Consider the following 66490-nt stretch of genomic DNA (forward strand, 5'->3'; position numbering starts at 1 on the left):
GGAGGTTGAACACCGATAAATAAATGTGCAGGCACTAATAAATTCAACTGCAATTAAGGTAATTAAGTCAAATAAGACATTATTTGTGTGTGTGTGACAATTTATTCTTGCTTGCCACCTGCTTAACCCGCAGGTGGCACTGTGATACAGCCAATAAATGACTCGTCTGCATCTAAATTATTTTAAAGAGATGAGCTGAAAGATAATGAATTGAGACCAGTCTATAATATATGACCTAAACCTTTAGGCATAGCCTACATTTGACTATAGGCTATGAAGATATCTATTGTTTCTGAGAGCACTCCAAGGCTACTATCCGTGGGTTTAACAATTTACCTTACTAAAATTAAAGTGTTAACGTCAGTTCTGGCCAGGCCATGGTAGTCAAGAAGCTTGCCGCCCCCCCTTCATCTCATTCATTCCTAATTGATCCAGGTGCATCCCCTCAGCCGATAATCTTTCTTCCCTAGCGATTGGCCACTCAGCTTCGGCACGCCTTTTAAATTCTACCCACTTCCTCTCAACCATATACAGCTCGGTTTTTGCTACCATGGAGGTCAGGGGGTCAAGAGCGTGCAGATTAGCTTCGGCATGTTAGCATACGCCATTTTCAAATATGGCGCTGCATGGAGCATTTGGAACCAGCTCCATGCACGAAAATCCGTGTTGGGCACGAGCTCTCATGCGCGTACATGTTGGTGGGCGGGTACCTATCCGGCGGCTACAGCCAAACGTTATTCTGTGCGTATTTCTTGAGGATCCTATGAGAAGACGTGCATATTATGGTTGTTTATCCATCATATGACAAATAAACAAATAAAGAAAATTGTATTGATCTTGTTTCGTTGTTGTTTGTCCCGAACAAACGTAGCCTAAACATGATTAAAGACAATAAATTACACAACAGCGGCATAAAGACCTCTCAACCTATAGCCGCCCCCTTTGGAGCTTGCCAGAGGCTGAAGCACTAGCTACTACATTTAAACACAATTATTGCCGCGAGGCATTCCAGCCTACGAATTTAATAAAAAGTAAACCATGCATAATTAAAAAAAAAAACTCAATTTAGGCTACTTCTCTATGCAATAAGGATTCCATTAGAGCACAGCGCACGTTCAATGAATGAAAATGGCCTTGTCTCGCAATAAACAGCTGGAAATTCCAACACTTTTTCAACTACACGAAACTTTACAGTGATCATCAAATACCCTCTATATTTAAATGCCCATCAGCCTCAACATTTAACTATATAATAAAAGTCAAAAAGTAAATTAAATCCCATACCAAAGCCGAAAATCGTCTGCGTTTGATAGCCTGGTATGCCGCTCCAAACAAAACGCATGTCTCACAATAACGTACAATGTAAATAAATAAAGGTCTGCCTCGAATAAGCATACCTCAAATAAATACCTGTGCTTTGCAGCCTAAGTAAATAGCAGACCCTGGACATAATTTAGGATTTACGGAAATGCAATCATACGATGTTGGACGCCTGGCGATGCTCTGGCCGTCTACTGTGCCTCTGACACCGCTGCTTCATTTGGATGGTAACTCCACAGGTGAGCGCGAAGATTGGACGTCGTGGATGCGTAAGTAAACTGTTTTTTGCTGAGTCCGCAGACAGCATTCTCTTTAACCGTTACTTTACCATCTGCGGTGTACAACTCAAAGTAAAGACTCCACATTTTAGATGAGTTGGGGACGTAATTGTCCGCTCAGGCTGACCGTTTTGTGCGTTATCTTCAATACTATCTTCAATATTATTTTCAAAACAGGGTGGCTATTGAGGGCTCTGGCTCCAGTCATTATTGTGGCTACTGGCTATTATTGGCTTGATTTGGTCATGGGCCAACGCTAGAATACGTTTAGAGCACCCGCTATGAGATGGCAAACAATAAAATAAAAAACAAACTAATCATAGACTGTAAAAATGCGCTACACTTGGCACTAAAAACCGAATAGTTTATTTATAGTTCGACTACGGATATTTCACGTCAAGTTCGAATGCATATTTGCAGCAGGACAGCAAGCAGACCGCTCCTAGTTAGAGCCGCTGTGTTATCCAATGAAATTAAGTTGCGCTTCAGGGCGACTCCACTCAGACTCCATGCGCGTTCCCGAGCAACTTTTTCTTCTTCTTGTTATGAGGCAAGGACTTTATGTGCATTATCGCCACCCTCTTACTGGAGGATGACACTCTTTTTACAGAATATCCAATAAAAATCGACGTTGGTCCATGCGTCATTTCCAGCTTTGTAACTGGCGCATGGTCAGAGTCGACTGGCGCTGGATCAGAACCCCAGTGTTCAAGATGGCGTTGACTATGAATTGGCCGGATTTACTAGCCTAGCCTCCACCATTCATTTGTATGGAGGGCGGGACTTATTCACTCTCTCCAGTTATATATAATACCTCCATGATGGAGTCCCGCCCCCATTCATTTCAATGGCCCATGCTAGGCTAGCTACTTCAGCCAAAAAAGCATGAAATTGACCGCAGCCATCTTTACGAAAATGGCGTTTCATGGGTGTTCGTTTCCGGCACCAGCTAGAATTAGCCTATTAGATTCCACGTTACAGACGGAGACAACGTAAGGTACAACGGTATGTCGTTGATGAAGATTGGACATTCCCTCAGAGGAAAAGAAGTTGTTCGGGAACGCGCTTCACCTCGTTATAAGCGCAAATTCATTTCATTGGTTGGGATAACATTTTGGGAATGGTGGTAAAGTTTGCCCTGTCTCTGAAGTCCTAGGTTATTTAATGTGATAATAAACGATGCGAATCAATATTGTGTCACTTTAGGCTTCACAAATAATGATCCCTAAATACTATATTTTGGACAGGTTGTAGGACTATTACGCAATAGGCTATCCAATGAAAATGACTATTAATTAAGTAGACATGGTATGTATGAAACGTGTGGATAGCTGCGATTTTTGCTGCACCCAGTGTGAATTTGCAGCTTGTTAAGCTTAGGCTACATTTGCAGGCAGACGAAATGAAGCCAACGCAAGTTAAACTTCAATTCCCTCGGGTATTGTGGTTCGAGCAGGCATAGAGTCTGCAGCTGTTGTTGGACATTTGGCTTTTGCCTCGACTGGCAGCCTGAACATTTAAATCAAATGCATAGCCTAATCATGTCAATGTTGCAAGAAAGCAAACGAAATAAGTCATTGACATTTGTTTCGTTTTAAATCACTTGGCGAGACAGGTTATATGATCCAGACGTTGCGTTCTACAGAACTACAGCCTGTGCGTTTTAAAATAGTCTTCATACACAACGCAATGAGTAGGCTAATAATTGGATATAGGTCATTGCTATGCATCTGACAAAGTGTATGGTCATAGTCAGTTATACTTTAAGGTAATTACTTGGCACCCCGCATATACGGCAAATATAGCCTAATATGACAACATTAACATTTTTCTTTTATTTACACAAAGTCCGGTAATACAGCCTAAACCATGTAGGCATTAAGTCAAGTATCAGTAGCTTAATCCAAGTAGTTAGTTGTTTTATTTGTCGTCTTCCAGAAATGCAAACCAACATGGACGCGCGAGGACGCTCGTGCCCAACACTAAACTCGTGCATGAGCTGTCATCTACCAATCAGCATGTAAAAACTGGTGCCGGAAGTTGCAACCATGTAACGCCATGTTTTCAAAAATGTCGGCGGCCAAATGCCATGCTAAGTGGCTGAAGCTAACCCTTCAAATCCTGACCCCCTGTTTGCTACCCACCGCCTCCCCTGCTCCACCTTGTCGTGTATGATGTGGCATGTTCTCTTGTCACGTCGCTTGGCTCTGTTCATGGGGGGAATATTTATCTCTCCCTGTCCTGCTGGGGTGAGAATTCCCTAAACTGCTGCTGCCCCCTGACTTAATGCTTTTCCATGGTGCTCATGGAAATAGGGGGGTTCCTCCGAACAGAGCTATACCGCCAAATGTAATTCATAATTTACAATAAAGAAATTTCATTCAGAACCTTCTATTGTGTTTCTTGACTAAAATGGTTCTGACAGAACTATACTTTATATATAGGCCTAATAGCTAGGCTTACTTTTGTGATTGTAATCTCGGCGTTATTGAAAATGAGGGCTGCCCTCAATGGATTTCTGAGAATTAAAGCCTACAAGTTGAATAAAAAAAATATTGCTTGTAATTTGACATGAAGTATGTGTCAATAAACTTAAGCTTCAAACTTGATAATTTCGATTTTGAATTGTAATTGTTATGTTAATGTAGGGCAAGCCTAATGTTTACTGATGCCATAACATCGGACAAAAGCGTGTGCCGTAGACTATAATAGGCCTACATAATTTTAGACCATTTTTGTTAGCCTAGGCCGATTTCTCAGTGTTTGACGTCACGTCTTGTTTATGTCGTCTGTGCTCCATTGTGACAAATAAAACACTCAGCGAGTCGAAGCTGGTAGCTCTGTTGGTAGGCTACTTGCCTGGATTTCTTTCTGTCACCGTGTCCTCATCCATCATCGGACCAGTTCAACTGCCCTCGACGCCTGGCGCTCATATGACATCGCCTAAAAAAGCAAGCCAAATCTAAGCGCCCATGTCATCCAAAATAACAGAGGTAGGCCAATGTATCCAGGTAGGTCTGTAACATACAAAAAGTAGCCTACAAAATACAATTCATGAGAATACGCTACAAATCTTAACGGTAGTTAAACAGGCCTATAAAACTCTCCGGTTTACTTTGCAGACTGTAGCCATATTGCACGTAGCCTACCATATAGGCTAAAGGCAGTAGTCATAGAGTCAACATTGAGCCAAATGTCCCATATACAAATTCATGAACAGATGTGACATGTTTATTATGTGTTTTCTTTTAAAATATAGTGTCTAATTGGCCTGTTCTTCCCCGTTTATAATAACATTGATTAGGGATGGTTCAATTACTATCAACAAAAACCTTTGCATTGTTATAGGAAAATAAGCCCAGCTATATTGAGGCCAAAGTTTAGCACATTTTGTTTATTTGCATTTACTCTGCTTTCTTCTAATGTTGCCCTTTTAGCCTACAGTATGTGTGGCCAGATCACCATGGTTCAATGTGATCATGTATAAACAATACTGAAACCAAAACAACTGCACCCTAGACTAAGCTACAGCACCCTAGACTAAGCTATGACACTTTTTAAATGGATATGTTCTCATTTCCTCCTTGCTCCTTTCCACCTTTTATTCCTGCCACCAAAAATGTTGGTTTTGTATTCTGTATTTTGTATTTGTATTACTGACAGATATAGAAACATGTTTGTTAACCTTAAAGACATGTAGGCATAATCCCATCCATATACCACACACTGCCTGCATGAAAACATTTACTGACATGGGGCATGGATGTCACTGTAGGTTATCCATTAATAAACCCACCTATCAGATTTTGTGTGGGTTTTTCCTCAGAAATGCCAGTGCCAACAGGGCCACCCAAGGCCATAAAAGTATGTTTAGTTAGAATTTCATTCCATCCATGCCTCAGAGTTTCTAGGAAGAACAAAACCTATTTTTACCACAGTTTTGTTTCACACAACTTTCCCACACTTGATCACTTCAATGCTTGTGTGATATCGCATTTTCAATAATAACACACAGGTCTAAACAGGAGCCCTTTGGCCAAAATGACACATTTTGCTTGCCAAAAGAAATGTCACAAAAAATGTAAAGGATGCAGCAAAAGCAAATTTTACCTTCAAAAATCACAACTTGTAGTAAAATCACTGTGTGCTTTCAATCAATCATTACACAATGGACAACACAATGCAAAACATAGTTAAAAATATCAGGAGTTTCAGACTTAATTTCTGCTATGTCTGTGGCATTTCTTTCCCATTTGTCTGGTTTTAGATAAACTGCGAAAGACCACATGTACTGAATAAAAATTCATTCATCCCAACATGTAACTGTCATTGGCATGTAAAACCTAAGTACCTGGACAAGACAAATTTCATTGAACTACAACTTGTCATTTTTCATTGAAATAGAACTACAGTAAACTGGACTTGTCAGTATTTGTACTGTCTTCTTCACCAAAAAGGCGAAACAGCACTTTGTCTGCGTTATTCATGCTTACAAATAGCAACACAGAACAGAGATGGTATCTGTTAAGTATAATGGATAGTTGCTGATTGAAGAATTGTGCAAAGGAGTTTCACACTGTGATATTACACAGTTCATAATTTTGCAAACAATATCGATTAGCTGTGAATATATACTTTCCATTTGTTCAACACAGTTAATCCAATAGAGCTTGGAGTCTTTATAAGAACTGTGTTAAATGTTTTGAAAAAGGATGTGGAAAATGTGTTAAACCAATTAAAAAGTGTTAATAAGTGATGACCTCCAGGGGCGCCTGCAGGAATTAATGCTATGGTACACACACCCATCCCCCCCCCCCCCCCCCCCCGCAAAAAAAATTCACGCGTGGACAATATTTGTCCGTTTCCCGGTTTACATAGCATAGCATCATTCACATGCAATAATACAACAACAACGTCTTCAATGACCTATTCATTTGGACAACTTGATACAGCCCTATACAGGCTAAAGTTACCTTTAGTTTTGTTCTAGCTTACCGTGACGTCTGGCTTTAAACAGCTGTCTAATGCAGTCTAACGTTCTGACAAGCAATTGCCCACCTTGTTCTTGCCCATCTGGAATAACTCTTAGGTTTGCTGCATCCATTCATTCTGTTTTCGTTGTTTAAACTTGTGATATCCATGATGAGTATTGAGTTAGTGAATTAGCTCAACATTGTGTGCTGATAATATAGATAGCCGAGTAAAAGAAAACAAGTAGCCTAGTTGCGTGCCTGCGTGCGTATTCTCTCTCTCCTGCTCAAACAAGATGTGTGCGCGTTAATTTTGATAACGTGTTCACTAACTTCAATAGAACATTGTAAATTGTAGCCTGATGGCATGCAGCTAATGGGATACTGTCCATAGTTGGGAAGGTATGGTGGGCCAAAACACACACACACACAGGACATTTTCTCTTGTTGAGTAGCCTGATGGTACGCACAGTGCGTATGGACGTACACCTGCAGGCGCGCATGATGACCTCTGCTGTGCTAAGAAAGTGAAGCTCATGATCAAGCGGATTCCAGTTTCATTAAGTGCATCTTAGCAATCGAAAAAAGCGGCATAATTTGTTTATGAAATACGTGTTGAACTGACAAAGAATCCGTTAATTTTGCACATGTTTGCATAAACTATAAATTTGTGGTATTGGTATAATGGTGTTACAACTTTAAATGTCCCATCAACAATTGATGGAAACAATAATGAATCACAACTTTACGTGTTGGGCTGTTGGGGGCATTTTGAGCATAGTTGTCCCCAAAGTATTATTACGACCTTGTACCATATTGAATCAACAAATGAGTTACATCTTATAGTCACTCTCTTTTGTACAACCCCAAATCAGAGTTAGGACATTGTATGAATAAAACAGAATGTAATAGTCTGCAAATCTCGTAAACTCATATTTAGCTGCAAAAAGGACATAGAAAACATCAAATGATGAAAATGAGAAATTTGACTATTTCATGGAAAATACATGTTCATTTTGAGTTTCAAAAAAAGTTGGGACGGGGGTAACAAAATGCTGGAAAAGTTGTGTAAGGATAAAGAAAACAAAAGGAGAAATGTTTCACAACTGATTAGGGTAACTGGACAACTAAGGTAACTAGGGTAACTGTGTGGACAAATGATGAAACAATGTAATTGTAATGCTTCTTAACATGAAATTGTGAAGTATTTGGGGAGTTCATCGTCTACAGTATGTAATATCATTGAAATAACATCAGAGACTTCAGAGAAATCTTTGCAAACTAGGGATAGAGTTGAAAACAGTATTGAATGGCCATGGTCTTTTGGACCTCAGATGTATGAGCTCAGGAATACCTCTGACAACCATTGTCTATGAGCACAGTTTGATACTCGATTCAGAAATGCTAGTTTAAACTTTACCATACAACAGCCAAAATTCAATTTAGGCATGATACAGAAATACCACCATCTGGGCCTGAGCTTGTTTAAAATGCTGAGGTAATGTGGATAAAGGTCCTGTGGTTAGACCAATTAAATATTGCAAATCTTTTTGGAAATCAATGTTTTTTTTTCAGGGAAGACCTTGAATATTTCAGGGAAACAATGCCAAAATTAATTCTGTACATATTTAGCAGCATTTCTCCATAGAGAAAGAGTCCAGGTGCTAAAATGGCCTGTCTGCAGTCCAGACCTGTCAAATTAGGTGCACCATGGAATGAAAGTATACCTCATAATGTTGAACAACTGCAATCCGAAAATTGTTAAATGAAGAGGTGAAGCAGCACAGTGGTAAACACTCCCTGTCCTAACTTTTTGTAAAAACATGTAGCTGACATCAAATTCAAGATGAACATATTTTCCATGGAATTTTCATTTTCAATATTTGATATGTTGTCTATGTCCTTTTTGCTGCTAATTATGGGTTTACTGAGACTAAGACTAAACTTTACTGAATCTGAATGTCTCCCACAGCAGAGCCTCACGACAAAGGAGTCTAGCCCTGTTACTGGTGAAACAACCAAAAAGAAGAAAAAAAGACTCTCTTTTTGGAAACCTGATTCCACAACTGTGACAAGTGACACAAAAGCTGGAGAGAAGAGCCTCCTCCTGAAGGACAGCAGTTTTCTGGGCCTACTTGGGACAGAAAGCATGGAGGAGATTTCGGCTTTACCGTTAGTGGGAAACATTCTTGTAGCCACTTGAGTTTCAGTTTTTCATGTTATTCAAGGATTGCGGCAACCTAGTGGGTTAAGTACCCAAGTCTGTGCATATGACTGCTTTAAATGTTGTGTGAACTCCGCAGCTTTGCAGAATTTCTCTTAGGTCTCTTTTGTTTGTTGATTCATTTCAGTGGCGCTGGGACCATGGGCGAGTTGTCCTGCTTGTCAACAGAGCAACCACTCTCCGAAGAGCATTTGGAGGGTGAGGGAACAAAGCCAAAAGACATGGCATAGAATAGACCTACAGTGCATCATAGGCTGCCACAGTAGCCTAGCATGACTGAATGAGCTGAATTCAAAAGCTACCAAATCATTTTCAACAGATACAACAATGGTCCATCTTATCTAGGATGTATGATGTTTATTGCATTAGTGTTTTATTATGATTATGTCCATATTATTTTTTGCCATCATTTTGTAGTCAAAGCACAGCCAAAACAATTATATTTTGTTCTGCAGTACCATCAACCTCCGTATAATCCCCTGTTTTGTCTCCTGCAGAATTTAAGGCTGCTTACAGGCAAATGAGGAGATCATCTACAGATGAGCAGTCCCCTGTGCAGACCAGATCAGAGCAGAACGACACAGCCTGGAGTGATGAAGGTGAGCAAAGTGTTGTGTCTGCACCACACCACAAGGTGTCAGTGTAATGTTACATACAGTACTGGGGGTTGATAGCCGGTGGAGAGTATGAGTTCGGATGTAGAGTTGTACTTGCTACCATGCTTTGAATGCTATATAAATGAGTTTTAGTCCATACGTCGGCCTCCTGTGCTTTACTACTTTCAACACAACACACAGACAGACAGAGGCTCTCCACAGGGCTCCCAGTGCCACGGTCATAGGGACATGTATAACATTCACACCTGACGAAGACCTGAGTGGTCGAAACGTTGTGTATAACCAACCACTAAACTGGGAGCTTTAGAGACAGTGTGCGGATATCTTTTCTTTTGTTTTACTCTGTGTTTCTAGTATCCAGTACCTGTAGAATCGTTATAGATGTGCGCACACCTCTACACTTTAGTTTAACATGTCAACTGGGTCTGTGCTTATTGTCACAGAACACCTCCCGGAAATTATATAATATACTGTATACACATTTACTGTATTTCAATATATGTGTAAAGGAGAGAGAGACACAAATAGCCTTGAGGGGTTTGTAGAATAACAACTAATTTTAGTCTTAGCTTGTTATAGGGCAGTATTTCTCATCAAAGCGTGGTCCGGGGACCACTGGTGGTCCGCAAGCTTTCCCAAGTGGTCCGCGAGCAGACGTGGTAAAATAATGTTTGCAATATTGAACCAACTTGTATGTAATTCCAAACACTTCTGCAATAAGCTACGCCAGTTTAAATCTTGTGAATCCTCTGGCATAACAAGCAAGGTGCAAAGACAATAAGCAAAGTGGTTCAGTGAGTAGGCCTATTGTGTAATATACTGTTGGAGTAGGTCTACTGATTTTTAAAAAAGAAAAACAATTTTTTTTAGTTAGGTCCATTTATTGGTTAAGTGGTCCTTGGTCTGAAAAAGTTTGAGAAACACTGTTATAGGTTGATATTTAGTTTTTACATTGTCTGTGAGACTGTTTGAATTGAATTTGTCTGTTTTCAGATGATGAGGCTTTCCAGAAGTTTCTTTCAGTCGTCACGGATAAGCAAATATTCTCACGGTGTCTGAAAGGTTAGTTGGTTGCTATGAAACCCTGAAGCCTGTTCCTATTAACTTTACTCTGGTTGTCAGCTGTAGTGTGGAGATATAACCCCCCCCCCCCCCCTTCCCTCTCTGTTTATCCAGGTGACCCTGAGGCTGAGCCTTACATACACTTTTATAAAATCCTTAACAGCATTCTGAATGCAGATAACATTCCCAGTATTTCACATGGGGAGCTCATAAGGTAAGCATTATCACGTCGCACCCAGTGCAGCTCTTTGGAGTACTACCTGATAGTCTCTACTACCCATTTTTCAGTTGAAAACGTCCTACTGGTTTGGGGAGATTTGGGGTGCTTTGATAGTTATGTATCCCTTAATGTTGGATTTTGAACTTTGAGCTGGTCATATAGTATCTGTGAGCTTGTAATGTTACAACATAATGTTTTTGTCATAATCCATCATAAATAGATCTATAAAGATTCAGGGCCCTATCTTCGTGGTCTAAAACACATGGTCACTAGTCAAAAGCCTATTTAAATTTAGTAGGATGTCCAGTCCACATTGGCAGTGTTTCCGTTATCAAACGTCGGGTGGATGGCGCAACAAACCGTTCCTAGGTTTCTTAATCAGTCATGGGTGTGTTTGGGCCGTAACATCATTTAAACCCATGAGAATGATATTTGTCATTCCCTTTAACAGCGCGCAGCACAACTTCAAACAGCGCATCGGTATTTTGATAGTCAGCGGCGCATTTTAAGGAATCTACTTGCATGCGAGACTATATGGAACTTTACTGAAATCTAGCACACGCATTTGCACTTGTCTATTATTTTAACCCATTGGCAAAGTAAAACTAACTTCACCGTGGTCTCAGTTAATGACAAAACAGTTATACACAGTTATTTTTACTATTGACTGAAAATAGGTTATCATCAAAAACATAGCCTGAAAAAAAGCAACACTTACCCCAGTAATGTTCAAATGACTGAATAAAAAATGTTTATCCTGCAGAGGAGTTGCTTACATCTCGTGACAGTGCGTCTTCATATTTGCCTCTCTCCTCTCGTCTAATCACTTTTATCCGTCATTACCAATTTGCAAATGATGGTGAATAACTACTCATTGTGAGATGTATTTCATAATATCTTTATTCGAATTATGTTTCCCATTGTAATCGTGTAATTTGTAATGTTTTGCATGGATGTGCACTGGTGTGCGTTTATGGATGAGAGAAGCATGGTGCGTTGTGCACCCGCCCATATCACTGTTGATAATGCGCTCTTAAAATAATATATAAACAACTCGCTATAGACCTCTGACCAGGTTTCTTTTGGTCAGTGGCGTAATGCCTCTTAGGTAGTGTATGATAGTAATTTTTAGACAGCGCGGCAGACCCCTCCTTAGGTTGTTAATTGCCACGCCTCGTCACGTCGCTTAAAAGAAGAGACGTGCAAGATAAGAATAAACGTTGGATAACAATTGGATAACGATTGGATAACAATCCGCTTAAGTTAGACTTAAGACATTGCACTTCATTAAAATTAGTGTCTTCAATTAATGAAACATGATGACCTCTGTTGGTATTCTGCTTCAAGAGGAACTATGTTTTTTGGCAATTGCACAGGTTTGATCAAAGAAAATTTCAGAATTTTCTGCATGGAGTATATGAGGAGAAACACAGTGACGTGATCACCTATTATGCCAAAAGAGCCCACCTGGTGGGACTGCATTCCAGACAGCTGCTGAAGTACATCCAGCCTAATGGTTAGCATCAACATGGTTACAACAAAGTTATCTATGGTTATGGTTATTGTATTAAGCAAACACTTTTGTCCAAAGGGCATGTCTGATCTATGAAGAATTTTTACACTTTTCAGTGCATTTGCATGACCGCAGATAAAGTCTGAGCCTCAAAACATTACATTTTACAATAAAATTTTACAAAGTTGTCTCTTTCATCCAAGGCAGTGACGATACGGGGAGCCCTTATTCCAGGAAACCATACCTGAATCCTACCTACAGGCCACACATCAGATACATGTCATCACCAAAGATTCAGCATATAAAATCCAATAAAAGCAAGAAGACTGTGGAGATAGAGGATCGCATTAGACAGGTTAGTTATGTATACAAACCTACTGACCTATTAGTAAACTTCTGTAACCTTAAGTAGAGATGTAGATGCATGTAGTCTTGTGCATAGATGCCATATATCAAAGTTAGTAAAAAGTAATGTTTTTTGAAGTAGCAAGAAGCACAGTGCAACCGGAAAGTTTTCAAACCCTTTTAAGTTTCCCACATTTTGTTACGTTTCAGACTTATCTTAAAATGAATTCAACTCCAGTACTCCAATAATCCACAAAAAAAGCAGGTGTTTGGAGTGTTTATGCATTTATAAAAAATAAAAGACTGAAATATCCCATGAAGTCCATGAAAATGTGAAGAATTAAAAGGGTCTGAAAACTTTCTGGTTGCAATGTATGTTCAGTATAGCAGTGATACAGAATGCATGTGGTCGCGGAACATGAACATGGCTCTTTTGCTAACATTCTCCTTGCCACTCCGACAGCTAACAGTCAAACGAGAAGGGATGAAGACTAATGAAATGGTCACACCTGTGAAAATTAAGGTCCACCTGAAGGTGAAGAACAGAGAGGCGCTGACCTATGATGACATTAACCAGATTAGACGCAAGGTGATCTACACAGCACATACAGACACATGCACACACCCAAGTATATGCATAATACGCACAAACACCTGAACAATATTTCCCCAATGTAACTAAGCAATGCATCCTAGAGCAAATGTCATCAATTGCAGAATAGTAATCTTTTTTGGGTCTTACATCTCATGCAGTCATTTCTCCATTCATAAATATCCATTTCTTAGCAACACTTTCATTACCCTGTACATTTTTGCACCATTTCCTTCCTGTTTTCTGTTTTCTCCCTTTTCCCCTTTATAGGCTAAGGAGGGAGTGGATTCGTACCTGCGCAGCCTGACCCTTTGTAAAAGGTGGGACACGTTACAGTCGTGGTGGTCCCTACAGAACTTCTATCCCACCCTGTCCGATAGCGCCAACTTCCCTGAGAGCTTCAGCACCTACAGCTGGAGCTGGAGCGGCCGGAGGAACATGGTGGAGATCTGCGAGCTGGTGGAGATTGTGGAGGCGGCCGCAGCCTCATCCACCCCTGCCTCTTCTGTGCCGCACAAATCGGCATGACCGGTCACATCTCATCTCTCTTGAGACCAAGCCAAACATCCCTCCCTCTCCCCTCTCTGGCACATGCTGACTTCATTATTATGTCTAGAATAAAAACAATACCATTGGGTAGATAAAAATGACATGGCTGCTACATTTTGTGTTTAGCTCTCTCAGGCTTCTATATTTTGGAAATCACTGCTCATTAGGGGTATGCCTCATGTAGGATTTCAGGGATCTTCTCTATGGGACATGCATAGGATTGCATGTAGGATTTTAGGGGTCCTCTCTGGTCTGTGTGTAGTGTCAGATAGGATGAGGGGTCTGAAAGTGGCAGCTAAGCTCAAACTATGATGTGTGGTCAGGTTTGGTCTGAAACATTATCATCTCCATATACACACAGAAACCTGGAGTCATTATAATCTCTATTCTCTAACGTTTCAGATCAAAATCATAGATAGATAGATAGATAGATACTTTATTGATCCCCAAGGGGAAATTCATAATGCCGTCTCTACTAGCCTTTTTAGAAACAGAGACGTCTAGCATCTAGAAGGGTCCGGTTGCAGATCTGTGGGAACAGGAAGTCCCATTCCTCTCTGCCTAATAATTGCCATTCCAGTTGGGTCATGGAATTCATAAGAAGTGTGTGTGTTTGTTTGGGTTTTTGAGTGTTTGGGTTTTTTCGAGTGCTTTCCTCTTGATAAGTATCATGCATTCCAGATGCCAATGGTGGGAGGGGATGTGTTTCAAGGGTCTGAAAGTTCAGTTTGTCTCCTTTTACAGTGTACAACTGTACATGTGTGTGTGTTCATGTGCATACATAATATACTATAAATTATTAGCTTGGACACATCATGATACTATGTCCAAGCATAGTTTTCTCATAGTTTTTTAGCCCATTGGGTCCTAGATAATTTGTAGCCTCATTTGACAAATGCACTACATCTGACAAACTGCCTGATCTAACAAAATGAAGTGCTGTAATTGGACAGTGTGATGTTTATATTAGCCTAGTCTACAGTTGAATATTCCCAGGACAAACATTTCATATTTCTCTCTGCTGACAGTCAAGACCCATAAAGCTTAAGAAAATGACATAGACATATTTAATACCATGTATTACCAGAAGAGTTTTGATGTCTCATGTCAGGTCCAATATTGTTTATGCCTTCCTGACCTATATTTACTGAAACATTGACTCATTTCTTTACTATTGTTTGAGTTTAGATTTTCCTGTTTTTATAAATAGTCTTACAAGTATAAGTATAAGTATATATACTCTTTTGATCCCGTGAGGGAAATTTGGTCTCTGCATTTATCCCAATCCGTGAATTAGTGAAACACACACAGCACACAGTGTACACACAGTGAGGTGAAGCGCACACTAATCCCGGCGCAGTGAGCTGCCTGCATCAACAGCGGCGCTCGGGGAGCAGTGAGGGGTTAGGTGCCTTGCTCAAGGGCACTTCAGCCATGCCTACTGGTCGGGATTCCAACCGGCAACCCTCCAGGTTACAGGTCCGAAGTGCTAACCAGTAGGCCACGGCTGCCCCAAAGTCGACTCATCATACCACCTCAAGATGCATTTAAAGAGGGCCTGATTTCCCCGCACATTTCATATTATAATTTGTCTGATTTTTCCTGTTTGAAACTAACATCCAGCAGTGTTTTCTGTTATTCGGGAGTCTGCCTCCTCTTCTGGCCTCTGCAAAACAGCCCTGTCCCATGGGATTAGGACATGAACGGATGGTATGTTTGAGCCTCTGGCTGGCAGCATGGTTTACAGTCCAGACACTAAATGGGAGGATCCCTCTGCTGAGGCCCCATACCCCACTTCCTTAGAAGGACCAAGACAACAGTTTTTGGGCAGATTATGGCAAATGTATACACACACATTCCCACATTTGCTCTTCAAATCCCCCCACCCCCCTTCAAAAAATAACAATAAAATAAAATAAAACACAGTGCTGTTAGGTGTATGGAAAACTGCTCTAACGTCCTTGTTGATGTGTAGTTTTGACAAGCAGTGCAGTTGTGTGCGGGCGGTGCCACAGTCACAAACATCCAAACACACAGCCTACTTACTTTAACAAAAGGATATTCCAACTTGCTCTTCAACATTCTTAACACACACAATTAGGTCACCCTCTACACCATCCAGGCACACCATCTAGGCCATCCAGAGTAAAAGTGTTTGTTTTTGTCTGCTGAATGGAATAAATCTCCTATTATCCGTCATATACAAGAATCTCTCTTTAATATCTGTGTAGCCTGCAGCCTGCAAGTTCACTGAACCCAGTTAGCTTGACTGACCTCACTGTGTATTGAGGGAGGTGCTGATTACCTGCCAGTACCAGGTGAGCAACAGGTTGCCACACCCACTGCCTCTCTGAGGGTTTTGTCTGTGTATAGCTCGTCTTTCTTGCCATTCTTTGTTGTTTTTGCTCTGTCTCTTGATCCCCCCCTTTCTGTTGTGCTCTCTCTCTCTCTCTCCCAGTGATGTAGCCGGGAGGCTGGTCATGCTGATCAGTGCTGATAAAACTGAAGCTATTTCCTGTGGCAGCACAGAGAGCAGGATGTCTCAATGAGGAACGCAATTCACAGCTCAAAGAGAAAGAACATAAACAGGAGTAACAGAGAAGAGAAGAGGACTCTTTGGGAATTCCTTGGATAACAAAAGACTGCTGGACCATGGAGGATGAAACTACATTTTAGAAGCCCTCTATCACTTTTTTCTTTTGTGGTGGTTTCGAGCAAGAGGGTCCCCCAAGATGGCCTCACAGAACCGGGGTCAGAAGAAAACATATGTGTCCACTTTCCGCATGGACCTGAAGCCTTCACGCGCACCACAGGTGGTCACCGTGCATGTGGGCAAAAGGTTAGAGAATGGAGTCGAGAAAAGCAGAATTCTTCTGGACTACGAACAGACAAAATCCACTACAGGTAAGAACAGGAGTCTTGTAATGGGTGTAGGACCGGGCTAAATAGTCTCCCACATACTCAATTGCACAATGCTTTACAGAGGTGCCCATGTGTGCATTCCAGAGAACTGCTTATTTGAGACACAACAATGACAGGAAGTCAATGCAGACAGATCTGCGTACACACTTAAGTTAAATCAAAATAGGTGGTTGTCACATCCCTGATACATTGTTAGGAGATGAAGAGAGGAGTCCTGGTCATCATGGTCCAGATGTGGGTCCATGGCACGATTAATTTGTTTGGTTGTTACTTGTACAGTACATGGTTGTGTACACTATGACTCTGCTAATTTTCTCAAAGCTTCACAGACAGTTCACAGAACCATACACTCACAATCTTCTCTTGCTTTGTGTGACAGCATAAGGCTTTGATTGCCTATTAGCAAACTAATCTCAATCGAAAGTTATTTATTTTCTTCTGCCTTCTGATTTTTGTGTATATAGCATGTGTAAATCGAAATGTAGCATCCTGTGTTCTATTTTGGTCAGCACCTCATTACACATCATAGTTCCCTTTCCTTAAAAGGGTTGTTACTGCTGCAGAGTTTCAAAAGTCTGTGACAACATGTGTCTACATTTGGAAGCAGGTACTGCGGAGAGTATGTGCAGTTTTGCACATCAGATGCAGTATTGTTGTGTCTCATGTAGGGTAGTGCTGATTAGGTTTTATGTAAATGCATGTTTTGAGAGGTATGTCATTTCACTATGATTTTTTGTCATGTCATAGCTACACATTAAGTTTTCCAAACAATTATTTTGAAGAAAGAAAGAAGAATTTCACACAAGTATTGATTCTGTTCCATGTTTTAGTTCTCTACACTCATTTCAATAATCATCAAACTGAGTGTTACAAATATCATTGCAACTACATCACGCATGAGAAAGGCATTCAGTTGTGTTTCAAGTGAGAAATTCTCACTATTTCCGTTGTTCCAAGGAACCCCTTCTCAGGATTCTTATCTAATGACTTCCTGACATGTCCTTCGCAATAACATACAGTGGGTCCCATTTGTAGACATGCCATTCCCTAGCATTTGGATATTTTGACTGCTTGTTCCATTATACTCCATCCTCCCCCAACAAACCTGGCTGACCAGAGTATTGACATTCCTTTTTGTGTATATATATCCATTTGTATATTTACTCTCAGCATTGTAAACACTTTCAAACCAGATTCAAAACCTGGGCGTGCAGCTGAAACACATCAAACCAAGCTCCACAGACAGCCGCAGCCAGAGGTCAAACACTCTTTCAACAGCCCGCTGGCAGCATCTTCAAAGAAGAGTCCAACAAGGGAAGAGAAGAAGAGAGGTAAAGCCTGACAGTGAGCTTCTGCATGAATACACAGTATACTCTCTGCTTTGTTTAGGGTTGCTAAAGTATTACCTCATGACCGTGTTCTTAATTTTCACATACTGCACATCTTGATAGCAACATGGGAAGAACACCCTAACAAAATGTAGATCTTGCATCTTGAATAAATTACCTTTATTACACTCATGAATGATCAAGACATTTATGTTTAGTCAGGTGCTCTGATGCCTGAGAAAATAAAATGTAGATAGATATATAGATAGATACTTTATTGATCCCCAAGGGGAAATTCAAATCAGTTGAACTCAGTTAATTTGTATATCATTAATATTAGTAGATGCCAGTAAGTTCCATTTCCTGAAATAAACTGTCCACCCATTTTTTGTCCACCAATGAACATTATGCTGCCCTCCCACCAGATTAATTGTCATATGACCTCATCTCATGACCACCCTGCTTCTCTTAAGTGTGATTGACCCAGCTGATTCTTTTGTTCCATTCACCCTGTGTCTCCTTTCAGTCGTTAGTCCCAAGAAAAGAGCCAGTGTCAGCACAGGTGAGAAATGGAGAACTGCTGTGTGTGATTCCTGTGAAACTTCAAAAAGAGTGCATTGATAAATACTATGGTTAAAGCCATTGCCTGACAGGTAATCTGTGCTTTTGATGTGTATTTCTGATGTTGGTGTGATGTACCTATAGTGGTGGGTACCACTTTTGAAGGAAGAGATTCCCCTTCCAATTTAAGGAAAATGAATAGTCTTTTCATATGCCAGATAAGAGCAGCTGGGCAGAGTACCGTAATAAAATATCTTAGAACATTAAAGAACATTTCTGAAGTGGCTGGATTAGAAGTGGAGCAATGAAATGCAGTCTTTCTCCCGCTCAGACCCAGCAGTGAAGTTCGAGGACACACCGGAGCACGTGAAGGTGCGAGTGGGAGAGACGGCTCGGCTCTCCTGCTCCTACAACTCCCCGGAGCCTGTAGCCTCCTGCTGGATCCACAACAGAGAGCAGGTCTGGAGGCACTCACTCACCACCAATATACTGCACATGTGTTCTGTTACCCAATAAATGCCCCCAGAAAGAGTGATGATTGCAACGCCCTGCACATAATGATTTACTGCAGTTAGAATAATGGAAACGGTTATGACATGATCCAATGTGGAGTGTAATTTGGTGTTTGACAGGCTGTGGTGAGTGAGGATCGCTCCAGTGTGAAAAGTGAACAGCAGAGCAGCAGTCTGCAGATATCGGACGTCAGGCCTGAGGATGCAGGAAGTTACACACTCTTCGTGAGAAACCGGAGAGGGTCCACACAGCACACCATCCAGCTGAGTGTCGTAGGTGAGGCCTTAATTGGACACTGCTTGGTAATGGCCTTTGTTTGTAAAGTTGAAGGCGACAAAGGGGTGTGGGAATTTGAGACATGGGGCCAGTAGAGATCTTTCAAGCAATCTAATGGCTACACTTGCAGCTAGTGGATATGTAAATTGTTTACTTCAAAATTCTCCTATCTGGCCTGGAGTTATGTTGCCTGTTCACAATGTCCTCGGTCAGTGATCTGTGCTCCTTCTCTCTTTCGGTTTCTCTTCGTTCCTCCTAATTTGTGTCTGTCCAGACCGACCCCATCCACCAGCCTCCTGCCCCTACGTCTCCCAGCTGACCTCCAGGTCTCTGGTGCTATCCTGGTCAGGCACGTGCTACGACGGCGGCTCGGCTGTGACCGGCTACGTGGTTGAGCTGAGGCAGGTAGGCCCTGGGGAGCCAGGGGACTGGACCGAGCTGACAAGCCGGTGCCAGAACACTTGCTACCGGGTGCGTTCGGGCCTTGACCCGTCTGGGGAGTACCGCTTCCGTGTGAGGGCCTACAACTCTGTGGGCGTCAGTGACCCCAGTGAGGAATCTGACTGCATCAGGATGGAAACACAAGGCAATACATCAAATGTGTTTATTTTATAGCCCTGTCTGTAAAAGCATATTCTGCTCATTAGTAGCCTATTATATCAGGTTAAGTTGTGTGTGAACCATCATTTAATTAAATGTTATGTTAATGTTTTTTTCACCTCCAAAGATTGTCCACACGAGGAGTCTTATGTGGACGTGGTCATTGACACCAAGCACACTGTGAAGGATCACTACAACGTTCATGAGCGACTAGGAGTGTGAGTGCTTGTCTCTACCCATGTCAGTCTGTTTGCTCACAGCCGTAACCACCTCTGTGTTTGAACATCTTCTACCAATTGTTCCTCAGAGGGAAGTTTGGGCAGGTGTACCGGCTTGTGCACAAAGAGAATGGCCGGGTAAGTGCTGGGAAGTTCTACCGGGGACGTGGGTCCAGAGAGAAAACAGCGGCCCGGAAGGAAATTGAACTGATGAACGAGCTGCACCATCCGAAACTCGTGCAGTGCCTGGGAGCTTATGACACCCGCTCTGAAATCGTCATGATCATGGAATAGTGAGTTGCACATGTGTTCCTTTATCCCCACATACTACTTATTTATTTGTTTTGGATAGGAGGGGTTATAAGTATAAGTATATATACTCTTTTGATCCCGTGAGGGAAATTTGGTCTCTGCATTTAACCCACTCCGTGAATTAGTGAAACACAGCACACAGTGAGGTGAAGCACACACTAATCCCGGCGCAGTGAGCTGCCTGCAACAACAGCGGCGCTCGGGGAGCAGTGAGGGGTTAGGTGCCTTGCTCAAGGACACTTCAGCCGTGGCCCACTGGTCGGGGCTCGAACCGGCAACCCTCCGGTTACAAGTCCAGAGTGCTAACCAGTGGGCCACGGCTGCCCGGGTTTAACTTATGGAGCCTTTTGCTGTCTCTCTGGAAGCTCTGAAAGCTAGTTTTCTAGTAGTGTGTTTTGTAATGAACAACGCTGTCTTTGGTTTGAAGTTGTTCAGGTACATCACTGTTTATACGAGTGGCAAGAATCCAGAGAGACTCAGCATGGTTTTAATATTCATGTCTGCAGTATTGCTGGTGGAGAGTTGTTTGGGCGCATCATGGACGACAACTTTGAGTACACGGAGCCCACCAGTGTGCGCTACATGCAGCAGATCCTGGAGGGGATTCAGTACGTCCATCAGAAGAACATTGTTCACCTGGACCTCAAACCTGAGAACATCGTATGCGTAAACACCACTGGCACACTCATAAAGATCATTGACTTTGGGCTCGCCAGCAAACTGGGTAAGGCTGTACGTCCTATAAAATCTAAAAGTTCCTCCTCAAGTCATGAGACTTTATTTACAAATTTTCCTCCTGTGTTCAGATGCACATGGACTTTTATCTGTGTGACAATATGAGAATTCACACAACAGACCTTTAACAGAAGAGAATAGTTTCAAGCACAGTGGGGCTTCAAGTTCTGTATGGAAAAATATTGTGCTACATTGTACCCTCATTTAACTGTGAGGGTGGTGATGACAATGGCAAGATAATGAAATATGCATGCTGTTGCTTTGAATTGTATTCAAACTTCTGTCATTTTTACATGTCTCATTGTCTGGTCATGGTGCTCATCTTGCTCATTCATTCTGACTGGATAGTATGGCAGAAGCACAGATAATATCTGCAAGCTTTGTTTGCATAAACAGGAATGGGTTGGCCCCTGTCATATCTGAAGGCTAAAGACACAAAAGACACATGGTAGCACTGGCTTCTTTGAAGGCATGAGCGATTCCGCACTAAAACACATTTAACCACAACAGCACCAGCATAGATCTCATGGCAGTCATGTGCAGACACCCTCCTGAGACAAGCAACACATTCTGTTATAGTGTACACAGTGCTGTGCATTTACCGTCACATGCTGTACTGATGTGGCCATGTGTGAATCACACCTTCAGAGCCTCCTCAGAGTAACAAAACTCAGGCTCTCGCACTCTGCTGCAAAGCTGCGGTCATCTCTCCTGCTTTTTAACGTGAACATTCAAATGTAGAGGCTTTCATCACCTTTTCTGCCTAATGCTTCTGTCTGGATGCTTAGGGAAAAATGTTTTTTTCCCCACTCATTTCCCCACTATGTTTGTTTGCTGTCGCTGTGGCGGTTTCCTCCAGACCCACACAACCCACTGATGGTGATGCATGGGACCCCCGAGTTTGTGGCGCCAGAAGTGATCGGCTATGAGCCTGTGGGTCTGGCCACAGACATGTGGAGCATTGGAGTCATCTGTTATATCTTGTGAGCCCCATATCTAATACTGTTCAAACATGCAGTTAGTTATTGAGTAGACAAACATTGGCAGAGGTGAGCAATTTTGGATTATGTTTAGTTGTTTTGGCTTTTGGTATGTTTCCTTCCTGAATTTGCTTAACGCAGGGGAAAGGGTCTCGCCTCTGTCTGGCGACCCACTTCCTCTCCTCAACCACAAACAAGTCCACTAGACTACTTTACATGTGCAATTTAACTTTGCTGCCATCTGCTGTTGAAAATAGTAACATGAGATCAAAAATTAGAGGAAAAGTGCCTAAAATGCAGTTCTTGGCCTTAAATATTCTCTCCTTCCTCCAGCCCTGTATGTTATGTAATTTCCTTCTTCCTCCAAGTTGTTTCACGTCTGTCTGTCTGTCTGTCTGTCTGGACTCCACTAGGCTGAGTGGGGAGTCTCCGTTCCAGGGGAACAGTGATGCGGAGACACTGACTCTGGTGACCGCAGCCCGCTGGGAATTTGACTCTGAGAGCTTTGAGGACATCACCGATGAGGCCAAAGATTTTATCCGCTCGCTGCTCAAAAAGGACAACAGGTCGGGGCTGCAGTAATTAGACACTCCTATCTAGTTTTCACAGTCTGTGGCTGAACAGCTGTTAGATCTGTGTTTGCTAATGCACATGTACTTGCAGAGAGCGAATATCTTGTGAAGAAGCGCTGGCACACCCCTGGATGGCGTCTTTCTCTACACCGGAGCCACGTGAGACCAAATCCCTCAACAAGGGCAAGATGAGGAGATTTCTGGCTAAACAAAAATGGAAGGTATGGAAAGTCTCACTTCTTGTGAAGAATGATTTCTTTCTTTATTTAGATAAACAATTATTTTACTTTATTCTTTAATCATTACCCATTACTAATTTAATACATTTTATGCTTTTACATCTAACCACAGAAAGCTGGAAAGGCGGTTCTGGCATTGAAGAGGATGACTCATCTTTCCAGTAAATCAGATGGACCAGACTCCCTAAACTCATCAGTTGATGGTAGGTATTAATGCAACCACCTCCCTGAGCCGGGCGTGCCATTTTATTTTTAATCACTGTGTTCATCAATAGAACAAGGTATGAGCTGTCTTCACCTCACTGTGTGTTCACTGTGTGCTGTGTGTGTTTCACTAATTCACGGATTGGGTTAAATGCAGAGACCAAATTTCCCTCAAGGGATCAAAAGATATACTTATATATATGTGGTGTATAGCTTTCCCAGACCAATGCATTCCCTAGATCACAAAATATTATTTTGTTCAAGTGTCATGTTTTGCCATCTAAGCCTTTGTAGATTGTCTAAAGTGCCAGTGTGATGAACTGGCAGTCTCAAGACTACTAAACTGACCTAACAACAAAATAACCTGGCTCATTAGAAAGAGCCTCTAAACACATTCCACAAAATCAGCTGTCTCATACACACTTGTATCTGTAACTTATATCTGTTTCTTTGTTCTTCTAGAGCTGACGCTGAGTCCGCAGGCAGATAAGGCCGTCCAGTCCCTGGACAAGAGCCTGAGGAGTGAGCCACGCTTCGACAGCACCCTGAGTGACATGACCCGGCTCCGCGGCTCCACGGTCCACCTTGTGTGCAACATCCAAGGTACTGAACAGAGCCCCAACCGTGTGGAATCACTAAACGCAACCATGCACACCGCATCAGGGCAGACGTTAGCTTAAGTTGGAATCACATGAGCTGTCTCATGATGGGGAGACATGAGGTTCACTGTTAATTGGATGTAATCAACCCAATTACCTCAGCCAGGAGAAAATGGTGGCATCTGCATACCTGAGATGCACAAGACTGATATGCAGCAGCCTGTCCTGAAACTAAGAAAACTTAATCTTGTGTTTCATGTCCTCTTTAAGCAAGTTGAAAAATGGAGTTTGTGCTTTTTACTGACATTGATGTCGATGTTTCAATAATTACAGGGTACCCTGATCCGGAGGTGCTGTGGCTGCATAACGAAGACCCGGTGGAGGAGACCGATCGGGTCCAGATCGCGTACGAGGAGGACGGCACCTGCGCGCTCATTCTGTCGGACGTGGAGCCGCAGGACTCTGGGGTCTACAAGTGTCGTGCCAGCAACAGACTAGGGGAGGCGCTGTGCTCAGCCTGCCTCACAGTGGAGATGTAGAAGCCTGCATGTGTGAGCAGAGCTCCTGGAGATGACTACTGCAGATAAACTCCCCCAGCAAAGCAGCATCATGACTGTGATGATCAGTCCTCACACAGTTCAGGTTGTGGTTTAAAGTGGAATTGAATGAAGAGGCTCCATGAGTTGTAGTACAGGTCTTTTATACTGTTTTATACATGGGTTAAGTCACAGGTTATATATGAAGTTGCACACAGCACAATGAGTTATTTGATGTCCACGTTTCCACATGCCTCCTAGCTTCAAGGCACATTAATGGTTTCACGGAGTTACTGTTGCCAGTTGTCACAACTACAGATCCACCGGGAGCACTTAAATGATCTATTTTTATATAAATGAATGCTCTTGTATGTTTAGCAATAGTATATTTTCAATATTTTTGAGTATACTACATTTATAAACTTAACTGCAGTGTTTTTATATGACGCTTTACAAGTGCGCTTCTGCGTATTTAAACAGAACCAATAAAGAGCAGAACATTTAAAATGCAATGTCTGGTGTATCAGTAGTAGCAATGTACAAAAATTACTTATGCATATGTTGTCATATGTAAAAACGAACACAAAAAAGTAGGCCAGGCTTTTCGTATTCAGTTTAATAGAGCTTTCTCACTCTATAACGGAAGTTCTCTACCATGTACCATTCTTCAAATAATCATTGTTCAACTAGTGCATTAATCTCAAAGATTTACACATAGGTTATTAAAATATTCTGGAAAAAAAAAACTGACATTGCTCATTTGGAAATCTCACCAGCCTTGTCAGTGAACCGTTTTAAAAAATAAAATTAGGACTAAAATAACTTCTGAACAATATTTTTTTTCTTTGTTTAGGTTTTACACTCTCGCTCTACCATGCCAGTCTTTGAGAAAAAAAAGATAGAGATAGCTGACTGGGTCTTGTTTAAACCTAGTCTGTACAGTAGGCACATTTATACATGTAATTCTGCAAGCATCTGTAACAGCATTCTGATATGGAGAAACCAAGTACATCATTTTTAAGGCCCCTCTTGCTAGTGTTGCGTAACAGGTCACACTTAGTGTACACCCATTCTCTCGACAAATTTTGTCAAATCACAAACCTCCAGAGATGCAATAACACAACGGAGCGCTTACAACTCAAACGTATTGATCAATGCACATGGAAATGTCAAGGTGGTTATCCTAATTGTATTTTAAAAGACTAATCTTCCAGGCATTGTAGTTAACAGATACTAAACAATTTAAAACATGAACCTGATTCACATAAGCTAAGCCACTTAGAGAGAGGTGCAGATATATGACGAGGCAGCACTGCTGCGCCCTAACGGAAGTAGTAGGTTTTCAAACCTGAACCGCTTTTATGAACAGATGAGCTGTCATGTCAAATGTGGCTCATTGACACACTATTGCAGTCCATTTTGTTTCATGGGTTATTGGAATATTGTCCATAGTCTATAGCAAGCTATACAAGCAACTACAGTGTTTCACAGATTAACCTCAACGCGAAGGAACAGTATGGGGTATATACACTTGAAATAAACATGAAAACAATTTAAAAATAGGTTAGAGCAGGAAAGTATTGACTCTGTCTGTATAAAACATGGAGCATTCTGATTAGTTTTTTTTTCCTCATGTGAAAAACCTCAGTCAGGATTATAAACTGCCCGTTCTGTGTGCACTGGTGTGGTTTGCTTAAGAGTAGATGAGCCCTCGTTCCTGGTAATGGTTTAAAGATGATGTCGACATTGGGTGAGATGTCCACTGTGTTCCCGAGGGCTCCATCCTGTGTTCATCTTGCGCTCTATGAGTGGCTGTTTCCAATGTTATCACATATCATATCAGATTTGGCTGTGGTTAAAATCAAGTGTCTGTGCACACACTTTTGGGATCCACCTGTGTTTCTTGACCAGTTGGTGTGGGGTTTTTCCAGCATTCCAAAGTGTGTGTGTGTGCGCTTATGCATCTAGTTTTATGGATCTAGTTGACAGCAGCTGGACATTACTGTAAAAGGGACGCATCCCATCCTCCTCCCTCTCTTATGAGGACAGGCCTGCCTCCTGCAGTCTCTGGTTGATTCGTTGCTGCAGCAGGTTCCAAGCTTTCTGTACCTGGAAATGCCACACACATACCAAGAAAGGTGTAACCATAGTACACAGAGTACAGAGATCTATGCTGGTAACCATAGTGCAGCATAGGTTTAGCAAGAAATGGGATTTTAAAAAAAAAAACCTAGCTAACAACACAACAGCCTTTTCACATGTTTGTGGTGCGAACAGATATCCCCTTGTTCCAAGATGGAATGCAGGGATTAAAGTGAAAAAAAAAAATCAGGCCATCAGTCATACGTAGTTCTACCTATAGAGATAGCACCCCTTTTGCGGTCGCGACCTATTGGTTTTTAATGTACAAAAAGATGCAAACAGCAAAGTAAAGGGAGTATTCGCCTTATTCACACGGCGGCCATTGTTTAAACCAAAACGAGGCTACAGGGTACACTTACTATATAATTAATGCCACCTACAGGTGAATGCATAGAACATAACAATCCTATGGTTTGTGTACCCATGTGAATAAGGCGTGAATAAGGCGAATTGAGAGTGTTCTTGATTGAGATTGAGTTTTCCTGATGAACAAAACAATATTTCAGTACCATCCCTGACCATTGCTGATTAGCCATTGCTGTTCTTTTCTACTGCAGCAATATTGTAGAAAGGCTTTAACTTACACTCTTATTTACTTACTTCAGGCCAAAAGTGTTTAAAGGGGAGATTTTTTTTCTTGTTAATATGCAATTCAACACCAAGTAAAATCTATAAAATCAAGTTGGCAAGACTTCCCATTTCCTCATCAAAGTAATGAATCAGAACATTCTAGCTATTGTTCATATTTTCATTTGTTGCCTCATCCGCATTTAATGAAAACATGGTAATTTTGAGTTTTACAGACAACTCAGTTTTCCAATGAGCAGCAATACTGTGTGTGCTCATCAGGGGCGATTCTAGGGGCGGGGCCACAGGTTGACAAGGTTGACAAGAGGTTGCGATATGGTGAGGGACAGGTCGTGTTGTGCTATGAAAGAACATGCGTAGTCTACTATCTGATCGCAAAAACGGTCAGCCATAGATAAACGTAGCCTACCTCTGTCGTGGTGGCTAGTTGCACCAGGTAGGGAAGATGTCCTGAAGTGCACGAACGTTAACCTTATGGCGGTCTTCTGATTGGTGGCATGCTAAAACGTTTTCTTGCAGCAAACCGCGAAAAAAGCAAACCTCTGGCACTTTAATGTCTTTACACCATGGCTTGTTAGTTCTCCCCGTTTCCAACAGCCGCCCATCTCCATTTATTTTTTAACTTTTGACACCTGTGCCTTTAGCAACAACGCATCCATGACAGCTAGTGGCCTTGACAAATAGACGCACACAAATCATGACGCTAATATGCGAGGTTCTGGTAGGCCTATACTGGTTATGGTTTTGTGCTATAAATTAATAATAGCAAAGTTTTTTAGGTTGACTATTTTAATTGCATGGTTATTTTTTGTCAACATACACTCACAACCTACTGTCGTTAAAAGTGAGGCCTAAGCAAAATAGGCTACAAGGCTGTCTGCGTCACAAACACGACTGACCCCCTTACTCATGCCTATAATAATATTGTCATCATCGCGAACTGTTGGTTGACAATTGACAATATTATTATTATTTTATGTTAACACGCTCAGTCAAAACCTTCCGTCGCAAATTGTGAAAAAAATTGTTGTACATGTCATAACAGACAGGATAATAAATTGCATACATAAATTGCACACATAATGTTAGTTGCATTGATTAAAAACTGTAGCAATAATAGTACATCGGGTGGCATGGCTATCTGTTCAAGTCATAGGTGACACCCAAAATGAATGACCTCCCCTGACAAGAGTTCGCGATAGTAAGAAATGGTCTACATTGATGCAGGGAAAGAAAACAGCCTACGCTTCTTCTCCAAATTCGCACATAGAGCTCACAATATCATATCCAAAAAAGTTAAACCAATTGGCCAACCTCATCAGCTGTCTCGATTGTGTCACTATAATCCAACTTTTAGACCGTTAGTCCTCCAGACGTGTTCTTTTTTTTTATAAGCAAACGCCCCAGGCCAATGAGACAAGCGTGTAGCTACAACATAAACAAAGCGAAACTCATGGCTGACGTATCTTCTTGAGCGGTCACTGATTGAGACACAGAAAGTTCTCAAAAACACTATTAGGTCTTTAAACATTTACCATCACACACATTAATTCATCTGACCTAATATTTGTAGTTGCCTTAAAAAAAGGAAAAGAAAAAGTGATAGTCCCCCCCTGCTATTTTTTTTCTCATCGGATCTGCATCGATCTCAAATATGACATTTCTGAAATCAAATTGACGGAAATCCGTCGTACGACGGAGAACTTTAATCCTTGGGAATGTTGCGGCTCCCACTTAGGCTTTATACAACAGTAAAGGCCAGTCAAATTACTATTTTCTTTTTAAGTACAGCTCTGGAAAATTTGAAAAAAACACTGCACATTTTTCTGATGTCATCCTGCGGTTGCTGAGTGACATTTCGAATGAGTTGACGGTCATATTCAAAATTAAGAGACCACTGCAAATTTGAATATGACTGTTAACTCATTCGAATGTCACTCAGCAACCGTAGGATGACAGAAATATGTGCAGTGGTCTCTTAATTTTTTCCAGAACTATATATATTTTGGGCTTTTTTTGGCTTTATTATGACAGTGAAGAGACTGACAGGAAGCAAGTGGGGAGAGAGAGAGAAGGGGTGGGATCAGAAACTACAAGCAGGCAACGCACACACACAAACATTCCACACACACACACACACACACACACACACACAGGACATTGAAGCGACAGTGGTTGGTCGTTACACCTCATTACTCGTTCTAAATGGCTGGTTGTCTGAATAATGAATGAGTGAGAATGTGTGGTGTGTCTGTGTGGTGTGTGTAATATTTACCTGCTTCTGAGTCTGGTGAGGCTCCCACAGGGTACACAGCACCACGTTGGCATGCTGCACCTGCTTAGCGCTGGACCACTGAGACTGCAGCCTCCGCACAGCATCCTCCTCGCTCACCCCATCTCGCTCCACAATTCGCCGCACCGCCTGACACAGAGAGGGGAGAAGAGGAGAAACCGTCATATCCTCATAAGAGTCAGGAAGAGATGACACACTTGGAAACATAAAGAGGGGAAGAGAGGGAAAGGTTCTGTAGTTCAAGCGGCTGGAGTACCTCTTCCTCTGGAATGGTGGCGACCCAGACTTCATGCACCAGAGTCTCCCAACCAGCTTCCAGCAGCACTGCTGCATCCACTACACACACGCGTTTGCCTGCGGTAAAAAGCGCACGCACGCACACGCACACACACACACACACACGCACACACACACACACACACTTTTAAACATTTGAAATTTCCCCAAGTATACGGAATACAAGTAACTGATACCACTGAACTATTATCCACTGAACTATTAACCCTTAAAAGTGTGGGTTTTTGAACATTCTAACGTAAGATTCCGTTCCCCAGCAATTCAAGGTTCTAAAATTCTATGTTGCATTGAACCCAAATATTCTTTAGAACGTTCATTTTCCAACATTCCCGTCACAACGGAATTCGAATATGCTGAATGACAGGAATTTTACTGTACCTTCTTCTTTGGCCTGTTGTATCCGTTTCTTAACCAGCAATGCAATTTCTGGCCATACTATATCAGTCAAAGCTTTTAACCTTTCCTGCAACACAAACAGTACATTTGTCAGCGTCCTTTTTATAAAACATTCTAAAACAGACAAAAATTCAACAGAAGACAGAACAGTACCGGATTTCCAAACACCTTCCTGCCCAACATCCGTCTGTTTATAGTCTTATCCTCATTCAGTATATCTGAAAAAGAGTATCCAACTTTAATACAATTGTATCAGTATATGTAGTATTCCATGAACAATTCGGATAACATAAGACCCAGTCTGACTAAAACATTGAGGAAATGGTCAACTGTGACAACTCTCCAGGAGACTGGCTGACCTGTCCCAAACTCCTGCACCACCTTTTGGTAGGCGACGGCCCTGGGCAGGTACGTCTCGTGGCCCAGCTGGTCACTGTCAATGCGGGCTGCTCCCAGGGCCTCCAGGCGGCGCGCGATGGAACTCTTCCCACTCCCGCTGCCCCCCGTAAGGCCAATCACGTACGGTATGAGGGGGACGTCCGACCGAGGCTGGTGAGAAGGAGGTTTGGAGAAATAAATACACAGTCTTACTTAAATGACATTCTGGTGTTGCAAACCTAATGCAGCGTTGTCCTGATACACTCTGGAAGTGTTGTCTCTCAAGAGTCCTTCAGTCGTTATCTTGTTACTTCTCTTGTGTTTTCTTTACCGTTTCTATTTCATTTATAATTCATCTATTTGCAGATGTTACTTACAAATGCAGCTCTTACTTCACAAATACGTTGCCAACCCAAGCACCCCAACCCATACCTTGGGTGGGCTGAGCAGGGTGCCCAGCAGTCGCGAGCGCAGACTGGATGAGCTGATCTTCTCCTCCTCGATCTCTGTGTGATGGGCGTCCTTAATCAGCTGGATCTCGTACAGCACCAGCTCAGGAAGGCCCTGGGGGCAAACACAAGCGTGTACTGTTAAGGTTAGGTGTAGTCCTTTTTTTCATTAAAGGCCAAAAGTCAGCCATGAGCAAAGTCCAGAGGAGTCTTCAAAGACTGATTATTTGACCTTTAAACAGACAAACACTAACATGCAAAGATTAATTCTGAACTGGAGATCTGGTAAGCCATTTACAGTGTCCATCCTGAACAAAGGTAACCTCAAGCTTGCCCTGAGAAAGGAACAAACATTGACCCTCTGAAAAACTCTGTGACTGCCTTAAAGCATAGAGCAATTCTCATTTGAGAATCCTGAACAAAGTCAGTAAAAATAATGTCAATACAGGGTCATATCCTTTCATAAGTAATATAGTGCCAAACTGGAAAGGCAGACACACATTTTCCAGCCTCCTTTTGTTCACGGCTTCGCCTCCCCTCCGTGTCTCCTCGCTGACCACAATGCACTGCAGCTGGGGGTCTGTGATGGAGGGGCCGAAGGGGTCAAAGAGCGGCACGATCTCGTACTGCAGCGAGGGCTTGACATCCCTCAGGAACTCCTTCAGCCTCTGCACGCGCTGAGGGTACGGCTCGATCAACTCCTTTAACACCTTATCTACACGACAAGAGTGAGAGAACAACAGAGACAAAACAAATCAGCTACAGTATAGAGAGAGGGAACAAGGAAGGAGAGAGGTAGATAACGCCACAGGCAAGAAAATGGGAGAAAGACAGATACTCAGTTAAACAAATAGTCACGCCAATTAAAGTATAGTATTAGTGCCATTTCACCACACAAAAGACTTGTTCAAACTGGTTTCTGTCTGCCCAGACTGGTAACAGTGTACTGCAATACATCCAAGTAGGAAAACGACTCACAATATAACCAGTGTGCAGAACAATCTCAAACACAAGGTCAGCACGAGCTGCATTCCTAGAGGAAATCTAACACAGGATCGCGTGAGGGACACACTCACTCTTTAGTAACTCTTTATCCGACACGCCAATGAGGAAGCGCTTGTTGGCGAGGAGGCATGAGACATTCAACAGGGTCTTGTGGGCGACGTGAAGGCGGTCGAACGTTCCTCCGAGCACCACATCGCTGTACGTTTCTATGGGCTCCGACTGGCCCCTACTCTTCTCCTTCTCCTCCTCAGTGTCCTTGGTCACCTCTCCTCCGCTCTCCTCTCCTCCGCTGCTCTCCAGGACCTGCAGCCGTGGGTGCAGCAGCACGGAGTTGAGGCCGGGGCTGCACACGTAGCAGTGGCCGGTGTACCTCTGCAGGCACTGGGCCACCAGGGTTGACTGGCCGGGGTCCTGCAGGGCGTAGTCCGTCAGCACCACCTCCGGGGAGTGGGAGAGGGACTGTGGCGAGGGGAAAGGGTTTGCCCCTCCATTTGAGCCCAGGCCGGCCACGTTGTTGGGCTGGGCGCGCACGTTCGTCAGCAGCACCCGGACGTCCAGGTGGCCGCAGACGTCTGCGGCGTTGCTGTAGAGGCGGGATATGAGACTGGAGAGGTCCACCACGGGGGGGATGTACACAGGCCGAGCCTGGCTGGAGACACCCAGGTTCAGGTCTGGGTGGAGATGCACGTAGAGGGTACGCTCTACCACCTGGGCGGCAGAACTCAGGACTGGCGCGATGCGCAAGGGGAGGGTGTGCAGGGGGGATGTGAGGACTAGTATGCCAGTGCTGAACATCGACATGGTAACCAGCACAATGTTCTCAGCAGCAGTCACAGCATCTGTAAGGGAAAAAGATAACATTGAATCACATATTATTTATTGACTAAACTTTAACATACCCTACACAACAGTATGCTTCCTTACATGGTCTAATAACTTCGGAAAGTACAAAGTACATAGACACAATGCTAGAAACAAGAGGAATATTACAAATTCATGGCACGCTTGAAATCCTGAGTTGATTTTAATCAATAGTTATTACCACAGAAACGTCAGTTAACGGCAACTGTTCAACTTGTCCAAAGTGTAAGCAATCTACAGGTCAGGGGGGTGTTCCAAGTATGTAGTTTAGTGACAAGGCTGGGTAAGTTAACTCAGAGTAAGTGGTAAACCTCCTAATAGAAGAGCTGTATGGCTTCATTCGCCTAACAAAACAATGCCATAGGGCTCTTGTTGTAGGAGGTTTACCACTTACTCTGAGTTAACTTACACAAGTTTATTACTTAACCACGTACTTGGAATACCCCCCAGGTCACTTAGCTATTCGATGTCTGAGTTACATTTACGTTTCTCAACGTTAGATTGATGTTTTCAGACAGTTATTGAACACCTTAGCGTTATAATCATGTCCTTAAGTCGACAACGAGAAAGAAATTTAAATGTGTATAATGTGTCAAATCTTCCTTTACAGGATGACACTAGCTAGTAACCTTGCTAAAAAAAATAGCCCTTTGAGCTAAGAGCTGCCGTTCCACCACCACCAATGGTAAGTTAGCTACCTAGCCAACCTGCTAGCCTCTTAGCGGCAGATCCATTGACAGTAAAAAAGAATGGCAGACCGAATAGACTTATAGACAATGTACATTACCATGATGTCGACAGCCGGCAGAATTCTGCAGTGTTTCCGCAAAGTGTGCTACCCCACGTATCCTACATTACCAACTAGTGTTTACAAAGTTAACCAACTCTCATTTGGGTTTCCTTCCGAGTTGCTCCATGTCTATTTGACCTAGTAGACCACGTGATTCTGTACCCAACCAGAGCCCGTTTACGTTTATTAGACATTCTCTGACCCAACGTTGTCGACAATTAAATCTTGTGCCATATAGGGAAATGTAGTCCCATTTAATATAGTAGGACACAGAAATAAGATAGATAGATAGATAGATAGATAGATAGATGAATACTTTATTGATCCCCAAAGGGAAATTTAAGGCCCAGTATACAATTATAACATTAACAGTATGAGAAAATTGTGCTTGGGCAACACTGTAGGCTACTTACAGTCATGCTATAAAGCAACCTTGAATTGAATTGAAATAACAAATCCACATAAATAGTATGGACAGTAAAATATACTAAATCAAAAATCTACATGAATGTAGCCTACTGAGAGATGTATAAGCATGAGATGCTTGCAGTGACAGGGCCAGGGAATGACCCTGTGATTCAGTATGTAAGGTGCTCTATGAGAGTGTGTCATGGTGGTAGTGCAAATAAATCCAACAGTGCAAGGGTAAAGTCTAGAGACCATTAAATATGGACAATATAAGATAATGATGTAGACATAGTAATATAGTTTTTTCAGGGTCCTTTTATCTGATATTGAAGTGATGCTCTCATGGATGGATTATGAACTTTGGGGCCCCAATCACACACACACACACTAATTGTTGCATGTTTGGGAAGGGGGGGGGGAATGTTTAATTTGTTTGATGTGATTTCCTGTATTCTGGTGCATTTTGGGGATGGCCAATACTAACTTCAATCAGATTCATAGCCTACATCCTGATTTGTTGATATTGAGGCAATGATTCCATGCAAAAGCTTGGGCTTCAGGGCCCCCTGACCCCTTGGGCCCCTGGGCCTGGGCCCGGTAGGCCTGTGCAGTAATCCATTCCTGGATGCTCTCCAGTTCAACGCCCACGACAGAGCCAGCTTTCCTTTCCTGCCTGTCCAGTCTCCCAGCATCCCTCTTCGTAGTGCTTCCTACCCAGCATACCACAGTAGAAGAGGACGCTGGCAACAACAGACTGGTAAAGCATCCAGAGGATGCGGCAGACATTAAAGGGCTGCAGCCTCCTCAGGAAGTACAGCCGGCTCTGCCCTTTCTTGTAGAGTGCTTCAGTATTGGCTGACCAGTCCAGTTTATGTCCAGGTGCATCCCCAGATACTTGTAAGTGTTTACCACCTCAATGGAGACTGGCAGCAGAGCGGGCTTAGACCTATACGGAAATCCACCACCATCTCTTTGGTATTAGCAGTGTTGAGTTGTAGTTGAGTTTGCACCATTGCCCAAAGTCCTCCACCAGGCTCCTGTACTCCTCATTGAACAATCTATAAACATTCATAATAGCAAACAAAATAAACTGGTAATCTTATCACTACAATGGTCAGGGCAGTCATCAGTGGGATGTCAAGTAGGGATAGTCCTAACTGGTAGCCTAAGTGCAATGGCAATTACCTAATGTAATAGCATGGCATAACTTCAAGCCAGTGCAAGGGCAGCTGACCAAATATCTGTGAGCAATAATTGACAACAAACTAACCTTAGACCAATGCAGACTGTATTTATAAGAAAGCAAGACAATAGCTCTATTCACTGGAACCTGAGGAACTAGCCAAGAAAATTGGGAACCAAAACTCTTTGGTTCCCAATATTTTGTGCCCTGTGCTGTAACTCTGAACTGGGACAACTGAATGTTTTTCACTATTGCTATTGCTGACAGACAAATTTGTATTTATATGGACAGCTTTCTTAGCTTATCCTAAAATACACACATTTGTTTTAGCATAAAGAACAAGCTGCACTGGTCTAAAAAATGGTTGATAAAAAAAAGTAAATTTTATATAAACTCATGATCAAATTGGGTGTGGTGTGGTGTGGTGTAGCATTGCATTACAAACAAAGCCAACAGGCATGAACAGTATGAAAAGTATGGCTTTATTCGACAGAATATAAAAATAGCATTTTGTTCTGAATTCCTATTCATATTCACATTGCAGTACTTTGTAAACCTATCCCTTTTTTGACTGGTCAATAACTAAGGTTGAGGGATTGTACAGGGCCAAAAAGACAGACACAGACAGACACACACCCCCACACAACACACACACACACACACACACACACACACACACACACACACACACACACACACACACACACACACACACACACGACTAGCCAATTAATGGCTTCATTTTATATGACCCAGTCAGATCTAAGTAAACCACTGAGAAAAACCTTTTAAAATTATGTCACAACATCAGTTTTTACAGCATGTAAACAATTGTATACCAATTGGACAAAAATATCACTGCTTTTCTTCGCCATTATCTTGAAACTATTCAGACCGTGTCTGTCCACAGACCACGGTCCATTTCCCCAAACTTGGCAACATTTTTTTTGTGTAAGTCACTGTACATCTGAAGTAAAAACTAACATTATTGTCATTTTACTCCCGTGGTGCACATGCATTCAGGCAGCAATGGACAACAATTATTTAGAATTAATTCTTTCAAATCTATCTAAAATCTGTATTTACAGTTAATACAGTTGAGTTATACAGTACATTTTTATGATACTGCAGTTTGAATAAAAACTTGCTTATCATTCTCCTGAATTAAAAGGATTTAACCTCTGCAGGTCCAATCTGATCTTCAGAGACATTCTTTAAGCTGTACAAGGAGGTTCCACCCCATCTTAAAGAAATAAAAAAGATTTAGCCATGTTTAGCATATCTACTTGGCTCCTGTAGGAAACAAAATGAATGAAGTTAGGTTCAGCCCTAATGTAACATATCACATACATATAACGTATTGAAGGCATCTGAGGTGTTGAATTATTTCCACTGTCTATAGCAGCAGAATAAAAACAGGCAAAAATGTCTACCATACATTGGTGTATACAGCTAAAATGTCACCATATTAAAGTGGGATCTCATTCCAACCAAATATGTGTGAAAAGTTTTAGCTATTCAAGGCCACAAGTTATTAGACAACACCCAAGTTTACCCAAACGCTGTCCTTGTCCATCCTGTCAATCTGACTACAGATAGTTGATATTTCCCAAAGTGGAAGAAAACAAATATACATTTTGTAGCAGAAAATCCATCGTAATATGTCCATCCTTTTTTATACTCCTTAAGAAGTAATGGTCATTGGAGGTGCAATTTGTTACTGAAGAATCTACAGTTGGGTGGTTCATGTCAATGTCTTAAGTGCTTGAGGGTAGTATTTCAGGAAGATCCTCCTTGCAATCTCATAGGTATTACCAAGTGGTTTGGAGGGGTACTTCCGTTCATTATAAACAAATCCCTTCTCCACCTGAAAAACTTCCTGGTTGAAGGCATCTTGTTTGAAGGGTCTGCCTCGGTCCAAACATTCCACCAGTGTATTGACAAACAGACCCCATCTCTGGGAGTAGTAATCCTCCATGAGTCCACCCCACTCCTTGTTGGCATAGTCCAGGATGTTGCCCTCGGGTCCCCAAAGTGTGACCTGGTTCCTAGCATTGAAGTCATACAGCTGAGCCTCTCTCTCGTTTAATCCCATCGATCGTGCATTCTCAAGCCACAACCCCAGTAGGAAGTGGACGTCACTGGACAGGAGGCGGTCGAGCTCGGGCAGCAGGTCATATATGAGGACACCACCTGCGGTCAAAAGCTCCGGAAGCTTCTGTGCCTGAAAGGCATCGCGGATCTCTCGGTAGAACTCAGTGGTGAGCAGCTGGAGAGCCTGTCGAGTGACGTCCACCAGGTCATAATGGAAGGTCTGGGTGTCCATCAGTGCTGGAGCCGCCTCGAAGAGCAGCCGCCACGCCTCATAGAGGTGGGCAGGCTTGTACCACACGTCCGTCACCATGTGCAGCGATGGCCGGCGCACCAGTGGGCTGTGGTTGTGGTTCTTGTATCCTGCCAGGGTGCAGTTGTACACGCTCCGGAAGAGCAGCCGCCAAGCGGCCCCCAAACTCTCCTCCATGCTGCCGTAGCGGCGGGCTGCGTACAGGGACACCCACTTGAGCAGGTTGACGGGCTCCTTTCGCCAGGCGAGCTCGCTCATCAGCTCGTACACCACGGGATTCTGCTCGATGCCCTCTGGGGCCATGCCCAGTCCCACCAGCGTAGAGTTGGGGAAGCGGAGGGCCTCGAACGGGCCCATGTTGACCTGCTCCACCGTGCCGAACATGCCGCTGTTCCCACCAAAGTTGTGCAGCATGCACCAAATGAAGGGCTGGCCATAAAAGGACTGTGTGAAGGAGAAGGCTGGCATGGACTCAGCAAACAGGTCCAGCACAATCATTCTCCCAAGAGGGACGCCGTGCAGCAGCGCTTTGACCTGGGCCGGTCTCCAAAACGCTGTGTCGGAAACAAACAACCAGCCTTGCATCAGCCAGACTGCCTGTGGGTCCACTGCGGAGAGGAGAGCGAGAGAAAGAGAGAGAGAGAGAGAGAGAGAGAGAGAGAGAGAGAGAGAGAGAGAGAGAGAGAGAGAGAGAGAGAGAGAGAGAGAAACACAATGTCTGTGAAGCTGTTTGTGGATCAAGCTGGAGTGTGATCAGTCCTGGCAATCACTCTCAGACATGTCAGGCACAGCTACAGCAGAAACAGGAAAACGATTATGACATGATGACATCAGGAGGCAAACCAAAATAAATGGCTAAGAATACTGCAACAGAGCCAGTACCTATAAACACTTATTTGCATAGTGTATTAGCCAACCTTGCGTCAGCGCTGACTGAATTGATATGAATAACAGATTACTTATGATTAATAATAGGAAGTTAAGAATATAAAAGTTCAGAATAGTCTTACTAACATTATAGTACCATCACTGTGAGAACGCTTCAGGGACTGCACTTGTATTGTCTTCAAGAAGTCACATCATCAGACCACATTAGATTAGCTGCAAGTTGCAGCTAAGTTATTTTACAGTAAACAAAAACTAGCTAGATAGATAGATACTTTATTGATCCCCAGGGGAAATTCAGCTGACCTGATTAGAGCTATTAAAATCACGTGTCTACCTATAGGCTATCATTATTACCTGATGTCATTGTGTTGAAGACTGCATGGCTGACAGAGGATAGGTAGGCTGGGTCAGATGAAGAGGGTGTCATTTCATTAAAGGTGTCTGCACTGTAGATGTGGTCTGTCCCAAACTGCTCCACCATCTGGGACAGGAAAAGGCCCCCAATCCGCAGGAACAGGGGGTCCCGGGGATCGAGCAGGTAGGCACAGGAGTAGGTGCAGTTGAAATGGCTCCATGGGTTCAGCTTAGTCACATTTGATTTTGGGTACAGCCTGCAGAAAAGTCAGAAAAGCTTACATAAGGCGTACTACTATTACCATACATGATCAGTTGGTATTTTAACAGGAGGGTGCTGAACTTTCTTGCACATCCATACCCATTGGGTAATTTAAGTATTACCTGGTTATTCCTGGGGGCACAATCCCAGAGAAGGCTGGCAAAACAGGCATCATTCCCAGAGCCCTCATTCGCTCCAAAATTTTAAACTGCTCAAATTAGGGTTTTAAACAAAAATAGATGTGGAAGAGATTGAGTTAATAATCACTTCAAGCACACATTCACGTTTGAGATTGAGTGCATAATCTTACATCACTTCAAGCATATGTTTTAGAGGACAAATGATTTTCTCCAAGAAACGACAAAAGTGGAGTGTGTCAAACCTGCAGGTGAAGCTGCTTGACATGCCAAGACTGGGGGAGTGGGCCACCCCATTGGAATAGGTTCCCCATGCGATTCCAGGCCAGGAATGCAGGGCCAGTGAAAAACTGGTCCACCTCAGTCTGGTTCAGACCAAGGGACAGGTACACCTGACACAAAAGGTCAAAACAGTCAGTTTTGAGAAAGAGAGGTCTGCAAATGGATTCTAATGTATTGGGCACTACAGGATAACTATAAAGAAGACATTGCCTACATTTTAGAGCCTTTACCTCTTGCCACAGGGCTTCTTGCCCTGTAAACGCTAAAGGCAAGTTAATACCATTGAGTACCATCCAGTCAATCTCCCGCTGCCATCGTGGCCAATCCCACCACACACTTGAGTAGCTCTGCGTACACACATTCTGATAGTACCTAAATCTGAGAAAAACAAAAAAATAAGGTTCCTTAGGTGATAACTGGTATTTAGTTTAACTTCTCAGGCAAGACAAACAATTTTGAGGATATAAGTTCTCTGTGTTTAAAACCAATTACTCAATTTTGCTCTATCAACAAGGTTTTTTTTTTACAGTTTTAAGAACGCCCATTTCAGATTCTACTATTTAATAGCCAGCAGGTGCATTTTCTTTGTAATGCTCAGTAGGCCAAGTGGTGGAGAGCCTACCTCTGCTCCAGACTGCAATGAATGCATGGAAGACAAGGGGGAGAACGTAATGACAGCAGGCAAGTTCTAGCTTACTACACTTGGGTGGGCTGTAAGGAAATTGTGGGTGGGCAACATAGCAAAGCGCTCAAATTGGATCAAAATTGATATACACACAAACAACACGTTGAGATGGGTGTTCAGGCCTATGTGTTTCAGAGCTTGACAACAATGAGGTTGAATTTACAAAAGGTTTAAAAGTACAGAGTGTGCTTAAAGCTTGTAGTAGTGGTTTGGTGTCATCAGCAATTTTAAGCTTGGCATGCATCACTACACATTTTTGGACATAATCTGGTACGTACTTTTGTTGGATTCTAGGCCTAGTTTTCATTGCATTCATTCAGGCCTACACAGAAAACTATGCAACAATCTATATTCCAAATAAAACGTATTACAGTTAGCGGTCATTTACAACTGCTTGCACACAAGTGTGCACATGTGAAGAGTGAGTGAGGCAATGGTGAATAAGTGTGGCATTTTGATAGGTTGTGTTTAAAAAAAGAAATCAAGCAACCTCCTGTTTTGTGTTAGGTAAAGAGTTGTGTGTGATGTTTTGTGAAATTGATAACTGAGTAAAAGGCTGAGAATTAGTGTATGGTTTTGCAGATTTAGTATGGGGTTATGGGGTTTGAGTGATACATTTCACGAATTGTTTGACATGCAGGTTCCTTCTTTGTTTTGTGTCTGTGCGTTATGTTTGTTTTTTGGTATTCGTGTTGGCTATGTGGGAGGGGAAGGTGTGTGTTTGTGTATGTTGATGGGAAGGTAGTGTGTGTGTGTGTGTGTGTGTGTGTGTGTGTGTGTACACACATCTTTTAAGGCAGTTTACCTACATACTGCACAGTTATGTATCAGCTAGCTATCATTACACTCAACACCAACTCATCTACATCCAAGCTGGGTTTGAGGCTGCAAAAAAAGAAAATCTTGGCTTTGTTTGGGTGGGCAAGACACAATGCTTGGGTGGGCTTAGCCCACCCTGGCCCACCTCTAGAGCTGGCCCTGAATGACAGACCATTGGGTCAATTTGGGTTGAGTAACTACAAGAGTCCCAGGCGCTTTAAGCGAACCATGTCTGAACGGAACACAAACAATGCACCATTTTCACGGCCCACCACTCCAACAAAACAAGGATTTTGAGTCTACTGCGACCCTAGCTATAGAGTATTGCAACACTCATCATGATGCTACAAATAACAGCCAATGGTTTGGCATGGAGCCTGACTGGCACAGTTCAAGGATCAAAGTGGAATTCACAAACAAATATTACAAAGCTGGTTAGAAGCCAGTGAAGATGCCTTACAAGAATTTGATGCTAAATGTATATAAAAATAAGTATTTCTATAAATCACTGCATACATTTTAGACAGTTACAAGGTGCCAAGAGATTATAGCTATAGATTTATCTATGCAACCTGAAAACATCTCATCAGACGACGGCAGCAATAACTTGATTATCACCTAAATAAGGGTGTGCCGTTTGTAACCATCAACCCAATGAGTAATCGAATAAGTAGCCTAACCAGGTTACCTAATCTGCATAGTAGTTTAATTGACCATTTCTAAGCTACCATAGTAGGGTGTTCTGCACAACAATGTCATGCCTGCATAGCCTGCATAGCTTGCTGCCTGCAGTGGTAACTATATTTTCATTGATGGCATGTAACAATGTGTGCAGGCATGCGTAATACTACTTCAAAGTTGGCTACTGTTGCTTTTCAGTGTGCCATTGAAGACGGGTTGATGGAAGACTGATCCAGCACAACCCTAACTCCAATTACAATTCCAGGTTTTTAAATGTATCGTTCCTTCAGGCCACTATATTTTTTAAGTAGCCTACACAATGGCAAGGAATTTCTTGTATTAGCATTTAAATGCAAAGACAGAAGAAGTTTGACTGGTTTTCCACAACAAAAATAAACCAGGCACTACCTTGACAGAAAATAGCCTAAATGCACTTACCTGTGTTGGGTGCTGATACGCAGAACACCGGTGAGAGTAGGAAGGGGACGTGGAACGTTCAACTGATTACCTGACCAAGATATGTGACAGTTACAGAAATACTTCAAATAATTATATATCCCAGTGGCCACCGCTACCCCCGTGCTTCCAATGGCTACAATCTTGTTGTTTTTCGCTGATCGGAGTTCACAAACGTCCAGCGTGTCGTTGGAAAACGTTCTGTTGACGGACACAATGAATTCTCTCGATCTGCCACCAAGAATACGTTTAAGGAGTTCAACCACAGCCTTTGCCTGCGTCTTATCCGAGACTTGGGGTTTGAGATGAGACAAAGTATCAAATGTACAATCGCCAGAATAAAGAAGCGACGCGAGACCCAGCAGGATCAAAGGAGCAAAGCATACACACTGAATTTTCATTTTGTTATCACTATCTTAGGAAATGCAAATTAAAACAGTTATGCGAAACAAAAATACAACTTATCCAGAGAGAAGTGCGTTAGATCCGTGCAGGGAAACAGGAAGCATCTCGTGAGTTTAGATACACGTCCAATCAGACTGCGCCTAACCACACAGCCCTTTCAGGCAGAACCAATAGAATGTGAATCAAACGAAGTAGTATCAGTTGCTCACATGATTTCATTTTGAGTGAGAGTCCAATTCGTGTAATTTGGACTAACTACACCTTGACAGAGCGCTTCCTTTACTGTCTATGGCTTCACAGCACCGGTGTTACCGGATATACGGTTTCTGAGATTCTGAGTTTCCAGGGCGGGGTTTAGCGTGAATATTTATGAACGGAGGATGTCGTGCGCGAGTGCCTAGACGCCCATTGCTGAAGCGTGAATGAAATGGAACTGAAAATGTTGTCAAAGAAAGTAGAAGACCACGGCGTTTTAACACGTTTTTGGATGTTGTCATGTGTTATTAATGGAAAGTATGACTATGTCGTGTTCGAGTTTAGATGCAATTTGGCGTTATCTTGTGTCGCAGCCAGTCAAACAAAACTTTGTGTCAGATTCAGTGGGTCGCTTACCATTAAGGATATTGGCGATTTTTACACAGTTGGCCTTGATGGTAGTCCTAGCCTAACTAGGCTATTATGTTTTTTATCGTTTTGATTGTAGCCTAGCCTCTGTGCATCTGTAGTGACATGTAGCAACATAGCCTACAACACAAATGTCTGTGCAATAAATAGCCCATGTTACACGCCTGTGTATGTCCTAACTCTGAACAAATGGCATCCTGTCTTTCCCTCATGCACATGTGATATGTTATTCTGAGACATAATCTATAAAAATGCATACACATAACTAAACACACAAAAAGTTGTGAAAACAATGTATTGTATTAGTTATTTACAGCCAGGACAAATAAACTGTCCTTCAGTGTCAGGCCAGTTTACACATTCAGTGGTAGGCCTACCAGCCCTGGCAGCAATCACATTTTATCTTCAAGACAAAAAACATTGGCTTGACATCAGTATTAACTCAAAAAAACCAATATTATCATACCAAAATACCCACAGAGTATTGTGTGCAAGGAAAGGATACGGATATACAAAAACAAAGTTTGGGTAATCAGCCTTCAAAGGGCAGAAATGGGGTGCCCTGTCTATCTATTGTACAGCAGTTTATTCTTTTCCATTTTAATTTTACATTGTAAGAGGGAGTCTGGCCAAGTTAGCCTAATATTCTTAGGGAATACAACATAACAGCAGATTTGGTCAAAAATGTAAATTCAGGCATGCGTATAGAACAGCATGATATGAGCCTGTCTGGCATCAAATACACGAGTGGAGTGGTGTGTTTTGGTGAGTGCTGGTGAACATATTTTCATCACAGCAGGCAACTAAGTAACTTGTCATCTTGATAATATGATAAACTACAATAAGAAAGCAACATAATTCCGTTGTCTGTTTCTCTGTTCCTACCTGAACAGTAAACTTTCAAAGCGGTAAGACCTGCTCAAAATGCCATTAACTCTATTAAGAGTTGATGAGCTTTCAAAATGATTTTGGAAACGTTATTTTAAGGTAAAAACTCTTCAGGGGTCCTTTATGCATCACATGACTCATTTGGGGTTTGAGGGGCCAGTTTACTACCTGTTATAATCAGCCCATATGTAGTCATTCACCTCAATCTGATGAACTTTACGTTATAGTCCCCCCCCCCCCATCATCCTCATTGAGCACATAGGTTCTTGTAAAGTGCTACTTAATTGCATTTGTAACCATTACCTTTTGAATATACAGATTCTATATGACCATACCCCACATTAATAACATTAACCCATTCATCTTGTGTATCTGAAGGACTTCTGTAAGTAGGTATTATCCATGTAAAGCTAGACAGTGTTTGTAAGGTAATAAAGCATATTGACTTAATGTAGTTATGACCTTTATGGATAAACATAACCAATATACTGTAAGTGCATGGCCCATATTGATGCCCTGCTTCCCTAATGGTACAATAACAACATGATTGTATAAAACAAGTTTTATTATTTCACAAGACTCCAAGATATCAGAATGTCCAATAAAGGATGATCTGTTTTGGCAACAGAGGTAGCTGGGCATTGTAATGCAGCACAAGTACATTTGTCAAACTAGGCTAACATGTTTGTGTAGGCAAGCATGCGTGACCAAACCTCGAAACTCATTGGACATCACACACAAAGAAAAAAGATGATGTACTGACACTTTAAAGTAATCTACCATGATGTCCCACTGACATTACAACTTTAAGTGCTAAATAGCCCATTTAAACAGGGCTAAATGAAAGTAATAACAATTTGATAGGCTGTAGGCTAGCCTGTCTAGGCTACACAAGATCAAAACATACGCCAAATTGCATAATCGTACTCGACCACCAGTGGTCGTCGAAATTGTCACGTTTTCCCACAATAACCCATATCAACATTCAAAAACGTGTTACAATTGCTGTAGTCTTATAGCTTCTTTACCAACATTTTCAGTTCCATTTGAGTCACGCTTCATGAATGCTCTCTAGTTGCGCGCGCACGACAACCTCCGTTTATAAATATTCACGCTAAACTCCACCCGACTCCACCCATGGAAACTCAGAATCTCAGAAACCGTATATCTGGTAACACCGGCAGGCCTTTCTGTGCTAACGCCTAGGTTCGTGACAGACTTTGTTTCTTGACGGGAACATTTTATAATGCACGACTATAATAAAGGGGGTTTAAAACATGCCCTCCACTCGCGGCTGCAAATGTTGTTTGGGGCAAATGGACAACTCCAAATAGACCCTGCACTGCTATTTCATCCCATAGGAATACATAGGCCCACGTTAGTAGCCTACATAACCGATCCACCACCGTGTATTTATTATACTGTAGGCTAGTTTATGTGTGCTAACCTTATGTGCGTAGGCCTAGTCCAAGAGCAAAGAGAACACCGAGGTTAATAAATGTACGCAATTCAAATGGGAAAAACTAAAATATAGAAGTTTTAGCACCGAGGTGTTTTAGCTTAGGTGTTTTCCATGTCTTGATCTTAGATGTCTCTACACACACTGATTGGACATGATTTGATTAGGCACTCATCTATCTAGGTCTCACAGCTGACAATGCATGTCAGTGCAAAAAAAACACAAAAAAAACGAGGTTTTAAGAACTCATTGTAGAGCTCAGACACACGTGTCAAATAGAGAAGGCCACTCAAAAGCACAGGCTCTGTACATTCTTAAATGGAAGAAACAGCTATGCCTCTTCTTCGAGCTGGCTGCCTGGACGTATAATTTTTGGGAGAAAGTTGACCAAAAGATGATCAAGAACCCAATGGTCATTCTAACTTATCCCAAGAGATTCTGTGTTGAGACGGGAGAAACGTACCATCACTGCAACACCACTGCAGGCTTTATGAGAGAGGGCTCTATCTTGCACCCATCGCAGGGTGGCGCAAAGTGCAACAAGGCTTATTCTTATTTTACGCTCTATAGACCCCCTTCAGTGTTTGTAATGATCGACCCTATGCAGCTAGGTTGGGTGCATGTGCAGCATGGGGTCAGAAAAATGGCGAAGCTGCACTGTCATTGTTGCCTAAGGGCCTCGAACTGTAGCCTATCTTAATAAATTAGTTTTAGCTATTGTCAATCCTCTGCCTGATCCTGAGCTGATAACATAATGGGTAGACAACGTTAGCAAGTGGTCAGAGATTTATTAGCCTGATATAGGCTACGGTTATCTGGTTGACAAGCCCAGCTTGTATAGGCTACTGCTACATGCAAAAAAGTACAAGTAAACATATTTTCACACACACACAAACACAGTTCAATGGGATGGAAAGAAAGCTTTCCGATCCCGTGATGTGGACCGTGAAGGGGTCTATAATGTGATGATTTTCCACCATGCTTTCCACTTTTATAAAACCCTGCGCCCAGGGGTGTGGTAATTAGCGACATAAGGTGTGGTCTGGCCAATACCTCCATGGGTCTGGAGCATGATCCAAAAATCGCTATCTTACACACACAACACTCTAAAAATCATTACGCCACTGACCAAGAAAAACCTGGTCTATCGAAAGGCATAAGCACAGCTGAAGATGCACTGTCAGGAGATGTATAGCAGCAACTTCTCTGCAAGATAAATGTCCTTACGATTTTTATTCAGTCATTTGAATATTATTGGGGTAAGTGTTTTCGATGGTAACCCCTTGTGAGTCAATAGTGAAAGTAATTAACTGTGTAGAACTGTTTTGTCGTTGATGCTTGACCACATCATCGTGCCATTCAATTAGTAAATGTGTACTGGCCATGCCTTTAATATCTCTTTCTTTACGCCTCTGACCATCTGTTTCTGATCGCCAAAATAGGGCCTACACTGTAAAACCCGACAAGTTAATTGAACTCAAAAAAATTGGTGAAACCGATTACACAAAAAAATTTAAGTAATAGTAACTCGGTTTTGCTAAGTCAAAGAAACTTACCTTTTTTAATTAGTCTTCACTAGCAAATTTTGAGTGTGTTCAACAAGGTTTTTTTAAGTTAAAGAAACATCAACTACATGAGTTCACGGTAATTAATAAAATTAAGCTTAGACAGCTTAATTGGATTTATTGATGTCAGCCTGAAATATTTCATTTTGCTTCAACCAATTCTTTAAATTAAATTTAAAACTTAAAAGTTTTAATTTCCAGAAAGTTGAACAAACTTGTCAATTTTGATTAGTTTCAACTAAGGACTTGAAAGAAAATTATTAAAAAGGTTGACAAAGGCCAGTGAAATTCTTCTTAATCTTTTATTTTCATGTAAACCATGGAAACAAATACAGGTTGGAGTTCAGAACAGGGCTGTAGTGGAGGCTAAATTCAAATAAACACAGTTTAGATCAAGGGCATAAAGACTAGATAGATAGATAGATCGATAGACAGATAGATAGATAGATAGATAGATAGATAGATAGATAGATAGATACTTTATGACAAATGCCTGACCAATGCTAGGAAATTCAACAATCATTTCAATCCAAAACAACAGGAGTCTTCTTTGGGCAGAGGGATGCATTTGCACTGTTCGTGCTGATCAGAATGAGTTCAACAGTAAGGTCCTCAATATCTGGGAACTCCGATTGAGAGACCTGAAGAAATGAACAAAGAACAATTGTGTGTTAATTGAATATCTAATAGGCATTACATGTCAAGTGATACCATGTCATATTAAGTTTAACATTTTATCTTCAAACTTTTCCAGGGCAGTTGCATTATTGAAATAATTACTTGAAATAATACTAAGTAACTTCCCTGGAGTTTCTTGGTGAAAAAACAAACAGAAAAACAAAAGCTTGAAATGTAACTCCAGCGTTATTCGACACATAGCCCTGTTGTTCGAGGTCACGGCTGTTCGTAAGAATAAAATTAAAAGAATTAAAAAAATTGGTGCAACATAGACTGAGTAGTGGCCCAGCAGCTATTGATAACCTACCAGGGAATTTGGCTTTAGTTTCAGTTCAGTTCAAATGCCTTGTTAGGTTAGTTTAAAGGGGTGGTTCAGGATTTTGGACATAGGACCTCATTTCCAAGTTACCAAGTGTGATATTACATTAATACACAGGATTAGGTGTTATAATCCCTTGTGCCAAGATCCAAGATAAAAACACAAGTTGGAGACCGTTTTCAACACGTTTCATCCAGTCCTTCTAGTTGCAGAGTTCGCAGGTGCTAGGCTGGCGCGAGTCAACAGTATGTGTAAGCCTGCCACTAAAAACAGTCTTACCCACTCCATAGTACACCGAGGCAAATAAATATAACGCCTGAATAGACGAGGACTGGGTGAAACGTGTTAAAAACGGTCTCCACTGATAAATAACACACTTGCTAACTTGGAAATTAGGTCCTATGTCCAAAATCCTGAACCACCCATTTAAGCTGCTGGACCAGTATTTGCTTTATGTTGTATACTCAATTTTCTCATTGTTTTTCATTCTAATAGCATGCGTTGACCTCGAAACAACAGGCCATGGGTCGCTTAATGCCACAGTTACGCTTTAACTGTCATGTCAATAGAAAACATTTACTTACATCCCATGTCTTTAGAAAAGTGGCATCATCCTCATGGAGGTAGAAAGGAAGGCCACGGAGCGCCACAGCACGTCGGATATTTACATCTGAGGATCCCTGCATGAGAAAACAAGCCAGTTAATAACTACAAAATGCAATTCAATAGGATTACCTTTCTTTGATAGTACAGCTTCTGAAACCAAAGCATTCTTTTTATCTTAAGTCCATGGAGGAGTTGTAATCTACAAGACCTCTGCTTTCAAAGGGGGTCAAGCACTCTTAGTATGTGGAAACAGGGCCATTGTTAGTAGGCGGTGTGCAATTTCGAGCAAAAACTCAAAATAGGGGGGTAAGTGTAAAGATTTAAAACACATTTGGTCAGAACCACACATGAAATGAATCTATTCCAAGTATTTGTACAAAAGAAATGCTTACCTGGGATTCCAACATGATTGCAGGCCACCACCGAACCAATAGGCTATGTCTGCGGGGAAGGACGTCTGATATGATCTCCTTCCTTCTCAATGCCAATGTTGTTTGCATCAACTTCTGAATCTGTGAATTGAAGGACGAATACACATTTGAACATACTGACAATCTCTATTAGGACAATCCACCATCTCATGATGTCGCTTTAAATGCCACTTTAAATGCATCCTTAAATGGCCGAGAACAGTTTGCACATTAAATGGTTGTTTTCAACTACACAGCTGACATGCGAATAATACACATTCTGACTGAGCATGAACTGTGTGTGACCGTGTCAAATGAATTTAGGCTACTGACTTAAATGTGCAGACAGTCAGTAACATGACAGTGGACTAACGTTAACAGTTAATGGAGGAAACATTGCTAACATGCTGTAAACGATAATGTTGCAGGACCTGTGCCCTGTTATCAAGCAGTGCACCACAAAGCTTGCACTTCCAAGCTATTGTGTTAAATAGTGCTAACGGGGGTTAATTAGTTCATATTTTTAGTACTCACATTGGCAAATTGAGTTAGATCGCTGGCTGATCCAGCAAGTGCTGGCATACAGCAGCCAAATTCTTAGCTGCTAGTGCTAGCTAGTTCTAGCCGGATAAAGTTACGTCACGTAGCCTAAGACAATATTTTCAAACATTCGGGTTTTTAAACAATATGATAAAGGACGTGCTTTAGGGTCAACATGCACCTCACTTTTCCACTTACGTTTAATTGCGGTTTTTCTCTCTTCTCGTCGTCTCCTCTCTCGTTGTCTATTTTCACTGCTCTTGTTCTCGTCTCTTGTCATCTGGTGGTCGACCGTTGGCGGCGTCGCTTGTCACTCGGCGTTGGTGCTGTACACAAGGTCCACGTATGGCAGAAGATCCGCCTACAAATTTGCTACAATTTGCGAAGTTTCCCACGCTTTCTATTTTTTCAAATTACTTAAAGCGGATGAGTGCTGTCAACTTAAAAGTTCAAATTTGTTCAAGTAACACAGACGATTAGAGTACTATTAACTTTTTTTCATTTTTGAGTGTTTACAAATCAAAAACATTGTTTTACTTGTACTGTTCGGTTTTACAGTGTAGAGTGGCCAAGGAGCTCCTTCCAATGAAAGATAGGAAAGCCCTCCTGGAGTCTGCACCTCAGTAGTAGTTTAGTGTCTTAAGCAAGAGTTTACCCATGGTGTGAACATTAAATATAATTTATTAGTATACCTAGGCTTAGGCTATAATAAGAATAACACAGAGGTCTGGGGGTTTCTCCCCCCGGGGAATATACAATTGTGGTTGCTAATCACATCATTTAATCCACTTTTCCCCAATGAAAACAGTACTGTCTTTACGGTCATTATTATCTATAGGCTGTTCATAATGAGTAGATCTAAAAGTAAGACAACAGACACACAAATGTAGCCTACTGAAAGCAGAGACGGTTAAACTGAAATCTTTGCTGTAAGCTGGACACAACCAATTTCTTAACCATTACTGCCACCTGGTGGCATTCACCTATAGACCATATCTTGTAATTATTGTCAACTAAAGCAACAGTATGCAAATATTTTGTAATTTATAGCGTACTAATTTTGATATTATCTTTGGTATTATCTATTGATCTTAAATTATTTTTTCCTAGACATCCATAGGACAGCAAAATTAGGAGAAATAAGGCAATATATGAATACTTTAAAATTAAGAAGAAAGAGTATATGTTGAGATCTTAAATTGGACTTAAACTGAATTTAGGATACAGAAAGGCTATTTTGCTGTTGATACACCATATCACCATATCACTGATATGTATATTCCCGTTTAACATGCTCAAGTTTTCATCAGTGGCAACTGCTGTGTTTAAATAAAGTCTCCAGATCAGAGAACACAGAGAGCCCCTTCATTCTGTATCCCCCTCCCCTCCCTCAAACATACACAGGATAATAGCACAATTCTAATAGCAGAATACTTTTATTGCATGAAAGTATGGGAAAATGTTCTCTGGAAGAGATTACTGGTGTACTGTATAAGTAGATCTTTCAAAGCTGGTACAGATGCATACAAGTTATTATGTATATTCAAGTAAGTAAGTATAGTATATGATGTATATTTAAGTAAGTACTAAGTAAGAAACGTGTTCAGCAAGTTTGACATTTAATTTGTCTTTGTCATTTCATTTGTAACACCAGGAGGCGCCATAACTACATCAAAAGCATGTTTTGCCACTAAAATGATTAGACCTGAAAAAAAAAAACTGTTGTACATTATTAGTTGACTTTGACTTTCAATGTAGGCAAAAATTGAGGACCGGAAATCAGAGATAAAGCACAAGTTTATTTAGGCTTCCTTACAATAGCATGTGTTTTAACAGAGCGTCAACTGCAGGACATGTCAATGTAATAATATTGTCATGGCCAAATAGTACCTTCAAGAGAGACTCAACAGGTAAGAGATACAAAAATGAAATGAAGAACACTAAAACAGCTGTAGCCTACTCAGTTCATGCATGTAGGCAATACACTCATTTGTCAGCTAAAACATAAAGCTACAAAAGAAAGTGCAAATGTAAATGAAAAATTTAAAATTCACATGCTCGAATAATTTTTAATCTATTATTTTGCACTCTGAATGAATAGAAATCACAGAAACGTCTCCCTTAATGGTGTATTTTAATGCCCTCCAGTTAATCAGAAAATCATACTGGACGTTAGGCCTACTTGAATATTTCATTAAACTTCTGACTAATTGGTCATTTTGCCAAAGGTACACGTCAGTCACCATCCCAACAAAGTTCTGTGCAACATCGATGCCACCACCATACTTATCCTGATCTTGGCCGATCATCACAATAGGGTTTGCCCCAATGCCATGGCCACTCTTAAAAGACCCATTAAACACACGTTTGTCATTCAACCATAAATAGGTTTCACCAGAATACTTGCTCCAGCTGGAGCATACAGAGTTCCACTTGTTCGCCTGGCATGAGATATTTGTGTAGATGTTTTCGTCATTGATGGAAAAACTGAATAGACCTGAGCTTTCAATAAACAACAAAAAAGCGTTTGCGCTGGAAGTGGTGGCGAGAGAGAACAGAGACTGGTCTTTCCTGGGACATTTAGAGAAGAACCTCATACACAAGGTCAAATCATTGACTGGCTCCTCAAAGGCAGGCATCATTTTCACATAAGATGTGCCAACCTTTTCAGGAAAACAGAACTGCCGGTCTTTCATATCTGTGGAAAAGTATTACAGCAACAGCTTGACACACATCAGATGGTATGAATAAGCACATGTATAACTTTCATATCTTTGCACAACTACTTCTCACCGTTGGTGTCCTTCTCTGGCCACTGCATCATATTTCCAGTCTTCCTGATGGTTATTTCAATATTGATACTCAGTAAAAGTACACATGTCAAAGTGCATATGCCAGTGCATATGACCACCACCCTGTAAAATACTTCACATTCATGTTGTGTTGAGGAACTCCCTGAGGGAAAAGTGTAATAAACAATTGACTAGGGCTATATGTGATATTAATATTTAAAATATTAGCCAGGGCTCATTTACACTTTACCTTGAGGTTGATTTCTGGCCATGTTCAAAGTAGCGTAAACGTTTCCACCATTACCGTTAGACTCAGACATGACTGCGCCTTTACTTCCTTGCTGTTCTCAAGTCTTGCACAGAGTTTTATAGTTGCCTGCTACAAATGAGGAAGATGTCGTCATATTTAGCAATGTGTTGGGGGTGTTTGCAAGGTTTCCCATGCTTTTAAAGCAGTGAGGTCAGTAATTGTAAACTAAAACTCTATAATGTTGCTCTATAATCTTGTTAAGTGGATATCTCTGCATTAATTTGGCATGTACAGCAAGGATGTCAAACATAAGGCCCAGGGGCCAGATCATGCCCCCTAGCAGGTTTCGGCCCCCCAGATGTTTTGGTTAGGAAGGGAAAATGAGAAAAAAACAATATTCACATACAGCTGTCTTCAACTAAGTTATGTGTAATAAGCAATATCTCTATGATATGATCAATTGATTAAACCTAGCACCACAAACCATCCCCAGGAAGGAAGAGGCCGATAAAACCTGAGTAGGCTATTTCAAGAGAGAAAGAGCAGTAAATGACAGCAGTAGATGATTTGTACTTGTTTGCTCATACGTGAGTATTGTAAAGGAGTATATCATCAAACAACACTCTGATTGATACCCATTCAAAAAATAATAATGACCATAACAATGACGGTCCCCATTTCAACTTCAGCTTAATTCTTGCTGGTGATATGTCTTTTTGTCTTTTTGTCTTTGATAGCAAACAATGTTCATGAAACATTGTCACCACACTTTCTTCAAGAATATTAATAGATATCTCCAGGGGATGTAACAACAGTAAACTCACAATTTCTTGTGACCCACATATCGACATACTTTTTGGGGTGTGTGTGGGGGGTTCATTTTATTAATTTGGAACACTAGAGGATTAGAATATTTGAAAACTTGTAAACTGGACTGATTTGAACACTGAATACACATATATTGTAGCCTATATAATAATATAGCCTATAAAATAATTCACCCTTGTTTCAGTGATTCATGAACTCGTAACAGGGTGAACGGCACTTCTGCATTTGCTTCGCAGCCCTGTATCGGCTATAACCGATGGATTCGATTGAATCCCTGATAGCACAGGGGCGTTGAATCCAGGGGCGGAGCCAGACATTGTAAACATTCGGGGCTTAGCCCATTTACATTTTTTTTTAAATAACCCCTTAAATAGCCTAATGACTTTTAGTGAATTTTGTGTAAACTAATGGACACATTGAGATTTAAAATGTGAAACTAACATTCAACAGATTCAAGGTATCTGACTGGTTTTGGGTCTTTCAAGAGGCAATATCTGTTCATATCTGTTTAGCATGTACTTAGTTAATTAAGCGTTTCTTATGGTTTGTATATTATAGTATTTGTTTATTTTCATTAGGCTATTGTTTGATATGACATTATTGTTTATTATTGCTATTCTCCTTCTTCCTCTTCCCTGATCTCATCTGTGTGACAAATATATAGAATATCTTATACTATAATATACATAATATCATGATATAATTACAGTATGGCCAGTCATCATGATACAAGGGTATTTTAGAAGGAATGCATTATCATCTTGACATAGGCGTTTCTAAATTATATTAATTTTGTAATTTAGCAAGATTATAGGTTTCATCAGGTCTTTACACAGGTGAATAAAATTTACACAGGTGAATAAAATCAAGCACCTAGATTATGAATGCAGACTGCATGGTGCTTGATTAACACACTTATGGAAAGGGCATTTTCCTCTCAATATATCATTGTAATGTTTTTTTTTTAGTTTAGTTAGTTAGGCAGCCAAAACAACATAACATGACTTTTATATTTATGTGGACTCTTGGATTATAAAATCTGTGGTGGTGGATAGGATATCAACAAGGTTTTAAGGTAGGCTAACAGTTAACATTCTTTTGTGCAACATATGACACTGAAAAGTTGACATGGGCAGATAACTGTTAATGGGTTTTTCTGACATTTCAAAACAGTGTAGCCTAATTTATTACAAGACGAGGATCACTTTGTTTTGGGAGCTGGAATTTCTTATTCTGCAGTAGGCTTAGCTAGCCTATGAGAGTACTGAATTTGCCTTTTCCGCCGACGAACGAGGACATTTAACGTTAACGTTAAGCATTTAGGGAGCTAGCCAAGTAGCCTAACGTTAGCCTGCCTAACTGACTGAAAGCTCTTAACGTGAAATCACCAACCTGAAACAACACCATCCGTCAGTTCACTGGGCGATGCTGTTGCTTGAACGGAGCTGGGTGGTCTTTTGAAAAACTTTCTAATATCCATATCGTTTCAACAACATGTACACAAAGTGTTTTATCACAGACTGTAAAAGTGACAGACTTCTGACAGAGGCATTTTGGAACACCGAAGCCATGACATAGCGTTGTCAAGGCAGCATTTTCGCTGGATCTAAACAAATCAATCTAACCATTGAAATCACCATAGCGGATAGCCCAGAGACCTGGCATAGATCGTGTAGCAAGTCAAATTATTTTTCAATATTGGGCTTTGAAAATAAGGGATATATTTCCTCAGTAATAGAGCATTTTGTGACATTTATAGAGAAACCGAGGGGAAGTTATATTGGAAATAAGAGTTGACGGGAATTTAAAACACTAAAAAAAGATTCGGGGCTTTTGAAAAAAGATTCGGGGCTTAAGCCCCCTAAGCCACCCCCTAGCTCCGCCACTGACATAAGCATGCTTATAAAACCTAGCATCTCAATATCTGGATGCCCTCGCTCACTTTTGCTTATTAGGTAGGCCTAACTTGACATTTAAAGCAACACCAAAGAACTTTTCATCTGTCGCACGCACTATTTGTTTATCCAGCACCGGCTTTGCAAATAACAATGTCCACAGACAAGGTAGAATAAGTTGCATGATTTTATGAAAGTACGATGTATTGCGACATCAGATGCAAGTGAAATTTGTAGTTTCTCATGTCTCATTCCATCGAACTACAGATCCGCTACCCGATGCAGCAAACTTACATAGTGCGGTAATAGCCGATAGAGGGCCGCGAAGCGAATGCAGAAAGTGCCGTTCACCCTGTTACGAGTTGATGAACCACTGAAACGATTTTGGAAACATTATTTTAAGGTACAAAAAACTCTTTGGTGTTGCTTTAAAAGCTGGGGTGCGATTAACTGCAACCGCTAATATATGTGGAATACAGTAGCTGCAAAAAACAACAAGAACCGGTCTGAAGCAGTCATGCAAGACTACTTTTCTAAACCTAAGGTCATACAGAGGTAAGATACAGGGCCCTCTTGGCAACACCAAAGAGCAACACCAAAGAACGTTTCCTCTGTCGCACGCACGCTATTTGTTTATCCACCGGCTTTGCAAATAATGATGTCCACAGACAAGGGAATATGTTGCATGAAAAGTACCATGTATTGCGGCATCATGCAAGCACAATGTATTGCGGCATCATGCAAGTCAAATTTGTAGTTTCTTAGATAGCAAAGGGGCGTTGAATCCACGTTTGTTTGAAGCGGCGGAGGTTGATTCAACGTGGATTCAACCAGTGGCGGAGCTAGGGGGTGGCTTAGGGGGCTTAAGCCCCGAATCTTTTTTCAAAAGCCCCGAATCTTTTTTTAGTGTTTTAAATTCCCGTCAACTCTTATTTCCAATATAACTTCCCCTCGGTTTCTCTATAAATGTCACAAAATGCTCTATTACTGAGGAAATATATCCCTTATTTTCAAAGCCCAATATTGAAAAATAATTTGACTTGCTACACGATCTATGCCAGGTCTCTGGGCTATCCGCTATGGTGATTTCAATGGTTAGATTGATTTGTTTAGATCCAGCGAAAATGCTGCCTTGACAACGCTATGTCATGGCTTCGGTGTTCCAAAATGCCTCTGTCAGAAGTCTGTCACTTTTACAGTCTGTGATAAAACACTTTGTGTACATGTTGTTGAAACGATATGGATATTAGAAAGTTTTTCAAAAGACCACCCAGCTCCGTTCAAGCAACAGCATCGCCCAGTGAACTGACGGATGGTGTTGTTTCAGGTTGGTGATTTCACGTTAAGAGCTTTCAGTCAGTTAGGCAGGCTAACGTTAGGCTACTTGGCTAGCTCCCTAAATGCTTAACGTTAACGTTAAATGTCCTCGTTCGTCGGCGGAAAAGGCAAATTCAGTACTCTCATAGGCTAGCTAAGCCTACTGCAGAATAAGAAATTCCAGCTCCCAAAACAAAGTGATCCTCGTCTTGTAATAAATTAGGCTACACTGTTTTGAAATGTCAGAAAAACCCATTAACAGTTATCTGCCCATGTCAACTTTTCAGTGTCATATGTTGCACAAAAGAATGTTAACTGTTAGCCTACCTTAAAACCTTGTTGATATCCTATCCACCACCACAGATTTTATAATCCAAGAGTCCACATAAATATAAAAGTCATGTTATGTTGTTTTGGCTGCCTAACTAACTAAACTAAAAAAAAAACATTACAATGATATATTGAGAGGAAAGGGCCCTTTCCATAAGTGTGTTAATCAAGCACCATGCAGTCTGCATTCATAATCTAGGTGCTTGATTTTATTCACCTGTGTAAATTTTATTCACCTGTGTAAAGACCTGATGAAACCTATAATCTTGCTAAATTACAAAATTAATATAATTTAGAAACGCCTATGTCAAGATGATAATGCATTCCTTCTAAAATACCCTTGTATCATGATGACTGGCCATACTGTAATTATATCATGATATTATGTATATTATAGTATAAGATATTCTATATATTTGTCACACAGATGAGATCGATCAGGGAAGAGGAAGAAGGAGAATAGCAATAATAAACAATAATGTCATATCAAACAATAGCCTAATGAAAATAAACAAATACTATAATATACAAACCATAAGAAACGCTTAATTAACTAAGTACATGCTAAACAGATATGAACAGATATTGCCTCTTGAAAGACCCAAAACCAGTCAGATACCTTGAATCTGTTGAATGTTAGTTTCACATTTTAAATCTCAATGTGTCCATTAGTTTACACAAAATTCACTAAAAGTCATTAGGCTATTTAAGGGGTTATTTAAAAAAAAATGTAAATGGGCTAAGCCCCGAATGTTTACAATGTCTGGCTCCGCCCCTGGCTTATGTCTTTGTATAAATATGGGCAAAGACCCCATACCTCTTTGTCAGTCTCGCTGAGTATTGACCCCTCGGTAGTAAATCTGCTGTTGTCTGTTTAATAATCAATAGATTTAAAAAAAAATGTTTTTATCAGTATGCCAAACCCACCTATAGAGTGTTTCTTGCCAATTTTTTTTTTATTTCATCTTCCAATAGACCATGATTCCAGACACTATAAGTCACTATAGCATCAGTAACTCTTTCAATTTCGAGGCCCCCTCCCCCGTCTCCCCTTGAGTGACAGACAAGTATACAGTCTGGCATACATAGGAAGATGAACATGAAACCGAATTAGCATTCAGGGCATGAAAAACGATAGAAACTTAACGAGTTTGAACAGCGGAAACAGCAGTCGGGTAAACGTGTGTTCTTTCCATGGTTTGATACACGCATCTCTCCAGCGCGTGTTGCTGGCCTAGCCTAGGCCTACCTAACAGGGAAGTGAATCCCCTTCTGCGGCTTGCTTGCCAGCCTTTTCCAGTATAGGCCTACTTCGCAATGTTGTGAAATAACAGCATGTTCCCTTTTTTGAACGCGGGCGACTGGCTAGGCTACATAAAAAAACAACAACAAAAAAAACGTATCTTTAAAATGCTCTCATGATAACGTGCAGATCGTGATGAAACTAGCTAAATGGTTTTACAATATTTCAATATTTTAACGGATTACAATATTTCAGTCAAGCTCTAGTTGATTTAGATAGCTAACTGAACGTATGCAAAATTGAAAGTAGACTAATGTATGGGATGTAATGCATGGGCAATAGATGCACTTCGTAAATTAGGCCTGTATGAAGTATTAAAATGATTGTTTAAAGTAGTCTACGTTTTAAAAAAAATATTGAAGGGAATCAGGGGAGCCAGTTCAGTAGCCTATGTCTTTGGCAAGTAGCCTACTACAGACACACAGGTGAAGAACAGTCAGCCTCAGCCAGAAGGCTACTAGCCTTCAGACCCTTATAAATGACTGCATTACTTCATGTGTCAAACTGCAAATTTCTGAGCATCAAAACAGTTTTGGAGGAAATATATGCAGTGCAGGGAATGCAGTATTTTGGACCCAAAAACTGCATTGTAGGCCTACTGCATAGTGATTTACTACAGAAATGCAGTATTTTGGACATGAAAATAGGCTACTGCACTGCAGATAACTGAACTGTATAAAACTGCAGTTATTTTTTGTAAGGGGATATGTACAGCAAGCATCATAAGCAAACAGCCCCCTGATACTGGGCATTTAAATAGCTGTGAAGGTCCTTTAAGGGGGAAAACACTATATTTGGTAACTTCCATAGACATCCAAAATGGGGTGGGATGATTGTATTGGGAGCACTGAGGTGTCAGATAATATTAAACAATAGTTACATTTTGGCCCTTGGAGTTCAGGCAGGAGGGCCCCTTAGCAGGATTTTGCATAGGGCCCCATGGAGGTCTGAACCGGCACTGACCCTAACACTCAGCACTGGTGCCCCAGCAGTGGTGGCAACCCTGACATCTTGGTGCCAGGACAACAACCTGTTGCTCAACACCAGCAAAACCACGGAGCTGCTAGTGGACTACAGGAGGCTGAATGGAGAGCAGCTCACTCCTATTTGGCCATTTGGGGCACAGCAGTGGAAAGAGTCAGCTTCTTCAGATTCCTTGGGACTAACATCAGCGAGGATCTGAGCTGGTCACACCATAAGTATGGTCACAAAGGCAGCAAGACAGTGGCTCTTCTTTTTTTGGCGGCTGCAGAAGTTTAATATGGACGGTGAATTACTGACCAACTTCTACCGTACCATTGAGAGTGGCCTGACTGGCAACATCACAGCATGGTAGGGGAGACCGGGGTTGGTTGTCACACTCATCAGATCTCACTAACTAAAGGGTGCTGTTAGAAACCATTGATACAGAAATGTTCAGAATTAGGGTCAGAGTTCACCTACAAGAATATTTCAGGAGTAGGAGGCATAACATTGATATGAGAGGACTGAACTGTTTTTTCATGTGAAAATGTAATCAAGCACTCTGGTAATTGTCTTCTAGTTTTTTACACAGTGGGTTTATAACAAAACCATTCTTACTATTAAAAAGTATGAAGGGAGAGCTATGATTCAGATACATACTGTATTTTCTTAGCAACAGCACAACATGTCGTTGTTATTCTTAACTTTAACAAATCACATCATGTAATATTATGTATGTATTATGTAGGCCCAGTATTTCTCAGGCATCAGTGGCACTGCTGCTCCCCCACACAACCAGATTTATTTTTTAAGAATATATACTGTACATAGATTTACTATGGGATTATATATTATTATATCAATATTATGTTACACGAGGACGAACTGCACATGATTTTTTCTATGAATGTTGTCTCAGGTCATGCGATGCTAGGTTGCTGCATTTCAATAAAATTAAACCTTTTAAATGCATTTCCCCCCATTTAAATAACATAGTGACAACCAACCCCATAGTGTGTGACAACAGCAGTCATAGTAATGAGAAATATCTCATAAATAAATTAATATTTTTTAATAAAAACAAGATTTGGGCACGATTATTGGTTTCCTGCATGTAATACATTGTTAAAGGAACACTCTACTGTTTTTTCACATTAAACTATGTTATTCCCTTAACTAAGACGAGTTGATACCTACCTCTCTCGTCTCAGTGCTTGCACTCAATCTCAGTGCGTGACAAATGATGGGGTTGGTTGTCACAAGTGCACAAGATGTATTTGATGGTCTATATATTTTGAACAAAATATATTCTTGAGCTGAGTAAGGCGACTCTATTCCTGCCTGACACTTTAGGCTTCCATTGCACATTGAAAGGGAATATATTAAGGATACCATTTTTATTAAGGATTCAAATGAAAGTTAAAAAAAATAGGACAACCAACTCTGGTCTCGTAACAGTACTGCCCATGACTGCAAAGCTCTGCAAAGGGTGGTCAGGTCAGTGCAGTGCATTACAGGGACTGAGTTACCAACTATTCAGGACCTTTACAGCCAGCGCTGCAGGGAAAAGACCAAGTGGATCCTCGCTGACCCCAGTCATCCCGGCCACAATTAATATAGCCTACCTTTTTAATTACTACTTTTAATTAATTCTTTAAAGTTGAGCTGGCTCTTGAGGACAAGACATTTCATTACTGATAAATCCTTTTATGAGTAGGCCCACATGACAATGAACTTGAAATTGAACTTAGTGACCCCATGATGATAGTTTTTTCTGTAACTCTATCAGTGGTTTACATGGAATTTTTTGCCTATCTTATGCCATTCTCCATACTGTGTGTGGGGACAAGATAAACATGGGTCCTAGTCCATGCAAGTTCTTCACATTTCCAGTTGATTAAAACCTTTTAGGCTACTCATTGTTTTAAAAGTAAATATGGGCATTTTTAACCAAGTACTTAGTTTCTATAGCCTTTTCCTGACTTACAAATGTCAACTTACTTTCCTTATAGTCTATTCTCTTGTCTTTCCCATGTTGAAAACTGACGAGGGGATCTAACTTCTGTGTCACTTTATTTTCATACCTTAGTGAAAAAGAAAGTCATGAACTAGGCTACTGCTGAAAGTTCACAGACACAAACAGACAAAGATGAATATAAATGGAAAAATGCTTCTGTTACATTTTGTATATAAACATTTCTAGGGGTGTCAATAATGTGTTTTTGTTAAAAATATGTATTTCTCTATGTTCCTCAGAATAAATTTGCTTCACTTCAAGGTTGGATTCTTTCGCATTGTTTTCATTGTGAGATTACAATAAATCTCTAAAAGATTATTATTTAATACCTGTTTTCAGATGATAAAACTGAGCACACTCACTGAATTTCTTTCATCTAATTTGTCCTTCCCTCTCTTCACTAAATGCACAATTAATTCCAACTTACTAATCCATATACAGCGCTCAACACCGGCAAATTGTTGTTTCCATGCTTAAGATTGGATCTTATGTGCACAAAACAGAGAGCGATAGGAAAGATGCTCATTTGGAAGATATTTGTTTGTTGTCACAGTCAAACTACAATCTGGTTTTCATTAAATTGTTCAGGGTAAAAGGATTTCCACTTTAGAGTGGGCTATGACATGTACCGACCTGAACAGGAATTTGTGTTGTGTTTAGGTAAGAGGTAGAACAGGGTAATCCTCCCTGCTAGTGCCAGAGTAAGTGTGTATGTATATGTGTGTGTGTGTGTGTGTGTGTGTGTGTGTGTGTGTGTGTGTGTTTGCGTTTGCTGGATAACAGGGAGGTAATTTACAGTATAAATAGGGATATCCTCATTTGCTGGTCCATTTAAGATTGTGCGTGTTTGTTCAAGGGTTAACAGATTACACTACACCACTGGAAACATGAAGTGGCTACTATTTTAAACGAGCTAGTGCAGATACGAGACATTTTAATCAGCATTTGTATTCCGAGAGTGAATCCATGACCCCAGCGATACTCGCTTCAGGGATTGCTCTACAGGTGATCTACAGAGGAGCATAAAAACATCAGACGACATGAAAACTGGACAGATAGCAGATAACAGATAGAGTCCTGGGGTCCTCATTCTTCAGTCATTTGTGCGTTCTCCAATGTGTTATAGCTAATGGGAACTAAAATGCATGTGTGTGTTTGTGTGTGAGAGTGTGTGTGTGTGGGGGGGGGGGGGGGGGGCAGACACACACACACACACACAATGGAGCCTGTGCTTCTCCTCCCAGGGGAAATCACTCTGATGGAAGGTGTGACAACAAAATAACATCCCAGCAAACTATCAACGAAGCGCACTTCATCCCCGTACCTGAACTTCCTTGTCTTTCTTGAATCTCATTTATGGCAAAACAAAACAAAAGTGATCTTCTAAACTATAAGATGTTGTATTGATAAAACAATGTGCTGAACAATTTGCAGTCTTACCACCTCTGTCCAGTTTTACAGTGGCCTCTCAGACAACACCAGAACAACTGCTTGCCTGTGGTCAGTTCCTGTGGTCTTGTCCAAAGGGACAGACACTTTGTCCGGCCATAGAAAGGAACCAGGTGTGATCCAGACTACAGGAAGCCGTGGGATGTATTCGATAAACTGACTAAGCCACGTCCAGGGGATTGGAAGGACAATGACTGTATCCCCGAAGGACTTACCGTATGATAGTATTTCCAGACTATAAATGGGTTAGTCACACATTCTGTTGGAATACCTTATTTGATGTATACGTGTGTCTGCATCTTTAACTCATATTTTTGTACCTTGTTGTACCTAACAATTTGTACCTAACTTATTTCAAAATCTAGTATTACTTTAAAAAATAAATACAGGCCACCATTTAGATCATTGTAGCCACTTCCCATTTGGGATAACTCGGAGAAAAGAGGCGCATGGACAACTGAAGTGAATTCACATAATGACCCTGAATATTTGGCCATTCAGTCAGGTCATATGAGCCAGGTGGTAGTTTGTAGGGGTGCTCACTCAATCCAGCTGTCATCAACTTCAGACTGTAATGCTTTTGCCATTCTATCTAGCTCATCAGAATAGCTCAATACATTTTCAGTGAACAAATGCAACCAACATACAACCATGTGGTTTTGTTTTCACCGGGTACAGCCCACAGACTGTGCTTTATGTCAAGAGCTCATGTAGCCACGTTGTCAAGAACATTTATTGGTTACACTTTATTTGACAGTGTCGACATAAGAGTGACATGACACTGTCATGAACGTGTCATAAACAAGTCATAAACGTTTATGACATAACGCTTCTGTTATTAAGTGACATTCGGTTTTTGTCATAACAAGTTACAGTTAGGTTTAGGGTTGGGGTTATAGGATTAGGGTTAGAGGTCAGGATTAGGTTTCATGTGTCATGACAGTGTCATGTCACTATGTTGATACTGTCAAGTAAAGTGTTACCTATTTATTTTCTATTGTCTTATCATCTTCAACTTCTGAACTGCATTGTATTGACTGAAAATGGTGACTGCAGGCCACAGTCATTGGGCCCTATCTCGGTGATCTAAAACGCATGGTCTCTGGCGAATAGCTTAGGGCTGTGTCCAGTCCACGCTAGGGGTGGTTTTGTTATCAAACGTTATCAAAAGTTGGGCGCCTTCTTATGTTTCTTAATCAGTCATAGGTGTGTTTTGGGAGTAACATTAAACCAATGAAAATTACATCTGTCATTCTCTTTAACAGCAAGCAGTGCAACAGCGCATCGGTATTTTGATAGTTAGTGGCGCATTTGAAGGAATCTGCTTGCATGTGAGACCGTATGGAACAGGTATTCCACCATGCTTTACTAAAACCTACCTAAAGTATAGCCTACACGCATCTGCGCTCGTCTATTATTTGAACTCATTGGCAAATTGAAACTAACTTCACCGTGGTGTCACAGTCAACGACAAAACAGTTACACAGCTAATTACTTTCACTATTGACTGGCAATGGGTTACCATCGAAAACATAGCCTGAGAAAAGCCACACTTACCCCCGTAATGTTTGAATGACTGAATAAAAAACCTAAGGACATTTATCCTACAGAGGAGTTGCTGCTTACATCTTGTGACAGTTCGTCTTCAGCTGTGCTTTTTATGCGCCTTTTGCTGTAGACCTGTTTTTTTCTTGGTCAGTGGCGTAATGCTTTTTAGATAGTGTGCTTAGATAATGCGCCAGACCACACCTTAGATCGTTAACTGTCACACCCCTGAGCAAATTGTTCAATAAAAGAGACGCGCATGGCGAAAAATTTGAGTGTAAGATAGGAATATGCTTTCCATCGTCATAACTACGCTTTGCGCTGAGTTTTAGATCGCCAAGATAGAGCCCAAAGTCTTTACAGGCAAGTTCCCCCACTCAATGGCCATCTTGGTAAAATACTTTGGGCAGTTATTTTGAGCAGCTATTTTCCTATTGAAATGAATTGGGAGGCATACATAAAGAAAGTCACATTGACATAAAATCAGGTGAATCTGTGTTAAAATTAATTGAATGATATAAATATCTCCCCCCAAATCGCTAAAATAAGGCTAAAAAAACCAAAGATGTGGTTGGTTACAACTGCCATATAACCCCATACCACGTCATTAGAAAGTCTCTGGCACAGTGGCCTGAAGAGGAAGGTACGGAGCCAGATGTTGTCCCAGCAGCTGTAATTTATTGAGGGTTCACAAAAAGTTTGTGATTCACAAAGGACAGAGCTAAACACACACCGTACAACAAAGTGCAGACTGGATTCAGAACAGTCACAATGTCTTCCATTTTAAGTGAGGTCCCCTCTTTCGCAACAGTACACACATTCACACACGTCTGCAAGAACAACAGTGACAAGTCATCACCTTCAATGTTCACGCTGACTTAAAATACAAACATATCGTATCACTCTGTAATCAGAAGCAGGGACAATAAAAACATCTACCACATTTCACATGATTAGATATGTTGTCTTATTGAGAACTGCTTAAAACCGCCACGACAGACGAAATTCACACTACCTTATCTAAATGTACAGCAAGATGACTTGTGACAGGAGCTTGTCAACACGTACACAATCTCCTGACTCCCCATCAGATATTCAGGGCTATTACAATCACTATAATGTGTGCTGTGTTGTATGCTATAGATATGATGGCATGAGATCAGTGTCTCTTCATGGCCATATGTGTTTGTGAAGTAAAGGACTTGTTCTGCACACCTGTTATGTCCTCATTTAACCTGTATATTTTGGGCATCTGTTTACTCCACATCTAAAGACAATGATAGACAGGGAAACTATATTGAACAATGCTTATTTATGATGTTATTATACTTTCCCTTTTTAATGCTGAGAGACACATTTCTTCCTGGAGACCTTTTATCAGTGGGCAACTTGGTGCAATTAGCCAGTCACAGTCATAGGGCCCAGTTCTGTAATTGCTTAGCAAAACTGCTCAAAGAGGAAGCTGCACTACGTTGTGTCAAGATCTATTAGGCCCACCTCTAGATTCCAGATATGTTAGTGAGACTACCAGACTGGCCCAGCATGCTGCCCAGAGTCAGTTGCCATCTGGAGCATCATGTCTGTACTGAACGAGCCCACTAGAGGGCACTGTTACTGCAAAACGACAAAAACACAAGCTGGTACAATCTTTGAAATCTGAACAGCTTTGCGGGTCTAATGGAAAACTGCTACATGTCAGAGTCTCTCCTTTCAGCATTAGGCAGGTGTGTATTACCCCAGCCCTGCCAGTGATCCTGCCCCAACACACCATGTCATGTAGATTCTCTCACAGGCATGCACAGGCACCACACTCCATTGCAATTAGGTAATAACTTTGACAAAGGAAACATCTGCTTTGATTCCCCCCCCCCCCTTCCCAGCTGTGCATCAGTCCAACAGTAACAGTCTGTGAAGTACAACAATGGCAAAGAACAGCAGAAAAAAGTGAATCGGGGGGAATCCCCGACACTCCACCGTTACTGTTGCCATCTCATTCTGGTGTCAGGCGACAGACACTGGTAGTTTGGACCTCTACGCACTGGATGGTCTAATCTGTCTACTGGCACTCTGCTGAGGCCTCTTCCGTTTCATCTGCCGTTCCCTTACAGTGGGATGAATCATGCGGTTTTCCACAGCTCCGATTGGGAAAGACCAGGACCAAAACACGGCATGATTCAAGAACATCATGATCCGTTCTGCCAAGGCCAAAGCTAGTTTAAAAGTGAGCAGACTAGTGAGGTGCCTCACCCTGACGGGCCCAGAATCTGATTGGCTGAATTATTAACTAAAAGAGTGGGAGGAATGATCTAAACCCTTTTGAAGAA

At 41.4% G+C, this 66490-nt stretch overlaps 4 protein-coding genes and 1 long non-coding RNA gene across 5 annotated transcripts; 1 reads left to right on the forward strand and 4 right to left on the reverse strand.

Annotated features, from left to right (window-relative positions):
* The first annotated feature begins 16088 nt into the window (after positions 1–16088).
* Positions 16089–24797, forward strand: LOC143137840 (myosin light chain kinase, smooth muscle-like). The gene is made up of 15 exons (XM_076298168.1): positions 16089–16594; positions 17806–17943; positions 18467–18502; positions 18833–18960; positions 19134–19290; positions 19565–19876; positions 20018–20108; positions 20198–20401; positions 20927–21144; positions 22015–22138; positions 22549–22701; positions 22799–22928; positions 23059–23149; positions 23613–23753; positions 24083–24797. Exons 1-15 carry the CDS (start codon positions 16423–16425, stop codon positions 24286–24288), a joined length of 2301 nt encoding a protein of 766 aa, XP_076154283.1. The 5' UTR covers positions 16089–16422; the 3' UTR covers positions 24289–24797.
* A 24-nt stretch (positions 24798–24821) lies between these two features.
* On the reverse strand, positions 24822–33616 carry coasy (CoA synthase). Its single transcript, XM_076298169.1, has 10 exons — positions 33482–33616; positions 31905–32672; positions 31329–31543; positions 30812–30943; positions 30361–30550; positions 30155–30219; positions 29984–30068; positions 29565–29662; positions 29291–29437; positions 24822–26394 (listed from the first exon to the last, which is right to left on the reverse strand). Exons 2-10 carry the CDS (start codon positions 32632–32634, stop codon positions 26323–26325), a joined length of 1734 nt encoding a protein of 577 aa, XP_076154284.1. The 5' UTR covers positions 32635–32672; positions 33482–33616; the 3' UTR covers positions 24822–26322.
* A 1920-nt stretch (positions 33617–35536) lies between these two features.
* On the reverse strand, positions 35537–42660 carry naglu (N-acetylglucosaminidase, alpha). The gene is made up of 6 exons (XM_076298170.1): positions 41966–42660; positions 39573–39720; positions 39306–39452; positions 39046–39131; positions 38662–38918; positions 35537–38027 (listed from the first exon to the last, which is right to left on the reverse strand). Exons 1-6 carry the CDS (start codon positions 42382–42384, stop codon positions 36820–36822), a joined length of 2265 nt encoding a protein of 754 aa, XP_076154285.1. The 5' UTR covers positions 42385–42660; the 3' UTR covers positions 35537–36819.
* Positions 42661–48464: 5804 nt separating this feature from the next.
* Positions 48465–50027, reverse strand: LOC143138499 (uncharacterized). The gene is made up of 3 exons (XR_012990236.1): positions 49676–50027; positions 48920–49039; positions 48465–48601 (listed from the first exon to the last, which is right to left on the reverse strand). It is a non-coding gene; the product is annotated as an uncharacterized LOC143138499 (long non-coding RNA).
* Positions 50028–51256: 1229 nt separating this feature from the next.
* On the reverse strand, positions 51257–52613 carry LOC143138500 (serum amyloid P-component-like). Its single transcript, XM_076298953.1, has 3 exons — positions 52520–52613; positions 52271–52432; positions 51257–52175 (listed from the first exon to the last, which is right to left on the reverse strand). The coding sequence occupies exons 1-3, from the start codon at positions 52587–52589 to the stop codon at positions 51547–51549; spliced, it is 861 nt and encodes a 286-aa protein (XP_076155068.1). The 5' UTR covers positions 52590–52613; the 3' UTR covers positions 51257–51546.
* Positions 52614–66490: the final 13877 nt, after the last annotated feature.

This window comes from Alosa pseudoharengus, unplaced genomic scaffold (genome assembly GCF_046254945.1).
Source record: "Alosa pseudoharengus isolate Yale_2024_CS ecotype anadromous, Long Island Sound unplaced genomic scaffold, YU_APseudo_1.1 YU_APseudo_1.1_scf_21, whole genome shotgun sequence".
Classification (NCBI taxonomy): Eukaryota; Metazoa; Chordata; class Actinopteri; order Clupeiformes; family Clupeidae; genus Alosa; species Alosa pseudoharengus.

What these genes read in the sequence shown, in the direction of transcription:
- coasy (XM_076298169.1), bottom strand. Translation starts at nt 32,634, where the DNA reads ATGTCGATGTTCAGCACTGGCATACTAGTCCTCACATCCCCCCTGCAC. An exon ending in GGTGCAGGAGTTTGGGACAG is followed by an intron (nt 30,220 to 30,360) that starts GTCAGCCAGTCT and finishes ACTCTTTTTCAG; the next exon opens with ATATACTGAATGAGGATAAG. An exon ending in ACAACAGGCCAAAGAAGAAG is followed by an intron (nt 29,663 to 29,983) that starts GTACAGTAAAAT and finishes TTTTTACCGCAG; the next exon opens with GCAAACGCGTGTGTGTAGTG.
- LOC143138500 (XM_076298953.1), bottom strand. Translation starts at nt 52,589, where the DNA reads ATGTCTGAGTCTAACGGTAATGGTGGAAACGTTTACGCTACTTTGAAC. An exon ending in GGCCAGAAATCAACCTCAAG is followed by an intron (nt 52,433 to 52,519) that starts GTAAAGTGTAAA and finishes CTTTTCCCTCAG; the next exon opens with GGAGTTCCTCAACACAACAT. An exon ending in GCCAGAGAAGGACACCAACG is followed by an intron (nt 52,176 to 52,270) that starts GTGAGAAGTAGT and finishes ACTTTTCCACAG; the next exon opens with ATATGAAAGACCGGCAGTTC.
- naglu (XM_076298170.1), bottom strand. Translation starts at nt 42,384, where the DNA reads ATGAAAATTCAGTGTGTATGCTTTGCTCCTTTGATCCTGCTGGGTCTC. An exon ending in TCAAGCAGCTTCACCTGCAG is followed by an intron (nt 39,132 to 39,305) that starts GTTTGACACACT and finishes TAATTTGAGCAG; the next exon opens with TTTAAAATTTTGGAGCGAAT. An exon ending in GTGCCCCCAGGAATAACCAG is followed by an intron (nt 38,919 to 39,045) that starts GTAATACTTAAA and finishes ACTTTTCTGCAG; the next exon opens with GCTGTACCCAAAATCAAATG.
- LOC143137840 (XM_076298168.1), top strand. Translation starts at nt 16,423, where the DNA reads ATGGCCTCACAGAACCGGGGTCAGAAGAAAACATATGTGTCCACTTTC. An exon ending in GGATCCACAACAGAGAGCAG is followed by an intron (nt 18,961 to 19,133) that starts GTCTGGAGGCAC and finishes GGTGTTTGACAG; the next exon opens with GCTGTGGTGAGTGAGGATCG. An exon ending in GGAGTCATCTGTTATATCTT is followed by an intron (nt 22,139 to 22,548) that starts GTGAGCCCCATA and finishes GGACTCCACTAG; the next exon opens with GCTGAGTGGGGAGTCTCCGT.